The sequence below is a fragment of the Primulina tabacum genome, chromosome 11 (genome assembly GCF_025594145.1).
Source record: "Primulina tabacum isolate GXHZ01 chromosome 11, ASM2559414v2, whole genome shotgun sequence".
Lineage (NCBI taxonomy): Eukaryota > Viridiplantae > Streptophyta > Magnoliopsida > Lamiales > Gesneriaceae > Primulina > Primulina tabacum.
The window spans coordinates 9458665-9519612 of record NC_134560.1 but is presented as its reverse complement, the minus strand read 5'-3'; the positions used below and the strand labels follow the sequence as shown (position 1 = coordinate 9519612).

At 36.1% G+C, this 60948-nt stretch overlaps 4 protein-coding genes and 1 long non-coding RNA gene across 28 annotated transcripts; 4 read left to right on the top strand and 1 right to left on the bottom strand.

Annotated features, from left to right (window-relative positions):
- Positions 1–238: 238 nt before the first annotated feature.
- LOC142517915 (uncharacterized) lies at positions 239–6581 on the bottom strand. Its single transcript, XM_075620431.1, has 5 exons — positions 5404–6581; positions 4558–5315; positions 4394–4483; positions 891–1652; positions 239–783 (listed from the first exon to the last, which is right to left on the bottom strand). The coding sequence occupies exons 1-5, from the start codon at positions 5486–5488 to the stop codon at positions 658–660; spliced, it is 1821 nt and encodes a 606-aa protein (XP_075476546.1). The 5' UTR covers positions 5489–6581; the 3' UTR covers positions 239–657.
- Positions 6582–7744: 1163 nt separating this feature from the next.
- Positions 7745–10416, top strand: LOC142519617 (uncharacterized). The gene is made up of 2 exons (XM_075622656.1): positions 7745–8345; positions 9997–10416. The coding sequence occupies exons 1-2, from the start codon at positions 8205–8207 to the stop codon at positions 10414–10416; spliced, it is 561 nt and encodes a 186-aa protein (XP_075478771.1). The 5' UTR covers positions 7745–8204.
- A 2856-nt stretch (positions 10417–13272) lies between these two features.
- On the top strand, positions 13273–15662 carry LOC142519137 (uncharacterized). Of its 3 annotated transcripts, none has more exons than XM_075622072.1 (2): positions 13273–13489; positions 14185–15662. In XM_075622072.1, the coding sequence occupies exon 2, from the start codon at positions 14482–14484 to the stop codon at positions 15520–15522; it is 1041 nt and encodes a 346-aa protein (XP_075478187.1). In that variant the 5' UTR covers positions 13273–13489; positions 14185–14481; the 3' UTR covers positions 15523–15662. The 3 variants fall into 3 exon arrangements, with proteins under 3 accessions (XP_075478187.1, XP_075478188.1, XP_075478186.1); XM_075622073.1 differs by having other exon boundaries at positions 13273–13844; positions 14480–15662; XM_075622071.1 differs by having other exon boundaries at positions 13274–13489; positions 14480–15662.
- Positions 15663–16239: 577 nt separating this feature from the next.
- Positions 16240–25914, top strand: LOC142517648 (sterol 3-beta-glucosyltransferase UGT80A2-like). Of its 22 annotated transcripts, none has more exons than XM_075619987.1 (15): positions 16240–16429; positions 16538–16609; positions 17556–17658; positions 17861–17971; positions 19322–19351; positions 20270–20346; positions 20695–20796; positions 20909–20964; positions 21207–21241; positions 22273–22486; positions 23032–23247; positions 24295–24354; positions 24457–24496; positions 24928–25149; positions 25666–25914. In XM_075619987.1, exons 1-15 carry the CDS (start codon positions 16364–16366, stop codon positions 25729–25731), a joined length of 1470 nt encoding a protein of 489 aa, XP_075476102.1. In that variant the 5' UTR covers positions 16240–16363; the 3' UTR covers positions 25732–25914. The 22 variants fall into 22 exon arrangements, with proteins under 22 accessions (XP_075476102.1, XP_075476105.1, XP_075476109.1 ...); XM_075619985.1 differs by having other exon boundaries at positions 16241–16429; positions 17861–18003; positions 19322–19392; positions 20699–20796; XM_075619989.1 differs by having other exon boundaries at positions 16241–16429; positions 17861–18003; positions 19322–19392; ... (1 more) ...; positions 21193–21241; positions 22273–22295.
- A 2768-nt stretch (positions 25915–28682) lies between these two features.
- Positions 28683–29954, top strand: LOC142518427 (uncharacterized). Its single transcript, XR_012813548.1, has 2 exons — positions 28683–29500; positions 29646–29954. It is a non-coding gene; the product is annotated as an uncharacterized LOC142518427 (long non-coding RNA).
- Positions 29955–60948: the final 30994 nt, after the last annotated feature.

The following is a 60948-nucleotide window of genomic DNA, read 5'->3' as shown; positions in this document are numbered from 1 at the left end:
ATTAATATTATAATTCAAATATTTTAAATCATAAAATATTAAGCAACAATTTCTTCTCGATAATTGGAAGAACTCGCACACTCAATTTTTTGGAACTAATTACGACAGCTGCTTGAAACACACAACCGATCAATCATTCTTCAAGAAAAATGTCATGGTTTAAGCAAGCATTCAAATGGCTGAAAAAAAGCACAAGCTCAGAAATATATGAGTGAACAAAAATTAAGAAAGAACATCCGCGTAATCTTGATTCTTTTCATCTTTAATCAACCAAAAGAAAGGGTGAATATCTGTTCAAAAAAATTCCCTGTTCGTCATTTAACCCCAAAACTGTGAAGACCCAGACTTTGCAAACAAGCAATGTCGTCGAGTAGCTTGATAGATTAAAACCTATTCTATCTCTGTGCTTATGACCATGAATAGTCTAAAACCCACATCGTGAACACGTCACCAAGAGTGATTGTAGGACTTGATCATCGGTAATTTATTCCTATTCCACTTCTGTGAAAGACAAAAAATATCAACCCACCTTCCTTTTTCTGACAGCATATCCCCAACCAGCACTGAATATCAGGAAAAAAAAAGAACCAAGAAGCAATAACAACTCATCTTCTCGATCAACATAAGATTTCAGTCAAACAAACCGCGTTTAGCAGATCAAGATTCCAGCTTAGCATCAGAAGAACTCAATCCAGGAGAAACTCCAGTAATTTGGGAGTCTAATGGTGCAATAGATTTGGGCTGCACTACTTCAAGTATTCTCAGAGCTGGTTTTGAGTTGTACTGCATTATGAAACGAAGAGCATTTTTCAGTGACAACAAATATGACAAATTTTATAATAAATAAACCATAAAGTAATATATATCCGAATGGAGGTTGTATTATATACCTTAGTCGCATCTTTTAAGAAAGCACTTATTTCTTCTTCGGTAAGTCCACCCTCATCTGAATTTTCCTCCCAACCCAAAGAGCGTAGAAAGGCAGCCTCTTCCTCCTCTGAAAATAAAGGATCCATGCTAGCGTTCTTTCCATTGTCTAAGTACTTCGGCACAATACAAGTATCATCAATGCAAGTCACATCAGCTCTTTTCTCAGACAAAAGGTCATCACTCAGGTTTGCACTTGATTGAGCATCATCAATCTGAGAAGTATTAGGAGCAGGTACATCCTCCTTTTCAGAAGTTTCTGAAGGTGGCGGGGATACAGCAGTCCCAGAGTCCATAACTGAGGAAAAGTTCTCAGTATCAGTATCAGTAACAGAAGTGGAGATCGCCATAGATTTCTTTCGCACAAGGTTGAAAAACTCTTTTCGACTTTGAGCTTGAGAGGTGGTTCGCTTCTCCAGCACAGTTAATACAGGCTTATGGTTCAGGGCTGGGATGTTTGGTGAGCCCTTGGCTACTACAGCACCAGCAACAGATGGAGCAGTGGGAAGTGTAGAAATTACTGCATTGATACCACTTGTTGGACTCGAATTGTCCTTCACAACAGGAGCAACCCCATTTTTCTCTCGTGATGGCTTGAGAACATGGAGTTTCCCCGCATTTGATGACTTAGACGTATCACCCTTCGAGTTATTAATGGGAAGTGAAGTTATGGGATGCTGCTGCTGGCCCAATTTAGTTTTCTGTTTATCTGAAGAATTTGAAACCTGTAGCAAAGTTGAGCATACTCAACAAATATTCACAAGAAATGCTGCAACCGGATAGTGCCAAACCAATGGAAAGTAAATGGCCAAAAGTTATAAAGTTCCAAATGATTAAGCGCTATCCACTCTTTTCGACAAAAAAAGAGAGTATATATGATGTGCACAATTTATATAGCTCATTCAGGGAATACTTTCTGACAAATGTACCTGTTCACAAACTAGTATCACAAGAACAGAAAGAAAAGTAGTTGATAACCATCTTCAAGCTTATCAGATAATTTTACTCTCTATTATATGCAAGGACATATGAGTGACTCGTCATATTAATTATTTTCCATATGTGACATTCTAACTGGCCCCTTCTAGAAGCAATGTCTTAAAAACAAGAAAATCAAAACCAGGCATGTTGTAAAGTGCTGCAATCTGTCACCATATCCGTTTAAAGACATCAAAAATCCACAAGACATATATCTCCAACCTTTTGCTAACAGTCAGCGAAAAATGGTTTACACTTGCTCACGAGAAAAATAACATGACGTTTCAGTTATTGTCGATCAATGGACAGAGGGATGACTCTGAACAAATGGTGATGTTAACAGTATAAAAATCAATTTAATTATTTGAAAGGACATGCAATTTCAGGGGTCCTACTGCAACAAACGAAGAAAGGGAGTATAACTAATTTAAGTGGTCTTTCAGAACCTAGGCACTGACCAAAGAGATTAAAGCATAACCAGAAATTCAGGCATGCAAATCTCATTAGCAGCTTTGAAGCAGGGCAAATCCAATATTCACAGAGGTTGTGACTTGTCATGTCACTTAATTATGTTTCATAGAAAATTTATTATTACAGTTATGATAAAAATAACTTCCTCGATCAGATGGAATACTCTTATGAGGCACATGATATCCACAATTCCAATTGTGGAGAACATAATACATATAAAGCATGTAGTTATAGATAACTTAATAGTAATCATAAAAGGAACAAGTCCACATAATTTTCCTCCAACGGGGACTTGGAAAAGAGCGTCAGGAAAAAAATTCAATCAGTCTTTAATATGATGAGAAGAAGGGTAAACTCGTGATAAGAAGTTGAAAAGCATTACACTTTAAAGAAATATCGAATTTCCAATGAAAAAGTTGACACATACGTAACAACAAAATAGACAAAGGAGTCCAATTTTACCATCTTGACCAGAGGACAAGGAAACATAACCATCCAAAGCCAAAACACAGCAGAGTGGAATGATTTTCAAGGTTGAATGACAGCAAAATATTTAACTTACCAAAGAGTTTCTTTTTAAACTTCAAGAGAGAAAATTGTTATTGAAACAGTAAATGGTGAAAAATCTGATCAGTTTAAAATTGTGGTTTGTTTTTCACAGAACGTAGCCAGCCATCAAACCACTGATTTTACCACTATGACATAATGATAGTCTCATATTAATTGCTAGAAACTAGCTACATCATTGGAATTTGGAAAATCCTGATAAAATACAGGTGATTGAGTTCATAAATTCAGGGAATAATAAACGCAACCCACCCAATGACATCAATACAGCTAGGCAACAAAAGGAGAAACAAACATTAAGAAGTTCAAGCAAGCTGTTTACCAAAAGGGTGGGAAAATAAGATCATATTAGATTTTAAGCTTCTTCAAGTACAAGACATACACCAATTGATTTATGTTTTCCTCGTACAATAAAAAGTTGGAACTTCACCTCAACTACCACAATCCCCAGATTTATTCATGTACGGATAGCTTTTTATCTACGATCGATAAAGTTCCTGATTTTGTTCTGCGATGAAAATATCGAAACTAAGGACATAGTACATTTTCTAAGAATTTCGAGCTAAAATCATTCCAATAGTACAGGCGCTTTTGTTTCTTCAATGATATTCCACTTATTATAATCTGCTTCCTTTTCTTTTCAGGTGAGATTGCTCAAAGCCTTACAACTCTAGTTTCCACTTTTCTCGTTCTTTCTCCCAGTTAACGAATTTCTAATTCTAGCCAAGGTTCATAATAGGCAGTTAGGAGAGACTGTTCTACATATTTCACTACTGGTGCCAAAAGAAAAATCATAGTTAATATAAATGTAGTTTTACCAAGACTCCAAGAGTAGATTTCCTCTTCAAAAAACACACAAACACACACTAGGCAGCCAAAAGTGATTAATCTTGCTGATCTTTTTCGATTATATAGTTTGATTGCCTAATTAAAGAGCTACTCTAGGACTGTTTCGTCCAAACTTCCATCCTCGAGCTAATTTTGTACAAGATCAATTCCACAATTTAATCTACTATGATATGACAAGAATATTATGACAATTTTAAAAAGATACTTCTAAAACAGCACAATGTTGAAGAAAAGAAGAAACTATTCAAGACCCCCCCCCCCTCCAGTCATGTCTATTTCTAGCAATCTGAATCTAACTTGAACAGAAAACTTCATAAGACCACAAGACTAAATAAATTGCTCCAATCATGAGACATCAAAGCATATCTTGTGAAAAATCTAATATTTCCATTGTAATGAAAAACCTTCCGATTATGTAATCACGAAACAAACATTATAGCTTCTTTTTTTTTTACCTAAAAGGAAGAAAAAATTAAATCAGTGAGACATGTACTGACCCATACACCTAGAAGAAAGATCACAATCAATAAAGTTCATCAACTGACCATATGAAACATGTCATATTTCTAAAATTTCAAAACAACTACAGTTCCACTCTTACCAAAGTCTTTGGCATGGATGGTGTGACTGGAATTAACGGCCTAGATTGTTTAATTGCCAGTTCTTCGAGCCTTTGAGTTCCAACAGATATCTGTAACAGAATGAACACTGTGTATTAGCAGAGTCACTCGAAAATCTTCAATGATAACGGAGAAAGGAACCTACCTGAGGCATAACCGGAGCTCGGCTTGGACCCTGAGCTACAGCTTCTGCCATATTGAGAGAGGTGGTTGTGCCCGAGGCAGGTTGTGTGGAAGCAAACTGTTGCACAGACGAGATTCCGATTCCATTGCTTCCAAGTAACACAGGAACCTCTGCCAAAGCAGATGTCCATTTTTCGCCACCAACTGCAGCAGCATGACCAATAGGTAAGCTCTGAATTGCAGAACTTAAGCCCGGAGATGGGACTCTTCCTACCTCCGGAATGACTGCTCTTTCTTCAGTTCCTAATGATGGAAAATTTCTCTCAAATCTCGTTTTGTTCACGTTGCCAACAAGAGTACCCTTGGTAAGCAAACCACTAGTGTTGTTTCCACCTACACTGCTTGAATCAGTTACAACTTTCTTAGTCCACGTGTCCCCATTCGACCCAGAAATTGCAGACTGAGATCGTCTTAACCCATCCCACTCAAATTTACCAGAAAAGGTGTTCCCCGATGAATCTGAAAAGCCCCTGTGCCAGCTATCCCCAGACACTGACTTGTCTTTGTCTAGAGAATCATGTCTATCTTTCTCCCAATCCCTGTCACGCCGATTTCGGCCAAAACTATTATAGGACCTCAGATTTCCAGAGCCATTACTACTGGAACTCCGGTGGAAATATGACGAGGTCGTTCTTTCAGAACTTGATGATCGTCCAAAATCATGACCATTGCTACTCAAAAATGAATTGTTCCTTGAAAGTTTGGGTGCAGATTTATCATCTAAAACAAAACAAAAAACATTAAAAATAGGTAGATCCGAAAGATTGAAAAAGTTGGATAAATAAATTCTTATTTAAGATGAAAATACCTAAATGCGAAGTAGACCCACTGCCGCTCTGGTTTCCAGAATTTTTCAACCATTCCGGTACTAAAGTCGGCTCACTTTTTTCCATAACTAGTGCTAAACATTATCATATACAAAAAAAAGGGAGGAAAATTAACTTGTCCTCTTAGAATAACTACCACCGTTCCGCAGCCATGTGCCAATACCAATTTAGCAAATCTTATCCGCACCCAAACAAAATTGACCGTAGTCGGTCTAGCCTTTATTCTATATTGCTAATTCCCTAAATCCACCTTTTCTTCTCAACAGCCTAATGCCCAGCTCCAAAATTTAATAGCCAGGATCCCCAAAATGCAAGTTAAAGTCACCAAATATAATACTCCAACAAACTGGTATTAGAATCAAAGAATTTGAACTGTCCTATACAGGGTATCTAGGGTTTCTTCTCGCTCTGTACAATTTTTAATATTCTATCAGCCCAAACAGAACATTCAACTTAACAAAACAAAACCAACAAAACCCAATCACGTTTCAATTGCCAGAAACAGCATTAAAAGTAGCAGCTTCGAATGTCCTCCATGCTCAAAGAAAACAAGCCAGGAAGACACTCATACGTCAATAACAAGCAAATTCAACAAACCCCGTTAAATATTACCCCACTCCATGCACAAGGAATGCCAAAATAGATCAAATTCTTCAAAATAAATCTATACCCAAGTTAGAAAACGCATGAGAACCAAACCCTAGACCCTAGAATCCACCAAACAACAACGAAAAATCCCAAAATAAGCCAGGAATTCGAACAGTCTATCAGCACGGAAGTTTATCAAAACTCGGAAACAGTCGTATAATACCCCGAAAAACTTAAAAAAAATAGAACGAAACCAACGCGTCGAATAAAATATAATATAGGGAAACTATACCCAAAACAGTCTTCCGTGTTAAGGAAAAACCCTAATCCCTTGCACACGCCGCCTTTAGTTATGCTATCGTTTCAGAGTCTAAAACAAGTGCGTCGAATCTTCTAGGCAAAAAAAAAAGCCAAATGTCATCAATTTCCTCCGAAAATCCTTGGCCTGGTACGCAGCAGACGAGATGGGAAGAGGATTAAATCTGCGAATATTAGCGAGGAAGCAGAAGATTACACAGATTTTGTATGTATTTGCGGGTGTGTTGAGAATATATATATATATTTTGTGTGTTGTGTTCATATAAAAAGAGTGGTTGTATAGCCCTACTTCGTTTCAATCTTAAATCCTAATCGTCGGATTAAGTACCCTTCAATACTAGGACTCTCTAACCAAGCTAATCCTAATCCATACCAATTTTTTGAACCTACTCTAACATATTGTCTATTATATATTAAAAATATTATTAAATTTTTTTTCTCGATTTAAATCTGACTTATATAATTAAATCTCGAACTTGATGTAGACATACAAAATGTTCTTGATAATAATGATCAGATGTCATATGATCGTTGTACTTGATAATAAACAAATAAATAAACAAGACAATAAGTTGGTTACGAAATTATTATGGATGAATGTGCAAGATAAATTTTTTAAACATTATATTCCATATAGTACAATACAAAAAAAAAAAAGTTATATCAGACTGTCTCATTGGTTAATTTTTTATATGAGACTCTAATCTAACTCGATTTATAAAAAATAATTTTTATACCAAAATTATTGATCTTCTTTGTAAATATAGATCGGATCAACTCGTTTCACGGATATAAATTTCCTTAAACCATCTCACGTAAGACTTATTATATATCATGATTTTGAATTATAATTTTATCTTAAAGTATTTCTGTTTTATGAAAATGTAACTCTCTAAACTTGACTTAAAAAATGAATGGTACCATATGTGGTCACAGTCCAAACATATAAAAAGGAAAGTTTATCTATCATATATTGCAAGTGTTAGGCAATTATCCATGTTATATTCGAAAATCCAATTTAAAAATTGAATGATTTTTAATTATATAGTTGTTTTTACAAAATTATGTAGATTGTGGACATATCAGGTGCAAAATCCATCGATTTGAGTGAAAAATTATAAAAATCTAGCTTCTAATAATTCAAGAAAAATATATACTAAATTTGACTTTTGTATGATCTCTTAAATTAATATGTACTAAAAACAAAGGAATGCAAGAAAATTGCCATTGAAATCTAAGAAATAACTATCAATGTGATTTTTGAATATATAATAACCAGTGAGAATCTATAAGACATGAAAATATAATAAAATTGACGTAAAATGCTACAAACTGGAATGAAACAATTGCCTTCCATAAATTGGACCGCACCAGCTATACTTAAACTTTACACAAAATTTCAAAAAGATTTTTCTGTTTGTTTCATCTTCTTATTTGCCAAATTTTCTGCAACTATCCAGAGTTCCAAAATCCTCAAAATCAAATTCTATATTACTCCATTAAAACTCAGGTTTCACGATTCTTTCAAAATTTGCAATTACTCTTCACCCAACATCTTCCCACTACTTCATTGCAGGTTTTCACCATCGGCGCTGTCGAATCGCCATTTGCGGCTGCCACAAATACTCCATCTTTTGTTCTTGCTGCCTTAGTACCACATACATCGTTAGTTTTTCTGCTTTCTTTGGAGCGCATAGCTCGGTACCTCAATCCTCATCGCTGGCCACATCTTTGCTTAGCTCAATTGCTGCAACACAAGTTTCTTCCCCACACTCATTCTCGGAATGTTTCTGCAGCTATGATCAACTTTTTTGCCATTGTTTCTCGTACTTCATTTTGATTTCAGCTGCTTATTCCTCTTGTTTTCCTGATTGCCATGTCCTTTACTCAACCGAGATCTTCCATAGCCAATACACTATCTTTTCTGGGTGACTTATTCTGCCTCTGGTTCCCTCCACCGTCAATTTTGAGTCCCAAGCAATTCCCCACATACTTTTCTCATCTCAAGCTTCCATGGGTACGTCTTTGGATTTCTTCTTTGAGTTTTCTATGCTAGTCCTTAATTTCATGATTTATAGAATTGATGCTTATACATCGGTGGGGGATTAGAGTGGTTACCTGATTTTTGTGCGGATTGGAAGAATTTTATCCTTTTTCTTTGTGTTTTATCTCATCTCAAGGAATGTGATAGTGATTGGAAATCTTGCCATAGGTTAAAACTGTAATGACCTGAATGTTTATTTTGAGTGAAGTACTAATAAGACATGATCAGAGAGTTTTTAATTAAGTATTATCAAGGAATTCATTAAATTGAGGATCAACATGTTGGGATCCACCATATTTAAAATGGACAACTCAATCTACTTCGGATTACATTATACCCGAGAAATCCAACTAGATGAATGTGATTATAACACATGACAGATAAGATTGAGTTCGAATATTCTGAACTAGTCATGATGCAGTCTATGAACAGGAGCTGATTTTATTTGTTTCATACACCATTTTCCCTCAGCTAATCTCTCTGGAGTTATAACCATATACCTTAGGTTTTTCTAGCCAATTTCTAAGACGGTTTAATTTCGAAAATCTTCGGAGCTAACGTCGACTCGAGGAGAAGTCGGTAAACCGAGACACACAGATCAAGACGTCTTCAGCGGGCTGATGACGGACGCCTGTACAATCCTAAAGCCTTAAATAATGATTTAAGGATCATTAGGAAGAACTTTGAAATATGTTTATTAATTCTGAATCTGGCATGATAATGATTTCAATATGTCGGTATTGTCTAGATTCAGACGAGTAAACTTATGTCAAATTGTTCTAATGAGGTACGTGATGTACTGACTGAGATATCCAAGCATAGTATACACACTTATATGTTGCATGATAAATGTTTTATTGCTTTGACATATTATGCCTGACATATCGCGTTGGGCCTGATATTTTTTGAGATATACCTTATTTGTTGGGGCCGCTCAACCCTGTTCTTTATTGTGGATTATTGGGTATTGAGAGCTACAGTGTCCAATGAGACCCGTGGGCTCTGATGACCCTAGACATTGTAGGTCCATGTTTTGATGATGACCGTAGGAGCTAAAACATGCCTAGGACATATAAAAAACAACACACTCGAGTACCTCTAGACTGAACATGAGATTCTTGACTTGATCCTTGATATTCAGGCATATTGCATTTCACATGCATCATATTAGTTTGTATGCTCGTTCATTGTCGTATTGGGCAATTGTCGATCACGTCCTTCTTTTCATCTTGGACCCCTTCCAATTCCACGGGGCAGGTCTTCGGTAGGTTGGATGTTTTGGATGGCCAGGGAAGCGGCTAGAGCAGTTGGGTTCTCAATGGGATCCAACAGAGGTTTTATTGGTTTCTTGTATTCTCATGCATAATTATGATTTCGATTTGGTTGTATTAAAGATTAAGACTGGAATTATTGTTCTGTTTTTGTTTGAATTGATAGATGATTAAGTTATTTGGTTTCTGTTATTTAATTGTTGTTATCAATTTTAATTTTGAATGCTTATTATTTTGTTTAGTAGTGCTAGGGTAAGGGCGCTACATTTAGCGGTATCAGAGCATGCAAAATTTTTTGGGACATTAGTAATTCTATTTCAATGATTTAAATGTTGATTTTGGTTTCTTTTCAGATATCGGGAGATAGAAACAGTCGTGGAAGTATGAGACATGGCCGTTACAGTGACGATGAGTCAATCCGAGAACATCGTCATAGAGATCATGACAGAAGGCATCACCGAGGCTATGATGAAAGGAGATGTAGCAACCGCATCAACATTATGGATTTCATGAAGATTAGACCTCCACTGTTGACCGGAGATGATAATGATGATTTTGTTGAAGCTTGGGTCAATATCACGGAGCAGGGTTTTCGAGTGCTGCACTATGACGAGAATGAGAAGATGGAGTTAGCCGATTTCATGATCCAAGGAAAAGATCGTAAATTGTGGATATATGTTATTGGGGTGGATGTTGTTTGGGAAGTAGTGATGGAAATGTGTATGACGTTGGATGTTTGGAAGAGAGTTGTTTTGCTGGTTTTTGTATCATGAGCCGACCACCTTCTTTCATTTATAGTAAATGCCATAAGTTGCTTAAAACTCTTCACTTATGAATATTTTTTCGATTTATTTCATAATGAATCAAAACACATCCAATGTGATAAAAAATATTATCATGCCTACTTTATTTAAACATCTCAATCCTTGAATGAAATGAAATACATCCATTTGCAATAGTGGTCCTAAGGCTACTTTACACCAAATCTTTAAACACAAAGTCACAATATATACCATAGTTGCCCAAAGCCTACTAAGACAGAATGAAAACTTAAGAAATCAAGAAATAATCTATGTATAGATCTTTGTTTCTTTCTGCCACGCTTTTCTTTACATTTGTCCACCGAAGTCCAACTCCTCATTCTACTTAGTTGACAACATGCTTATGCTAGTCTCCTTAGCATAGACCACAAGTCATCTCATAAATCATTACATATTCAGGTGTTCTTCTTTGATGATCACCTCTAAAGTGCCTTCAGGGAGTTCATCACTGTCAGAATCTTCTGTCTCCAACTCCTCATGTACTGACTCCCCATAAACCTTTTTCACGAGTTTAAATTGTTCTGACAATATCACCACTCATGGTGTGCAATCCACTAAGATTTGGAGCTTGCCCACACAAAAATCAAATGTTTTGTTTTTTTCACATCTTCCTCATCGAGTAAAACATTTCATCGCTAACTTTATTTCCAATAGCTGACCTACCCAATTTTGACTTGTTTTGCTCTTTATCAGTTTTCTCCCTTCTAGAAACAACTCTCTCCCTTAGCATCCTTTTTTTTTTTGTGTTTTGGTGAGTGGCATAGGGAAATTTTTGTGTTGGTTCACTCTCCAAAATTCACTAAACTCATTTCTAGTAGGAATGACAAACCTGATCCTTGATCTCTGATCTTCAGCAGTTCTTTTCACTTGCTCATGTCTCTTCTGCCCTAATATTACAACTTTCTCACATGCTCTGACCCTTCTTGCTTGGAGTAAAATGAGTCTATAGATGGTAACTCCCAAGCCTCTGGTGAGATGACTTTCCCTTGAATTGCTGGCTCTTTTTTTCACCAGAACATGACCTACCACTCACTGGTTGTGAGTTAACTGCTCCTCTTGAGAAATGTTGGTTCCTCGGACTGAAGGCCGTGACTCCCCAAACATTTCTAGAATGATTACGATGGATATGTTGTCTTCTCATTTCACTAGCATTAACCTCAAATATTTGCCTTTTGGGAATCCAACACTTCTTGGTTTTCTTTCTGGAGTAACACGCTTCCCTGTTCTTTCTTTATCCAAGAATGCCCCAAAATTTGTGGCATTCACATCCACATAGGCCACAGTGAGACATGTATCTTTATAGATGACCGTTTATTTCTATTTTTGGAGGGCCTAGGCATTTCTTTGTTGATTTTTTTATGCAAAACACAAAACATTTAGTGGCATGATTAAATGAAATATGATGCTTACAGTGATATCTGTCTTTCAACTCCTCAGTTTTTTGTGCCACTCTAACATCTAGACTAACATTTATTCTTTGAAGGCACTTTCATCATTAGCAGGAAGTACTCGGATTGGGCGGTGAACCTTGTTTCACATCCTTGGGATAGTTACTCCCATGACTTGCACGTGCAAATCTGATCGTTTGAGTCACCAAAACCTTCACATAAATCAGGATATCATCAACCATAAGTTTTGAGGTCCTTTTTACCTCTCTTGAATTTTTTTCCTTCATTTGTTTGAGGCTCGTGAGTTTCGTTGAATGAATGTGGCCATGGAGTTGGCTTTCAAGCTGTTCAATCATGTATTGTACATAAACTTTCTGTGCACTTTCTTCAAGGTTTGGTAGAACTTCTGCTCCCCTTCCTTTCTCAAAATTTCCTCATCTTTGGCAACATATCTTCTGTACCATCGAGCATGTTAATTTTTTTATTGAACAAAGTTCTATAGATTGTGGGCGTGCTAGGTGCAAAGTGCGCAATTTGAGTGAAAATATTAAAAATCTAACATCTAAAAATTCAAGCAAATTGTATGCTAAATTTGATCGTTCGTTATAATCTTATAAACTAATATGCACTAAAAACCAAGGAATACAATAGAAATGACACTGAAGTTTAATAATAAAGTCTTAATATGATTTTTGAATTTACGATAACCACTAAGAATCTAAAATACATAAAAATATGATAAAGTTGACGGAAAATACTAGAAACTGGAATAAAGAGATGAAGAGTGCTATAATATGAAATAAAAATACTTGAATCGAAAAACTAAAATTTGAAGAGTTGTTGCTGGATATTTTTTAGTTTGATGTGTTGAGTTGTGTTTTTTCTGTTTCTGTCGATTCCTATCTTCTTCATTGCTTGGGTTGTTCTCTCTATTCCCTGCACTTCTCCACAATCTTTCCCATAATCTTCTGATCGATTCAAAATACTCGGAAAAATTGATGGGCTTTTATGTCTTGTTTTATCGGTCAGTTATTTTAGAGGACATGAGCTTTTCACGTATTAGACCAAATTTTATTTTTGATGCAAAAGATACTATAACCTCATAAGCGATGATCTTTGGTTCACTACACTTAATTGTTGTCAGAAAACAAATTTAAAGAAATCATAAAACAGATTTATACTAAATTATTTCCTTCGATCTTTAAAATACACCTAATTTTCCAAAACATCGATTTTGAGAAATAACAAAAACATATATATAGTTTAAAAAATATATATGGGTCAACTAAAATAACTAAAATAGCCTGTATGCGTATAATAAAACTTTTTGTTATTTCAAGATAAACTTTTCAAAAAATTTGATATAATTGAGTTTTGAACTTTTTTTGTAAGCCTGAGTTCGTGGCCAGTAGATTAAGTTGGGAGGGCCTCTTTTTGAACGGCCAAAGAAAAAAGAAAAAGAAAAAGAAAAAGAAAAAGGGAATCCAGGGTATCGCGAAAATTTTAGAATTGCCCGCGCTTTGATTGAATTCCCTCGATCTTTGGTTTACACTCCAGATTTTCTTCGTATCAAACTCGAATTTTCTGTCTCGTATCCGAAAAATACTCTCAAATACAAATTCTCACATCTCCATCTGGTATGATTATTGATTCTTTATGTTTAATTATTTCACGCTAATCGCCTAGAATAATCAATTCTGCGTTCTACACGGACGGGATATATTTAGGGATCTTCCATGAGCTTTTGTCGTGGTGGGTTATTTGCAGTTTTAATATTTGATGATATACTCTATAAATATTGAATTTTTTTAGGGAATATAAATGTTGAATTTTTGTTTACCTGCATTTGTTAATTTGTCTTGCTAGTTGTTTGTAACTCTTAGGAGGGGTTCTAGTAATTTTTGGTTCGGATGGTAGAGATAAGAATTCTCGAAGTATGGCTCACTTTGTTGCTGAATTTTTCTGATTGAGGTGCAGATGCTGCAAAAACAAGTATTTTCTGCTTATTTTTTTCTATTTTCTCATTTGTAAACTTTTATTGAAATCATTTTGCTCTTGGGTTGATGAAGAACTTTGTTCTAACGCCACTGATTCTTTGGAACTTTTCCTACAATTTATCTTTTTCCACTTGTTTATTAAACACAACCTCGAGATACTATTGTTGATTATTCAGTTAAAGTGGCAAATGCATCAGAGATGAGCAACATTTGGCAGTCTTTTTTATTATGCGTTGTTATTTTGGCTGTTTTGTGCCATTCATATTATGCTAAATGTGATGTTTTTCTTATTAGCTGTCAAACCATTTTTGAATTGTAAACTTTTGAAATCTCAGATCCATCTTGCACGTGTTTTACAAATCTCTTGACTGAAGCTACGTACTTTAAATTACCACAGGCAGCAGTAGACTTTCAAAGTGCTGCATATTTTTTGTTCGATAACTGTTGCTTGCTGTGGCAAGTTCTATCTTTGGTTGAATTCTGCACTTTGACGTTTTTCACTTTTTTGGATTCAACAAACTCGATTTTGACCAGAAAAATCTAGTGGTTTGCTATATTGGGAAGTTTTTTTGCTCAGTGAAGTTAGTCATCCTTTTAAGATTCTCAAATTGCTCTGCAAATTTATTTAAGGAATGGCGAAAGGTGGCAGGGGAAGACCCAGGATTGCTTCACGGCGGCACAGACCAACACCATACCCCTTCCCGTCTAACAGTATTCCTCCTTGCAACAAGAAAAGTAATTACTCGAAAATATTCATGCAAGATTGGGAAGATGCTACTTGTTCGATATGCATGGAGTGTCCTCATAATGCTGTTCTTCTCCTCTGCTCCTCTCATGATAAAGGCTGTCGTCCCTACATGTGTGGAACTAGTTTCCGCTATTCCAACTGTCTGGACCAGTACAAGAAGGCACACACAAAAGTAATGTCATCTAACAACACACCAACTTATGATGCATCTACCGAAGTGATGGATCCATTGTCTGGTAGGTTGGTTGTCAATGATAAAGCTACAGAGCTCACATGTCCCCTTTGTAGGGCTCAAGTGAAGGGTTGGACGGTTGTGGAGCCAGCACGAGACCATCTCAACTCAAAGAAGCGAACTTGCAACCAGGATAACTGCTCATTCATTGGAACATACAAAGAGCTGCAGAAACATGTAAGAACTGAGCACCCTTCTGCTAAGCCGCATGAAATGGATCCTACTCTGGCACAGAAGTGGAGAAATCTAGAGCAGGAGCGAGAGAGGGAAGATGTGATTAGCACCATAAGGTCGTCAAATCCAGGGGCACTGTTTTTTGGCGATTACGTGATTGAACGAAACCATTTTGGTTTGGGTTCTGACGGTGATGCACATGCCTTGGAGTCAAACGATGAAATTGAAAATGGATTTGATAGGAGGTTGATGTCTGTGATGATGTTTCTTCAGGCGTATGATTCTGAAATGGTACAGAATGGTCGAGGCTCGAGCCACATTTTGAGATCGAGTCATGAAAGGCCTGTTGTTTCTCTCGGTGAATTGGATCAAGACGGCAACCATATTGATGAAAACGAAGTTTCTGGAAGGAACCGTATGACATTGGCAAATCGTCTACGCCGCCATGGTAGAGTCCTCTTGGGACGATCAGGACGTAGGAGAAGGCGAAGAGAGGGCAACAGTGGGCAGGGTGTGTAGTGGTGGTGTGAAAGTTTCAATCACTAAGATAGAGGGAAACAGTAGCTCTTAGTCCATATGGGAACTTGATAAGGCTTTACCTCACTATTTTACATTTGTATGTAATTTACTGATTAATTAATTGGGATGTTTATTGTTGACTTTATCTTTAAATTCATTGATGAAAATTGCAAATTCTCAGGCTTCATGCTGTCTCTCTTTGGCCTTAGTGGTACATAAACCTCTTTTTATGTCTTGTTTCTTATATTATTATTATTATTATTAGTAATCGAATCACACATGTGCATAATATTTGTTATTCTGTATAAATCTCTATATTATTTTGATGTCGAAATAAAATATTATATTGCAAGTGTTACAATGGTCGTTCAAATATTATTAATCTTGTTTTTTGAAACATATCAATATTTTAACAAAAATTTGTGTGAGATGGTTTCATAGGTGGTATTTTGTAAGACGAATCTCTTATTTGAGTTATCTATGAAAAAATATTATTTTTTATGTTAAGGGTATTATTTTTTATTGTGAATATTAGTAGGGTTGACTCGTATCACAGATAAAGATTTGCTCGTCTCACTCTAATATTTTCCCCAATGTATCCTTATTTTTATGTGAAGCGGATATTTTTCAAAGAATATAAAAACATAACAAAATCGAAGAAATAAATTAAAATATTAAAAAACATATAAAATTAAATTAAATTATAAATGTAAACTAGGATTCCGTTCACACTTTCACAGGTTCGACCTATTAGAATCTGGAGATATAGAGAATCTCTGGCAGCAACCAGAACTCCGACTGATTACGCTTTAAAACGTCGTCGTCAACCACCGCGAAAGCCATGAGGACGAAGCCAACGGCCGTGTTCATGGCCTTTGGTACCAAAGGCGACGTTTACCCCATCGCTGTAATTCTATCATTTCTTTTTCATTTTCCCGGATTAATCATAATTCACGTTTTGAATAGTGATTATGGTTTTTGATTATCGACGCGTTCTCTATGGTTTCCTCAATAGGCTATTGCTGCAGCTTTTGCTTCCGATCAAAGGCAGTACGAGGTTGCCTTTGTGACTCATTCAGCGCACGAGGTTTGTAACCTTTTGGTTATTGTTTGACTCTCGTATGATATAATTTGTTGCAATGTTCATAATTACCAATTGAAGTGACATCATTTTATTTAGAGGATGAAAATTATTGAATTGCTGCATTTTTATTCCATTCCTAGTAGTTAGCAGCCTGTCGGAGAGTGGCTTTTAGCAATATTTAATATCTGGTATTCTTGTTGTGCTGAGTTAGTACACCATTGAAATCTAGAGTGAGCCTAAAACCTTTGTTTAGAATCATTTTGAGTTCATGTTATAGATACCCAACTTGAGCAGTAGTAGTGTGATACTTGAGTTGGGGAACGGGATATTCTTAGCAGCCAAGCTTCACCTTTCAGGGCTCAGGCGCGTAGGTAGGGTTTGGAACATTCCGTCCAACCAGTGGGACTGTCACAGAAAACCTGAAATAGTGGACCATATTCTTAAGAAAAAGGTGTCGTTTCAGGCATAATTTATAGCAACCGATACTTTATCTAAGGACATGGAATTGAGCCCTGAATCAAAATTAGTCTTTCTAGTTTCTACTCTCAAATTTGACATGTTTTTTGCGAGTTTGAATTCAAAGAACCAAATTATTTTCTTATTTGTTCTCTTCTTATTATTCTTTAAAGATTTAAATTTTGTATCTCATGCTTTCAATAGCATCATGCATGTAAGTATTATCATGAAATGATTACTTAGGACTTAGGAGAACTGCATAGAATAATATCTCCTACATTTTTCCTTCTGTTTCGGCCTTTTTATGGCCTATAAAGTACATTGAAAATTTGTAATTTTACTTTTTATAGTCAAACTGCAATCATTTAATGGAATCGAGGTAATGGAACTCTTCCGGAACCTGTCTTAATTTGTCAAACAATTATGCTGTTCAAATCTTGCATATTTTTTGCTTTTTGAACGCTGTGTTTGTTTATGTCATAAAATATACCAGGTATTTTCTATCTTGCAGAAGCTCAAAGTTCATCTAGAAGCAAAAAGAATCACATGTTTTCCAGTTTCATCACCTCCTGTCATGTCTTATCAAGACACTGCAGGTTATTATTCTTTTTTTGAGGCAATCATACTGTAGGTTTAGCCATTAAAATAAAAATAAGATATTGTCATGTCTTATCAAGAACTGCTGGTTTTGCATCTGTATGTATGGTCAATCAGCAAGTCTGAAATTCTATTCAATGATTTTAGTGCTATTTTTAATTTTAATCGGTTTACCTTCTAAAATTACATCTATGTTACAAGGATCCAGCAAGGTCTCCTTTTCTCTGCAGAAGAATGAAATCATGATAAAACATAGACAAGAGTGTGTTTCGATTGCTGAAGGCATATTCGGAGAAGACAGTAATATGGATGGTGACCTTATCATTATAAATTTCTTCGCTCTGGTAACTTCTTAGCAGGATTGCTTATGAGTGTTTTTTATGAAGTGCCAGAATTTGAACTGAATTCAGTTGCATGGCTCATAATGTTTTTGAATAGAAAATGACTTGTAAACTCTGAAGTTTGTAATGTCTGATGACTGATGTACCGCTATTATTTGTTTTTATCAAAACTCGGTATTACAGAACACCCAAACTTTGAGTAGTTGCCTGCTTTCAGAATTACTATGTTTTGAACTAGATTGAGTATAATAGTAGATCAAGAAACAACAATGATAAAACATATTTACTTTGATAACTAGAGTCTATTAGTAGTACGTTGAAGTTTTGCTAATTGATCTATCCCTCATATTCGATGTTGTAAATGATGGGAGGCGGCGGCGGGGCGGTCACCGCCTCGGCCGCGGCACTCAGATGGTTGAATTTTTTTAAGTAATTTTTTTTATAGATAATCATATATAATCATGCAAAAGACTATCAAGTAAGCGGCATAATGCAAAAGAATATCAAATCTACCCTTAAACTTCCATCAATAATCTTCAAAATAAGGATGACATTTTCCTCTTTTTCAAAGATTTTTTAATGTCTTCTTTGGCTTGTCTAAGAAAACCCAATAAAAGGTCATTGAGGGCTTCTTGTCATCGTCAACAAGACGTAATATGATGCTTCATCCTATAAACTCCTCCTTCCATAAGCCTCTTACAAAACTTGCATGTGATCCAATTCTTTTTTTCTTTATTATACAACACCCCATATTCCCAAACAATATCATTAGACTTTGGCTTAAATTCCAACTCCGGTTGTTTATATTTTTCCGCCATTAATCTTCAACAATAAATCAATAATAATAGGGAAAAAAACGAATTTGATTTTTGAAATCAAAAAATCCGAAATATTATAAAAAAGTATGTTAAATAATATATATACAATGCCTAACCTAAAGCTTCTTGTTGCTGGCGGCGGGCGGCGGCAGATAGTTTGTGTGGTGGACTTAGTGGTTGAAAGCGAGGAGTGAGAACCAAAAATAAAAAAAAAGAAAGTGGGGTGTGATTTAAACAAATAAGGTTTTGAGTTTAAAATTAGTTAAATTTGACTAGGTTTTTAAAATTTGTTGACTACAACTTAAAAATGTTGAATGCCTCACCTGATCCGTCTGTTCGCCCCTTGGCCTACCTGCTCACCGCCTCCACCCACCTCGACCGCCTGGCCATTTCCGTATAGCTTGGGCCGCCTAAAATAGCCGCCTCATGCGTAGCCCAGTGCCTATGCGGCTACCTCGACCGCCATTAAGAACACTGCTCATATTACATTTCTTTATCTTCAGGAAGGTTGGAGTCTTGCGGAACTATTTCAGGTTCATTGTGTTGTTGCTGCTCCTTATGTTGTTCCCTACAGGTTTGAGTTATATATTACTTAACTTTATTGATTTGGTCTACAACATATAGATGCCCTATGGCCTGAGCTATGGTATTCTTTGTTCTCAGAATTTGTAAAATACCTATAATGAAAATTATAGTTAGTTTTTTTGGGGGAGCAATCCCTTTTTGACATTTACACGTAAGACACCTTACGCCTCCTATGAGTTTTAGTATCATGCATAATGTGCATGTGATCTGAAGACATGTTTAGGGACATAGCTTGAAAGTTCTGAATTTATTAAGAAATAATAAATTGCATGATTCCTGTCACCATGCACAAATTGGCTTGCAAACTGAGATAGTTACTTGTTCGAATGTCCGTGTAAGTCGCTGAGTCTTAGGAAACTTCCTCTGGTAAAATATATTTGTTTTTCTCACCAGGTAACATCATTTAGTAAATCTTTTTTGAATTATTGAATATTTATAAATGCTTGTATTTACCAAAAAAATATTGGTTTATTTCCAATAACTGTCAACGAATTTCTAGAAAAAAATGGAAATGTGAAGATAGATTATGTTGTTTTCTTCATGGAATGTTGAACTTCTTTTATGCCTCGGGTCTGTTCTTAACGAATTTGTGGTGTTCAACCTGTGAGATGTCTTTATTTTTTTATGTTTTTATTACTCAAACAAGGGGATTGAATCATGTTAGAATCATATATCATATTTATTCTATTCAAAATTTTGCCCCCCTGAGATATGGAGGATGCTGTGGTCCAGGTTATACTGTGTTGTTTCGTCAATATTTGTATAAATCGAAGAGACAAGAATTAAAAAATTCTCGATGTAGAATATAATTCCTTTGTTTTGTCGAAGCTTTGTTTCTTAGTAATAAATGCTTAATTGAAATGCAGCGCCCCCTCTTCTTTTGAACGCCAATTTCAGAAAGAACTTCCTCTTTTATATGAATATCTTCAAGATGCTCCGACTGGTAAGGTAAATAGTTATAAATCTTTGTGCAATAGATCTTATTTTCTATTTATTAATTTTCATCGCTTAATTTTTCAATTGATTGTTGCACTTCGCCTGTTCATTGCAACCAGGCAACGTAATGTTCCAGCAGCAGCACTTTTTTTTAAAAAATTCTTCGATATTTTATCTATAGAATTGTGTTGGGATAGGAGATGTTGATTGGATTAAGCATGGGTGTTTTTTTAAATAGAAAACACCGCCAATGTGGTTGGGGGCGGGGGGGAGGGTGCGGGTTTCATAGGAGAGGGTGTTTGATATGATCAAGCAGGTTTTTACTGAACAATTTTTTTCTTAATTTTTATCATAGGTAGGGTGGGAAGATGTTATACATTGGATGTGGCCGCTTTTCACTGAAGATTGGGGACATTGGAGAAGCCATGATTTGCATCTAAGCTTCTTGCCTTTTACGGTTGTTATTAAGCTAGTGAATGTTCTTGTGAAATGTTATTTTAGTATATGAAATAAGATTGGGTTGTTTCTTTAATTTAATTATTCTTGTATGTATTCTTCATTGAATTCAGGATGCAGTGACTGGTCTTCCAAGATGGCACGAGAGGCCTTTGTCTCCCTTGCTACTGTAAGATATTTTCCACAAAAAGTTAATATCGTGACGGGATACTCTATGCATATAGTATTGAAGGATTGAATAATTTCTGAAGAAAATTTCCAAATCAATTTTCTTTACCGATTTCCAAGTACTAATTGTCCACACATAAGACAACAGACTTTTGAAATTCTGTCTATTTTCTATATAGAATTGTTACTTGCCTGTGTACTTGTTTTATTATTTCCTGATACTTTACAGGCTTTGCCTTACAGGTATGGATTTAGCAAAGAAGTTGTTGAGTGCCCTGGTAATTACTTACAAGGCTGTTCATTATTGTTTGTTCAATGCTATAAAGCTGTGGCTTCCCTACCTTGGAGGATCTTGTTCCCCTAGGACTCAACTTATTTTGTGTTTATTTCTCTCTGCGAACGTATATGACATTTTTCAAGAATTGCTTAATTTATGGTTTTGGCTCTATAAAGTGACTTTTGAGACAATCATTGCATAACTATTGTTCTGTCATTGTGGTTGTCATACAGCGATAATCTTAATATAATTGGGGCCTGCAACAGGTATTTTTCATTATGTTTTGTTTCAAATTAAAGTATAAGCTATCCCCAACTACTTGAACCAGTTGTAACGTTAATTTAGGCATTCCTCCATGCTTCCTCTTGCATACACTAACAGTCAGAGTTAAATTTGCCAAATCCATCTTACTAATCCGCCCTTAGTTTTACTTTGGATCGGTGCCACCCAACATTCTAACGTGTTCTACTTTTTTGTAACTACTCATCCACCATAACAGTCACAGCCAGGTTAAGCTTTTCATTGCCAAATCTCACAAACATATAATATAAACAGCCAAATAACACTTATAAAACATGTGAGAGTAGTCACGTTTAGGACTTTCAATTTTTTATCGTAGACATGTCTAGGTTATTCGTAACACCCACACCAGCCTTCATACAATTAAATTGGAAATGAAAGTCGTAGCACGGTTAACTAAGCACCCCATTTTCAAATATTTGAGGTTTAATAGTTTTTTTCCTTAGAAGGTCCTCTGGCAGTAGGTCGAGGGGCTCTATTACCTTTTGATAGTGTTGGTACCATAATTTGATGTGAGAATCCGCATGTGGTGTCCAAATGAGTTGGCGACTATCAAGTATCTTAACCTGTGTCCTAGGTTCATTCTAGAACCAGAATTGTTTATCATTATAGATCATGGCAAACTACAAGGTTTGTGTCTTAAACAAAACTTACTTTTGTCGGAAAGTCTTGTTTGTCTCCTTTTGTTTACCTATTTGTGTCTTCACTAAATGAATGCTTGCAACAATGTAGATTACTGGCCATCAAGAGTTCAGGTTTGTGGCTTTTGGTTTCTCCCTTTTGAGTGGCAGTTCTCCTGCAGCAGCTGTGCAGATATTTCATCTTTAAGTTTTTCAAGGAAATTAAATGCTGAAGAAGAGATGTGTTCGATTCATGTCAATTTAAAAGCTTTTCTGAATGCTTTGCCAGAACAACCTATTTTCATGAGTCTAAGTTCTATTGGTAGGCGAGTGTGTAATTGGAGTTTAACTTTATTCTATTGCTTTTTTACTATTTATTGTTAGACTTCTGTTCGTCATTTATTCACAAAACTTACTCCGGCAATCAACGTGCTTGAATTTTTTATTTGTTGGATTCAGCACTTTACATCAGGTCGTATTTTATGTTTTTCTTAAAAGAAAACGACATTCGTTCTGAAGTAAATTTCCCTCAAAACCTTCTGACTTAGGTATATATCCTGACGTTTAAAGTTCTAATTTTTTATTTGGCTGAATGTTTGACCTGTAATAGGCTAAAAAAGGTTAGAGTTTGTGACTTAATATGTTAGTGAAGTTATGATCCAGTGCTTTCCATAATTTAAGCAATAGTAGGACAATTTATCAATAAAAGAAATAATACTTCAGATAATTCCGGCAGAAACTGTTAAGAGGATGAGATATCATTGTTAATAAACTTTTTGGTATACTTGTAGTTGTCTCAAATTGTTGAAATTTTCAGTTCAGCTTTATAATTCACGCACTTGTTTAATTTTAACTCTCGCTATTTCTGCAGTATGGGTTATTTGAAGAATCCTAGAGCTTTTCTCAAGGTCCTTGAAAATGCTTTGAGTATTACAAGCTGTAGATTTATTCTGTTCTCAGCTGGTTATGGACCTTTAGATGCTGAAATCAAAATGTCTGCCCAGACACTATTGTCACCTTCAGAACAACTGCAACTTAGTGAAGATCAGACCTGCCTATTTGGAGGCCGTCTATTGTGCTTCTCTGGGTTAGTATTTCTTAAATGTTTGAGTATGTACTTGCATTAAAATGAAAAGATATAAGAATTTTCTCTCTCCTTGTCTCTTCAGTGATGCCAATTTGGCTGTATTATTTTGAATCTATATCTTATTGTAATTACATATGGAAGTATCTGTCTGGCATTTATTCAGAAATCAGAACTTAAGATAAGGTGAGATGGAAATATGCAACAAACATTTGGGTAATGGTAATATTTTTTTTTACTCCAACATAAAATGGAAATTTTCTGTTACATGTTTGGGGTCTGTTTTGATTTTGCAAGGAATTATTGTACCACACTTCCAAATTAGCTAGAAATATTTTCTCTACTCATTCTTGATATCTCCAACGAGCACGAGTCATGCTATACCTTCATGTCACTGCCAAATTGTTTGAGTGCATGACGTGCATCAGAGTTGAATTAGGTAATTTCGTAAATAAACACGCATCAGAGTTGATTAGGTAATTTCGTAAATAAACACTCAACCTGTTCGGTTGATAAATAACTAACAAACATGCTACCATAAATTAATATCATGCTAACAACCAATTCTTTTAAGTTCTCTTTATGTTTACCAAGGTGCATATGGATCAAATTTTATATCGCAAGTTCTGTGTGAACTGTGCAGGTATTATTGTAAGGATGCCTGAAAATTAATTTATCCAAAAAATAGCATTTATAAAATGTTTAAAGGAAAATTGTTGTGAGTGTAATGGGCAAGTTACTTTAAGTACAGTAACGTATATCTTTTTAATTAAGTCGTTCTTTGTGGTTTAGTTATAGGAAATTGTGTCTGGTGTTATAGAATCAAATCATGGATTACCATTTGTGTGCTTGATTGTCATGTTGGACATGTTAAATGATACCGATATGGAGAAGTAATTCAGTTCTTTTATACTTTCTTTGAGAGTGCTGTGAGTACCATCCATGTTATTTTAATTTTTACTATTTTTATCAGATATATCAGTTTGCTTTGTACATTTTTAGACTCTTGATATAAGTTATTGAACTGAATCCAACACTTTATTCAAATAGTGATGTACCATACAATTGGCTCTTTCCAAGATGTGCAGCTGCTATCCATCACGGGGGAAGGTGACCTTTCTAGTTTCCCTATATTTTTCTTTCAAATTTCTATGGTTCTGTTTGAAAACGTCCTAATTTATTTGTTTCTGTCATTGTGTCCTGTATTATCAGTGGATCCACCGCTGCTGCACTGCATGCAGGAATCCCTCAGGTAGGTTTGTAATAGAATTTGGTGCTTAAACTTCTGTTTGTATTTTTTATCATTTAGTTGGTAATCAAGATATCCCCTTTCATTGGACAGGTAACAACTCCTGTGTCTGGACAATTTTGCTTCTGAACCTTTTATTTGGATGTACAATCTCTAGAAAAATGAAAACGTAATGTCAGTGGTCCATGATTTGTTTGGTAGAGAAAATTTATAATATTTGAGATTTATTACAATCCCTAGAAGCTTTGCTAATCCTTGTATTGTATTTATTTACAAATTGGCTCTTTTAAGATGTTTTGTGGTTTTAGTTTCTGAATCTGTTCATAAACTTTTATGCCCTGAGTTCATTTTTTCCCCAGATTGCTGCGAACATAAACATCTTCTACTTCTCCAGAAACAAACTAGAACTATAACCATTTGATCTGTGATGACAGGTTATCTGTCCATTTATTCTGGATCAATTTTATTGGGCAGAGAGGATGTTTTGGCTTGGCGTGGCTCCAGAGCCTCTAAAGGGTACGTGCTTGGTACCAGATAAAGATGATGACTGTTCCATAATGGAAGCCGCAAATATGCTGGTTGGGACTATAAATCGTGCACTGTCTCCTGAAGTCAAATTGCAGGCCTCACAGATTGCTAATAGAATTTCCGCTGAGGTAATGTCCATCAGTAAAATAATAGTGTACTTATTTGGTGACTTATCTTGACGAATGTTTGATTGGTGTATTTGTGTGATAATTATCTCCTAAATTAGATGCATGAAGTGGCTAAGCATCGTCATTCACATTATCTAGGTCCATTTTTCCTACTCGTGGTAGTACTTGGATTTAATGTGTAACACGTAAAATCTTTTTAGCTTGTTCTGAATTAAATAATTATATCTTGATTTTTAAGAAATAGCCATTTTGTAAATTCTCACTAGCATTTCTCCCACTGGATTGATGGCGAAACTTCTAAAATTCGATCAATGCAGTAACTACTTTCAAGTGCTGAAACTCGAGATCACCGACTAAATATCAGCTGGATGAGCTATGGTCCTCTTTGGAAACCATCTATTATCATATTCTAGACAAAATAATTTCTTCTAGATTTAGAAATAGCAACGTATAGTTACTACCTCTCTGAACTTGCACTGGGAACTGACTTTTTGTCCATGTTTTTCATTTTCACAGGATGGTGTTTCAGAAGCTGTGCGGTTAATTAGAGAAGAAATTAAATGTACTGGTGCTGCTGTGTGATGCACCGTACTCGGGAAAGTCCTGTGTGCGAGGCTTAAGATGCAGCACCCATACCCACCTGCTAGTATCGAATTTTCGGGTTCGAAGTCGAATAACCTGTGGCATCTATATTCAATATGTGTCGGAAAACGGTCAAATGACAATTGTCAACTTTCTTCTTAATGCGATTTGACTTTGAGCTCATCTTGTCGACAAACTACTTGTTTTCTTCAAAATACAAAATCGTCGTCTGGGTGGGACATTTTTGTAGACTTTTGAGTTCCCTTTGTCCTCTTTGTCCTTTGTCACAAATTTTTTCAAATCCAATCTTAGTTGGTCAGTCAAAAAATCCACAAATTTGACTGGCGTAGATCTAAACACAACTCCACCATCCAAAAAACCGTTGTCAAAATTTGATACATGTCTAAAATAAATAATAGAAATTAGTAGGTCTAGTCCCAATATCTATTTTATATGGAGCTCATATATTCAAAAGTTGTGTTACATAAAATATTTCGATGCCGCAGATAAGAGAGTATTGGTAAAGGATTGTACGTTTAGAGAAGAGGATTAATTTTTATGGTGAATTTTTTTAAAGGTAGAGAGTAATTAGGAAAAAAAATTCTAATACTAGTTTTTTTTAATAAAATACTTTTATTGAAGTGTTTGCAAAAGATATGATTTAATGATGTATTGTGGCAAAATGTAATTTTGGTATGATAAAAAAATTGGATATAAGAGTATCCAAAAAATATTGGAACAACTTTGGATTAGAATCAGTCGTTTTACAATTAGTGAATCCGTCAGAGAGTACTCCACCACGAGTTGACAAAGTACTCTCTGCCAATTGTCAATCTCTAGCGCAAAGCTAAGCAGTACAATCATGTGTCACACCGTGTGAGTTTTGTCGTACCTTGTCCCACCTTGTGACCTTTGTACTGATGAAACTCTCATCAACCAAGCTTCACTCTTAGAGCATCTACAATCATGTGTCATACTCTGTGGAATTTGTCGTACCTTGTCACACCTTGTGGGCTTTGTACTGATGAAACTCTCATCAACCAAACTTCAATCTCTTAGAGCATATGCTTACTTTAGATCATCCAAATGAGGACTAAATTGGATTTATTGTCATAACTCTGATTTGTCGAAAAGGTGGATATGTTGAAACCATGATCGTGAGCAAATGTAGTATACTCCTGAAAATTATGTGGATATAAGAAGCTATGTTGAAATCTCTCTGGCCGTAAATATTTTTTGTTTTTCTCCATTTGAGTTTAAATTGAAACAACTTTTGGATTTGAATGCACAAGTAGAAGTAAAATTTGGACAATAGAAACACATAAAATAGATTTTTCTCGAAAAATCAAAAGAAAAAATAGAGGGAAATACACCCTAAAATCGATCCAAAATCCAATTTCATGCGTGAAAACACAACATGCAGCGGAAATTGATTATTTAACACACACGTAAACTTTTAATAAATAAACATCAAATTTAAATTATGCACAAGTATAAAAACTTGTGCAATGTCTCATGTCAAAAATTCACTAGAAAAATATGTAAATCGTTTACACAAAACAATACTAGTGAGTATAAAAAAAGTTAAGTTCCTTGACACTCTAAGAAATTAAGATGCATAAAAAACTCAAAGTAAATACTAGATGCATGAAACAAAAAACATAGTGCTTAAAACAAATGAAATCACTCTTCGATCAACACTCTGCGTCAGTGTTGTTCTTGAGTGTACTAAACACCAATCAGCAACACGGTAAAACGATCAATCTGATCACACCAACACTTCACACGAAATCTTCAATACTGAACTTGTGTACATTCAGAAAAATTCCAGCAGCTGTGTGAATGTCCTTCTTCCAAAAATCTTCACGTTCACCTCTCAATATTCCGTATATATGCAACAATATCTTGGTCACATTATCTTTCCATAAAATCAATCCTACAAACATGAAAATAAGAGTTTAACATGCATAAGACTCTTTCAAACAAGCATAAAATATCTTAGAAATAAATACCCTATTAAAATCAAATCTTATAATATCTAGAAATTAGTTAACCAATAATTATCATCTAGATCTAGAAAGACAAAATATTAAATTGATAATATCAATTTTGTAAAATAACGAACGAATAAAATATTCCTTTGAGTGGGTTAGTTACCTCAAAATTTTATTGCTGAAACTTTTGAATTCCTCACATAAAAGTCCCTCTCGTGTTGAAAAAGTTCTCGCAAACCAAAATTTTTCCACCTTCCAATTCAAAGACTATTGACTTGTAGAAAGGCCCCTTTTGCCTCCTTCACCATGTTCGTTCACGGGCGGCCAAATAGACATACAGATTAGTGCCTTCTTCCTCCTGCAGTGAATAAAATATTTTCAAATTTATTGTATAATATTATCTGTGTTGCACTGTTGCGATTATTTTGTACGCTCGCAGGCGGTGTGCTATGCTATACGCAGGTCTAACATCATTTGACACCTGAGTAATACAATTTTTCGTGTCAATTCATCCTTTAGTATGAAGTTCTGGTACTTTAATATAAATCTAAGAACTACGTTCTTTAATCTAGTGATAAGAGTTTGATTTTAACATTTAGTTTCAGAGTAAATATTACGTGTTTGTTTTCAAAATAAGATAATATTTTTAAAAAATAATCATGCTAATGTGATAACATTCGAACCATGACACTTGAACTTTTGTACGATTTAAATGATTTGAAATGTAAAATTATCATTACTTGTAATTTTCGGTAAAATGGCATACACTTATCGCACCATCTATGTGTTAGTTCCTTCCAAAATATACTGAATCATATCTCTTGGAGTGCCGTGTACATGACAGAAGCAATGAGGTGAACCTCTTTCAAATATACAACATGGATTCTGGCAATGCAATGTAGTTGGACTCTCGTGTCGATCCGAATAAATCATCCTTTCCGCGTAGGAAAATTTTTGTTGGGTAGATCGATCGAACTATGGAGCTTGGTCTGCTGTACAATTTAAAAGATTTGAGTTGTACAATTAACACCAGCTATAGCTTTTGGTAAAACGACAATCGCTCGGTCCTACAATTGGTACCAGAGAGCTAAGGTCACGAGTTCGATTCCCATTGATAGTAAGTTGTGCAATTATCGAGGCAAATATTGTTATGGTGCATTAATTGTGCTAAGTGGATAGAGTGATCGAACAATGTTGTTTGAGTTGGTATACTGTTTAAAAGATTTGAGTTACACGATTACAACCACTTATAACTTTTAGTAAAACGAAAAATACTCGATCTTACGATATTGTATTGAAAATTTTAAATGCATTTAAACAATGATTGATCCAAAGTTACTTTATAAATAACAACATATTGTAATTTGGAAATAAGAAAACATTTTTTTTAATTTTTTTTAAATAGCATATAAAAATATTATCCCCACCCACAGCATGATAAATTTTCACTTATTATCACACCACGTGGGTCCTACAAACCCATACATGCTACATTTTCTTTCTATAAATAATCCTCAACTAGCATTTGCATAATCATACAATCAATAATATCAAAAAAAAAAAAAGAAGAAGAAGAAAGAAATAAGAGAGGACCAAGATGTCCGGGGGAAGAGGCAGTGCATTGATAATTCTGACGGTGGTGATGGCAATGGCGGTGGTTTTCCACTGTCAAGTGACAGAAGCTGCCACTTACACGGTGGGCGGCAGCGGTGGCTGGACCTTCAATGTGGCCGGTTGGCCTAGAGGCAAGACCTTCAAGGCTGGCGACGTACTAGGTAAATGGTATTAGTATTTAGTATAACTAGGTAAATCTTTGTTACGTTATTTCAAATACCCCCTCCAATTTAGTCATTTGAATTCCATGCATTTCAAGATTTCTTGAAAAGAAAAATGGATAGGTGTTTTGTTGTTGATTTGCAGTGTTTAGTTACGGCCCCGGGGCTCACAATGTGGTGAGGGTGAACAGAGCAGGATACAACGGATGCAACGCCCCTAGTGGGGCTAAATCGTTTCAGAGTGGGAGAGATCAGATCAAACTCGCAAAGGGACAAAATTTCTTCATTTGCAGTTATGCAGGGCACTGCGAAGCTGGAATGAAGATTGCTGTAACTGCAACTTGACATGTTTCTTTCAAATTTAAATTTCCAAAACTATCAATGTAGTACTTTTAACTACGTACCATTATGTGGGATGCAATAATACTAAAATAAAAATCTTACTGCTCATAAAGTTTGAACTTTTAAGTCATTTGGGTCGTCATGTTCTTAGTAGTCCGACTTTATAACATCGCGCTTATTAGTTAAAAATATATATTATTTTATCGTTTGATAACAAAAACCACAGAAACTGTTTTATATAATTTACTCGTAACTATGTTATTTCATAATTTACGCACAACAGCGGACGCATATGTGAGGATAGACTGGACTGAGTTTTATAGTTTATACTGTGTTATTTGGGCTTCAGTAATTTTTGGTATATATGGACTACTTTTGTGGAAAATTCAATGGAATTGAACATGATATGCTATTGGATATGAAATAATATTGTAAATACATAAATAAGCATATTATTAAATTAAAAAATTTGTATCTTATATAAAATAATATAATTAAATTAATTTTTCAATTTACTTTAATAATAATAATAATAATAATAATAATAATAAATTGTTCATGAACATATCAAATTTTCATGCAATTATTTTATAAAATATAATTTAATTTTTGAAATACAGTCTAACATTCACTATTCAATTTATATAATATTTATATTCTCAAATTTAGGATATTAATATATTAAAATTTTGTATAATTTTTTGGATGATTGATATTCATTTTTTTAAAAAAAAAAAGAGCAAATAAGTTAAAAGATGGACTAATTGCATCAACACCAACCGTGAAAAAATAGAAAAATACAAAAAAAAAAAAATCAATAGTATTTTAGACTATGTGTTTTTAAAATCATGCATAAAACCTCTTTCCGGATGGGTTAAATGTGCCTTTTTTTTTTTAAATAACTTAAGGGTGAAACGTGTTCGATTTTTTTTTTTTAAGAATGAAAGATGTATTAACTTATTAATATATTTAAAAGATTTTATAGCTTTTAGACTTTTCATAAAAGAGATTGATACGATTAGCCCGTTAAAAGATATATAAACGAAGAGAATAAAACATTTACAAAAAGTAAAAATTTGTGTGAGACGGTCTCACGGGTCGTATTTTGTGAGACATATCTCTTATTTGAGTCATTCATGAAAAAATATTACTTTTTATGCTAAGAGTATTACTTTTTATCGTGAATATCGGTCGAGTTGACCCGTCTCACACATAAAGATTCATGGGACCGTCTCACAAGAGACCTACTCTTACAAAAATATACTTAGTAATCAATGAAACTTTAAATAAGCCCAACCCAAGACAAGCATCGTGTAGCTAGCGTTCATGGTGTTCCTTCTTCTACATTGCCTTTTTTCTTCCTCGTGCGATGTTGGTTCGGTCTTATATATGATACAAAAACTAAATTTGAGTAGTTTGTATTTGAAGTACTCGCACAAATTAAATTAATTCTCCCATTTTTTTGTGGCTTTTATGTTGTTCTTTGATGGCAGCACTGTTGGATCTAGGATTTTAGCGGTGCCAAACATATCAATTTCTGGTGGTGATCGCCATTCTCGGTTTTCAGACTTGTGGTGGTCCGTGTGTTAGTTTCTTAAGACTTTCTATTTGGGTGTAAGATATATATAAAAGAAAAAAGATTGAGAAACAGATGATACGAACCCTGAGTCTGAGTGTAAAAAAATTGAAAAAATTCTTGAAACATTGAAGGATATTCAAACAAGAATCTAAAACTTAGGGAGATGTATTCAATGTAGGAGATTTATTGAATTTTAATGACTTTTGTAGATTTTAAAATTCTAGATATATTCAATTTAGACTTTTACATACACTATAGAAGTCTAGTGGTATTCAAAATAGACTTTCATAGAGTTTTAAAAAGTCAACTGATATTCAACATTGACTTTTAAAAACTCTACAAAAGTCTATAGGTATTCAGATTTTCAATAGACTTTTAGTAACTTCATGGAATTCATCAACATACAAACATTAAAGCCTAAGATACAACTATAAATTGTCAAAAATTGTATTTTGTTCAACCCAAAGATTTGGATGGATTTTTAAAACTTCTAACTCATACACAAACTATTTATTTATCTCTCTGACGCTTCACATCATCTTTTTTCTTATCTTCTCTTCTCTCGTCTATCTCTATCACTCTCTCAAATTTTGGAAGTGTATCTCTATATATATTTTTTCTTTCTTTTTTTATTTTTTTATTTTTTGGTTGATTGTTCATTTAATAATTTTTTATTTTAATATCATTGGAAATTTTGAATTCCATAATTGATTTTGTGATTTTTAATGTAATATGAAATAATAATAAAAGATGATCCAAAAAATATCGTTTAATTCATAATAATTGAATAGCCTCACAACAACCATGATTTTTTAAATTCTTTTTAGCATTTTCAATTTCAATTAATATGTAAGCTATGATATTTATATACAAAATTATATCCACACAAATATTATTTTCACATGTATATTATCAATTTAAAAACAAAGTTACAGATTAATCAGTTGATGTATTTTAAAAAATTTACAAGCATGCATACAAACCCACATATATACACATGTAAGGATTAAATGATTTAATTTTAAATAAGTAAATTCATTTATTAATATAAATATTTAAAAACTATTTCAAACTGAATATATATAATAATTAATTATTAGTTCAAAGAAATTAATAAAAAATAATATGTTATAATTAAGTACAAATTTTTTAAATTCTATAAAAAAATTCACAAAAGTCTATAAAAATCTTGCAAAAATGTCTACATGAATCCACATAAATCTGTTTATAAATCTGTGAGATTCTGTAAAAGTCAATAAAAATCTATCAAATCCATAAAAGTCTATCATTTGAAAAAGTCATTAAAAGTCATTAAAACTCTGAATTGAATACACCCCACTTAGAACAACCTAGTTATAATAAAATTTAGAACAACCTAGTTATAATAAAAAGATCTCTGTGAAAAATTACCACCAACATCATTTAGCATCAAACCCTTATTATATAAAAAGGTAAGGCCATAGCGATACAAAAATATTTAACTGACGCCGATAAAATGATCAATTTTATCAAAGAAACCTCATAAAATAAAATAATTCGATAAACCATATAAATGATTGGTCTAGATAATCTATGATACCTTGCAAAGTCTTTTGCAAACTTCAAGCTTGTAGATCTGAAAATGAACAAAACTGAAGGTGACCAACCCTTAATTAACAGAACAATTTCTCAAGAACCACCAAGGAAAAATATGAGATTCTATGATATTAACATGAGAGGACCTTGAAGTAATTTTCAGGTTGGTGGAGAATCACACCCAGAGGGAACACTGTCAATAAAGAATCAAATTTATTTCATGGAACCACGACGAGTCATTAAAATGAATCTATATTATATAGGCTGAAAATCTTGCATATCTTTATTATGTCTTTAGGCGATATGCCTCTAGATAGATTTGATAGGAGATAGACTTGATAGGTATAAAAACGCCTCATACTCGGATCTAACAAAAAAAGAAGGGAAAGTAAATAAAAATGGAGAACAAGGGTAAATTTGGAATTAAGTTATAATTGGGCCAAAATAGAAAACATGAAGGATACAATTGTCACACTGAAAACTCGAAGGATAAAAATGGGAATGAATATAAACAATATGAACATAATAATGAATTATTCCTGTTTTTTTTACTAATATTTTAGATATGTTTCAATATGAAAAAAATAGTGAAAATAAAATTAAAATTTAGGTTTGGGTTTCATGGGAGATGTACACGCTTAACATCAATACATCTAAAGACAAAAGTTTAGTTACCTCAACAAAAGCCTAATTTTAGTTCAGTGATAGAGATTGAAATTGGTCCAATTGAAAAAGAACCCATTAACCCACCAAACCAAAAGAGACAAATAAATAAAAATTTAAAAACAAACTTGAAATTAGAAATTAGGCAATTGAACCACGTACTTTTAGCCAGTGTTCTAAAAAATCTGTTTAAACTTGAAGCTCGACGAAAACGTTTCACTTCGGAGAAAAGCAGAAAAAACGGTTAAATTGTAGTTTGGCTGAATTAAGCGTAATTAAGGCGTTTAATTAAGTGTACTTAAGCACAATTAATGGCATTTATTTATTTTTAAATTTTTTATTTTGAAGGTATGTCTTTTTATTTTAAAATAATAAATTAGGTTTATAATTTAGATGTATATTTTTAATTATGATTAAACATATTTGATAATGATTTGACAAATATTTAGCATTTTTTAATGTGGTCTAGTTGCAAAAACAAATAAAGATTGCAATTTTGAGATTTTTATGCTTTTATGAATATGAAAATTAATGTATCAGACTTAAATTTATCATATTTATGTATTATTTTATCTATTTATTGGTTTGAGATGATTACAATTGCACTAAAAATAAAAACGTTTTTCACGCTAAAGCCTGTATTAATCTCGTTTAAACTTGAAAAGCTTGGAGCTCGACATCCACGCTTCGAGACGCTTCATGCTTTTTAGAACCTTGCTTTTAGCATAGCATTCGAATCCCTGCCCAAATCAAAATTTTCTTTAGAGATCAAATCTTCTTATCCAAGCCTGATATACAACTTACAATATGATAAGGAAGTAACTGCATTTAACATGACAAAAAAAACGTGATTTTGCCAAGTGGAGGTTTAGGATTTGAACGTGATATCCGATCAAGAATTGCATATACTATGTAATTTTTGGAAAATAAAACTATAAAATATATTTGAAAATTGACCTTCATTTTAGGATTTGAAGGTAATATATCATGTTCAAATTACTAAGTGGGTGTCATTTCTTAAATAAATATGGAGGGAATGTCATAAATTTAAATAACTACATTGTTTCTAATTTTCTTGAGGTATTTAATATTACATAAAAAAATCACGTGAGATCATCTCATGAATCAAATATATCAAAATTATTATTTTTCACTGCAAAAGCATAATTTATCTTTAGTTATATGTTATGAAGAAATATTGTGTAACCATATACTTTTGACATATAATGCAATAATTTTTACTGCAAAAATATTATTTTTTGTTAGTTATATGTTATAAAGAAATATTGATTAATATATGTTGACTTGAGTGAATAATATTCTTTTGAGATCGTATTAGAATTTAGGGGGAATGTTCTTAAAAATTAAGAAATATCCTCAAATGACTAGCTTTGCTAGATAATTGAAAAGTGAATAAGGGCAGAAACGGTTCGATTTGACTAATGATAAATTATATAATGCAATAGGCAATTAACAAAAAATGTCTTGAAATAAATGCAAGAATGTAAAGTGCATAATGAAATGAGACATATAGTTTGTGGATTTTCGGAAATAACACTCATACGTTGACCCTTCTTCTACGTATGAAGGATTCCACTGAAATACTTTGCTTTTACAATGTTTTGTAACAACCTACTTTAGCTAGGACTTACCACTACCTAAACTGAAACTCTCAGTGATCATTTTACAAGATCTGAATATTTAAGAACACTTGGTTTACCAAAAAACAATACAAAATAATCCAAAGTTTTGCTTGATGACTTGAGTTGATAATATAACACAAAATGATCGTGAAAGATATAATATTTTGTTGGGCGTGAGCTATGAGAGAAACAAGAAATATGAAAGCTTTAAGTATGCTAAAAAAGCTTGAATGAATGCAGATTGAAGATGTACAAGAGTTTAGATCCTTTCTGTAGGACCGAGTGCTTACCGCCTTACCAAAAACTATAACTGGTGGTAATAGTGCAATTCAAATCTTTCAAATCGCACAGCAGCTCAAGCACAACGGTTCGATCGTTCTACCAAGTAAGGATAATTATTGCACCCAACAATCTCCCTCCCAATAATTGCACTCCTTGCAATCAATGGGAATCGAACCATGACCTTTGGCTCTGATACTAATTGTTGGACCGAGTGCGTACCACTTTACCAAAATTTATAGCTGGTGATAATGGTGCAACTCAAATCTTTTAAACCGCACATCAGCTCAAGTACCACGATTCTATCGCTCTACCAAGCAAAGAAAATTATTTCTCCCACACTTTCATTTGATACCAAGTTTGCAAATTTATAGTTGAAAAACTCCAACGGTCGGATTTGATATTCAACGATCATATTTACTGTTACCCGACCGAATAGACATGTCTATTTCAGTTTTCGTACCTATTATGAATTGCTCATTTAAAGTTCCTTGTGTTTTGCGGTTTTAAGCTCATTATTTTTCAAAAAGATGATGGACCATAGACAAAATAGACAAGTTTATGTCATTCGAGAGTTGATAGGATACTTGTGTAATCATTTTATATCTGGCAGTTTTTGGACGGCTTGACTTGCATTATCCTTTTCTCATATCTGACCGGTTGCAGTAAAGTTGGATTTGTGCTGCATTTAATAATTTGATCCGCTCAAATTGACATATAATCTCTTGGAGCTAGAGTTTAGATATTCTGCAGCTTGAACTTTGAAGAACTGTCTAAACGACTTGATTTGATATGGCTGTTTGAAAACATGAAATTACAATAAAAAATGACTAGATCCTGAAACAACTCGATGTTATTATTTGTCAATCACCAAAACTAAAGGTAATAAAAATATTCTAACAATTTTCTTATTTTTGATGATGGCAAAAACAAGCTGCAAGATTGTACAAAAGATTACATTAAAATTTTTATAGAAAGGACAAGGAGATGACTACATTTTATAAAATTAATGAAATATCAAATTTTCACAAGTGAAAAAATAAAATATTATTACATCTACTGAAAATAAAATAAAATTATCATTTGAAGCTTGAGCTGCTGCCGCTACCACCTTTTTTTTATTCTTATTTCTTATTCAAAAACCTCCTATCCTCTTCTCTCTTAGATTCCACATAATTTGATCTTTCAGATCGATGTTCGTGATCTTCCATATTTTTGTATCTACTTCCCTCTTTTTGAAATAATCATGTTTCATATATTCAAGAAATTTTTGCAACTGGCTGCAATGGTAGATTGGAGGATGTAAAAGTCGGGATTTTGTACAATCGTGATCATATCAGATTAATAATTTGATTATACTAGGATGATTTAATCTTGGATGTTGATATTATTCAGAATATAAGATTTCTTTTGAGGTTATCTAAGCCGTGTAGATAATTTATCTTATGCAGAATTTTGAAGCTCGAAATTTATATGGTATTATTTATCGTGCAACTTGAACTTTTGGGAGGATAAATCTATCTCAATCCAAGAATTTATTAAGGAATTTCGAAAATAAGCACCTAAAAGATCTAAGATTTGAGTTGAGATGGAGATACCGAGATAAAAGATCGAGCATGAGATAATAAAATCACTAAGATTCGAATTAATCAGTGTATATATTTATCCATGCGAATTTCAGAATTTAGGGGGATGGAGGATTTTGAATTCGGTTATCACCCAAATCACGGATAGATATATCACGATTCGAGATAAAAGATTTAAGTCAAATTTCAACGCGATATCACTCGATCCCGATAGCAGCCAACCCCTATAAATAGGAGGGCCCTATAACTCGAAAATCACACCTAAATTATCACTCAAAATTTCGAGACTCTCCTCTAGCCTCCCTAGGAATTTTCGAGCACAGCGAGGCGCTGCCGCCGTCCAAGCCAGTGAAGTACGAATTTCGAAAATTCCAGTGCAGGAAACCCCCTCTCTTTCACGTTTTTTTCTACAAGATCTAAGGTAAGTGGGATGTTTTAAGTTGTTGGAATTTCGGTTTTTGTGCATATGAATTTTCGGTTTTTAGTTTTAAAAATTCGGTCGAGCTCCGTCTCCCGTCCTATACGTTTTTACGAAAGTTGGTAAGTTTATGTTTGGCACTGTGAGGATTCCTTGAAAATGGGTGGAATTCCAACATATGGCCCTTAACGGTGGAATAGAACCGTTCTATGGCCTCGTCCCCTTAGAGGATTAAAACTTAGTGACTGACGTCAGTAAACCATGAAAGGTGAAAAAATCGCAGTGTTATTATGATATGATTATGATGTTACGATTATGAAAAGCATGATGTATTTATATGTATGTTTCGAAAATGTTGTAAAAATGTTTATGTTGTTTTCAATATCACCCATTTACTGAGTATTTCCCAAAATACTCATCCCCCTTACAACCTTCCCTAGATAAATCCGAAGAACAGGTTGAGGAAAAATAATCTGAACAATTTTGGGGCTGGTGATTAGGTTATTTTCGAATTTGGTAGAGAGGATTTTCGAATTTTTGCAATTTAAATTTTATGTTAGACGTTTCCGCAAATTTATTTTATTTCAATTGTAAAGACATTGGTTTTTGAGAAATTATGATTAATAAACTGGCTTTCGGTTTATACTATGCTACGAGGCTGGTTGTTTTCAATTGTGTGATTGTTAAACGACGCCGGTGTCAAATCCCGAGTTTCGGGGCGTGACATTTAAGTGGTATCAGAGCCGCCAGGTTCATAATCCGAGTGGGAAAAATCGATTTTCAAAAAAAAAAAGGGGAAAATTTTCGGGAAATTCCGGCGAACGACAGTCTACGCGCGCCGCCGCGTTTCCTCCTATTTCGGCCGCTTCGGTACTTTTTCTTCGATCGACGACCAGTTCCAGAACCGCCTCGATGAGACAAACACAAGCCCTCAAACAATTTCAGATTTCGTGTTCGGGTGCAACCGGAATTTTGGATCTACGATGGGGCGTCCGAAACCCTAAACGTCGAATGGTATTTCGTCCAGTTACCCTACCAATCCTACTCCGACTTTCAATTCCTTTTACCCAAACCATTATACTATCCATAAGTAATGTTTCCCAACCATCAATTTTGAGTTCGGATCAACCAATTGGAAACGCCCAATTTCGAGTGAGTCAACCGAGTTGAGCGAGTTCCCGGTCCATTTGGGTCGTTTTCCGACCGATTCTTTTCGTGCCGCCACCGGTTCCGTGATCATGACCCCGTCGCCGGCACACGCCTCTGCTCCGACCATGCCCCGGCGAGTCGACCCGGCCAAATCAACGAGTCAACCCGCTGTGTACATCCTTCGACTTCTCATAGGAAAATCCGAATTCGATTCCGTCAACTGTTCCGAAATCCTCTCAACATATGCTTCGAATCCATATGTCTATCTCAAAACTTTCCATTTTTGGAAATTTTCGAAACTTTTAATTTTCAGTATCTTACTCTATCCTGATATTTTATTATTTCATATTTATGATATTCTGAGCATTTTTTTTTATTTATTTTCAGGAAATGTCTCCCCATTTCCACACTCGTGCTCAAGCTGCCATCCACATGAAGCAGCTTGCCCTTGACAATCAGTCGTGCCTGATTAAGCGACTTCGAGCCCGATTAGGCGAAAAGAGACAAGAAATTCAGACTCTAACCACGGAAAAGGAGGACATAAGGGTCCAACTGAATAAGGCGATCTATCAAGGAGAGTTGGTAAGAAGAGATAACATGGATTTGAGAGATGGCATAGAGCATGGCCTGTCTCGAGAGAAGAAGCTGCAAGAAGATATCGACCGGTACCGAAAAGAGTTGGAGGAAGAAAAGCAGCATAATGCCAGGAGCAAAAAGAGATTGGAAATTTAAGTGAAGCCATAAACTGCATTGCTAAGGTGAACCATCAACTGACTCAACAGGGTGAAACACTGAAGAACAAGATCAAGCAGAATAAGAGGGATCACGAACAGCGCCATCAGATGACCATAGATCTGTTGGACGAGGTAGAGGCAGATGTTCAGGGATGGAAGACACAGGTGGCCCATCTTAATACAGACAATGCCCAGCTCACTCATATGGTAGAGCTACTGCAGGAAGGAGAGCCAGAAGCGGAAGAACCTATAGAGATTGAGGAGCCTATCGCAACCGTCGGAGATGGAGAGATAGAGGATTAGATTAGGATGTTTTAGTGATTTTGTTCTAGAAGTTTATCTTTCCATTATTGCTATTTTATTCACTACGACTTTTATTTCATTTAGATTGGTCACGTTCATTTATTTTTTTCTGCTTGAGATATCAATAAAATATTTTATTTGTTCCATTGATTTCGATTTACTTCTGCACGATCTATTGCATGAATCCTACTCGTACAACAAATTCTTAGAACTTGAAATTAGTAGGAGATGGCCGGCAGACCCCCAAGACAGAACCGCAACCCGTGTTATGCTAATACCGACTGTGAAGGCGGACAGGAGAATGGGCAAGGAAATGGACCTCCGCCTGCAGTCAACTTCAGCCGAGCTGATCTTATGGCCATAGCCACCATTGTGGCAACAACACTGCAAGGGTTGGGAAACCAGAACGCCAATCAGCCACCACCACCTCCTCCACCAAATGAATTAAGTTCCACTACGAATCGCTTCGCAAGAACAAGTGTCCAACCTTCAGTGGAGCTGCAGACCCTGAAGTCAGCCAGGGCTGGCTGAAAAGTGTAGAGACGCAGCTGCAAATATTGGAAGTTCCCGAGGCACTGAAAGTGGACGTGACTTGTGCCGTTCCTAGAAGATAAAGCAGGAAAATGGTGGGAAGCAATCTCACCAGCCATGACAGCTGCAGGACCAATCACTTGGCAGCAATTTCGAGAAGCCTTTCTGAAACAGTATTATCCGGCCGAGGTTAGACTACAAAAACTGAGTGAGTTTGAAAATTTCACTCAAACTCCGGATATGTCAGTCGTAGAATACACCTCCCAGTTCAACGCCCTTGGATCTTATGCTCCGGCAATCATGGCGGACGAAGTTTTGAAACTGCACCGTTTTAAGAAGGGATTGAACTGCAGGATCCAATGAGCTCTAGCGGTCTACCAACCCGCGAATTCTTCAGCCCTAATGGGCGCAGCTATCCGAGCTGAAACTGACATCCAGCGCAGGGAGAAGGAAAAAAAGAACAAAAGGCCCATGAATAGTCAGTGCTCACGCAGCAATAAGACTTTCAAGAAGCCTAACCAGTCCGGTGGACCATCTATAGGGCCTTCGCCTACCTCAAGCTACCAGGATATTAAGCCTTGCCCAACTTGTCACTTACGACACCTGGGAGAATGCCGAAGAAACAGTGGTGTATGCTTCGGATGTGGGAAAGCGGGACACCGAATTGTCGAATGCCCTACTGCCACCAACCAAGCCGCCGGGCCCAGTAAGGGAACTGGGCCAAATTCAGGAAGCTAACCCCAACAAGCCAAAGGAGAGCAAGCCTAACGCCAGGGTCTTTGCTATGACTCAAGAAGAGGCCGACGACGCCAATGAAGTCGTGTCAGGTACCATCCTAATTCAAAAAGTGTCTGCCTATGCGTTATTTGATTGTGGTGCTACGCATTCTTTCGTATCAAGAGATTTGCTAGGAAACTAGGACTTAAGCCCAAATTATTAGCTGAACCTTTTCGAATAGTCACACCGACAAGTAAGGCCATCGAAACTCACGAGATTCACAAGGACTGTTTAATCAGTATCGATAATCAGACTTTCAATGCAGACTTGATACAATTAGTTATGGCCGACTTCGACATCATTCTATGAATGGATTGGTTAGCCAGAAACAATGCAATAGTGGACTGTAAAGGGAAAAGAGTTAAGCTCCGAACCCCAAATCAGGAAGAGATCATGTATCATGGTAAATCCAAGGAATGGAAATCACTCCTTTCCGCTTCCCAAGCATGGAAAGCCATGAAGTCCGGAGAAGATATCTACCTAGCAATGGTTAGCGAAGTGCAGGGAGAAGTCGAACTGAAGATTGAAGACATACCGATAGTACGTGAGTTCCCGGATTTTTTTCCAGAAGAAATCCCAAGGGCAGTCCCGGGACCGCGAAGTTGAGTTCAAAATTAATCTGGTTCCTGGTGCAAGCACCAATTTCGAAAGCACCTTACAGGATGGCGCCAGCTGAACTCAAGGAGTTAAAGGAACAACTCCAAGAATTGCTGGACAAAAGGCAAGTCCGACCAAGTGTGTCCCCATGGGGAGCTCCAATACTTTTTGTAAAGAAGAAAGATGGGAGTATGAGGTTGTGCATCGACTATAGAGAACTGAACAAGATCACTGTCAAGAACAAGTACCCCCTCCCGAGGATTGACGACCTATTTGATCAGCTTAAAGGAGCCGCAGTCTTTTCTAAACTAGATCTGAGGACTGGATACCACCAACTGAAGGTCAGGGCTGAAGATATTCCCAAAACAGCTTTTCGGACAAGATATGAGCATTATGAGTTCACAGTGATGCCTTTTGGACTGACCAACGCGCCTGCAGCCTTCATGGACCTAATGAATAGAGTGTTCAAACCGTTCCTGGATCATTTCATAGTGGTATTTATTGACGACATCCTCGTCTATTCCTCAAACGAGAAAGATCACGAATAGCATCTCCGCATTGCACTTCAGACTTTGAGAGAGAAGGAACTCTATGCTAAGTTTAAGAAATGTGAGTTCTGGCTAAACAGTGTATCCTTTTTAGGGCACGTGATCTCTGAAGCAGGAGTATCAGTGGATCCCAGGAAAGTGGAAGCAATTACAGAGTGGCCAAAACCTAAGAACGCCACCGACATCAGGAGCTTCCTTGGACTGGCAGGTTGTTACAGAAAGTTTGTCGAAGGGTTTTCTTCGATTACCATACCACTGACTAAACTCACTCAGAAGAATTCCAAGTTCATCTGGGATGAAGGTTGCGATAAGAGTTTTCAGACATTAAAAGAAAAGCTCGCATCCATACCAGTACTAATCTTACCCACTGAAGATAAGGAATTCACCATCTACAGTGATGCTTCTAAGGAAGGTCTGGGATGCGTACTCATGCAAGAGGGAAGAGTGATTGCCTATGCGTCAAGGCAGTTGAAACCGCACGAGCAGAACTACCCTACGCATGATCTGGAGCTAGCAGCAGTTGTCTTTGCTATAAAAATTTGGAGGCACTATCTCTATGGTGCCAAGTGTGAAATTTTCACAGATCACCAGAGTCTCAAGTACCTGTTCACCCAAAAAGAACTGAACATGAGGCAAAGGCGGTGGATCGAACTACTGAAGGATTACGACTTGACTATAAGTTACCATCCAGGTAAAGCGAACAAGGTGGTCGATGCTCTGAATCGGAAAAGTGGGAACAAGACCACCCTGGTTTCACTCTCCGCTCGGCCCTATCTACAAGAGACCGTCAAGTTAAACCAGGACCGAGACCCTGAGCTAAAGAAACTTAAGGGACAAGTTGAAAGTGGGAAGTCTCAAGACCTACAGATCGATGACAAAGGAGTCTTGTGGATGAAAGGACGACTGTGTGTACCAGACAGCGATAACCTTCGCCAAGAAGTACTGTCAGAAGCACACAAGTCCAAGTTTTCAGTCCATCCAGGGAGTATAAAAATGTACAGAGATCTTAAGAGCAATTTTTGGTGGAACGGAATGAAAAGAGACGTAGCGGAATTTGTCGCTAAATGCCAAGTGTGTCAACAGGTCAAAACAGAGCACCAGCGACCTGGAGGATTATTGCAACCTTTGGAGATACCTGAATGGAAATGGGAGCATATCTCCATGGATTTTGTGGTAGGGTTGCCGAAGTCGAGACAAGGACAAGACGGAATATGGGTAATCGTAGATAGACTTACAAAATCCGCACACTTCCTACCCGTCCGTATGAACTACAACCTGGACAAGTTAGCTACAGTGTATATGGATAATATTGTACGACTTCATGGAGTACCAGTGAGCATCCTATCTGACCGAGACCCAAGGTTTGTCTCACATTTTTGGAAGAGCTTTCAGGGAGCCATGGGAACAAAAGTGACTCTTAGTATGGCCTATCACCTCTCAAACCGATGGCCAAACCTAGAGAACAATTCAAACCCTGGAAGATATGCTGCGAGCGTGCGCCCTAGAATTCAGTAGCAATTGGAGCAATCAGCTACCATTGATCGAGTTTGCTTATAATAACAGCTATCACAGCAGTATTGGGATGGCTCAATACGAAGCTCTCTATGGAAGGAAATGCTGATCACCCTTATATTTGGATGAAGTGGGAGAAAAGGCAATAGTAGGACCCGAGCTCGTACAGATAACAATAGACAAGGTTACCGTAGTTCGAGAAAAACTCAAGGCAGCTCAAGATCGACAAAAGAGTTGGGCAGATCTGAAGAGAAGGCCAGTGGAATTCAACGTTGGCGAGAAGGCCTACGTAAAAGTATCGCCTATGAAAGGAGTTGTCCGATTCAAAAAAACTGGGAAGCTAAACCCTCGTTATGTGGGACCCTTTGAGATTTTGGAGAAAGTAGGCACGCTAGCATACAGATTGGAACTGCCACCAAGCATGTCCAGAATTCACAACGTTTTCCACGTGTCCCAGCTACGGAAATACATCTCGGACCCAAGCCACGTGTTGGAAGCAGAACCGCTCATGATCAACTTGGGAGAAGAGCTGAAGTACGAAGAAGTTCCCATCAGGATCGTGGACGCCAAAGACCAGGTACTAAGGCGGCGAATCATTCCCTACTGTCAAAGTGCAATGGTCTAACCACACGGAAAGAGAAGCCACGTGGGAGCTAGAAGAAAGGATGAGGGACCAATACCCGTACCTCTTCTTAGATCAAGCCAACCCAAGTTTCGAGGACGAAACTTCCCATAAGGAGGGAGGGATGTAAAAGCCGGGATTTTGTACAATCGTGATCATATCAGATTAATAATTTGATTATACTAGGATGATTTAATCTTTGATGTTGATATTATTATTCAGAATATAATATTTCTTTTGAAGTTATCTAAGCCGTGTAGATAATTTTATCGTTTGCAGAATTTTGAAGCTCGAAATTTATATGTGTTAGACTTAAATTTGTTGTGGAGATGCTAGTAAAAGTGGAGATGCTAGTAAAAACCAGTAGATGCTGGCTTAGTAAAAAACAAGTAGATGTAAAATAGCAGAAAAACAGAAGCACTTGTAGCACTTGTCAAGTACTGTTTCTTAGCTAAAACCAGAACTAGAAGGATACAAAATTCGAAATATACACTAACAGAATCTTGCGTATCTCAAAGTCTCTAAATATTACCGTTGATCTATTAACGTGATACCAGCATTTATTGCTTCATTAAATGCCATTGAATGCTATACAAGAACATTTAAGACGGTATACCATTTTTGGTATGAACTGCGACTGATTACTTTTGATGTATTCTGCAGAGTACATTTTAAGCAATAAAGCTGAACCACCAAAAAGAAAAGAACCGTTCAGTTTTTGAACGTTGAATAGAGCCTATATATGGAGATGAAGGATTTCGTGAAGTAGTACGCAGCATTGAACAAAAATCTTAATTGAAAAACATCATTCGAGCATTGTTAGAACTTTCAGTTATCTAAAGAGCTCAAACACTGAAAAAGCAACACACGCTTCATTGCATACTCTTGATCATTGAGATCATATTGTGCTAGCTATTTTTCTTTATATCTTCTCAAGCTATTCACTTCACTATTTCATTGATAGAAAAATTTGTAACTGGAAAAGAGTCTTTTCCAGAACTTAAGATCATTCAAGAAGTTGAGTTGTAAAGCTAAGAGTTTCAATAGACGAAGGGTAAGTCCTGTTGAAGTGGGTGTGTACAATTGTTGTGCTGTATTCACCAAAGTCTTTTAGTGATACCTTCTGGAAACAGAAGAAGGGGAGACGTAGAAGATTCATCTTCGAACTTCCAGAAACAAACCTTGTGCTATCTACTGCTTTTCGGCTTTATTATTTTTCACCCACTAACCAACAGATCATTTTTCGCACATTATCTTGTGATCTGCTGGTCTTTATACTTGAACAAGAATCGTTAAAATCTCTAACGGGATTTTAGCACATCATTCGAAAGAATTTAATAAGTTGGCCATTGAGTTTATTCAACCCCCCCTTCTAAACTCAACCCGATCCTCAACAAGTGGTATCAGAGCAGAGTTATTCTTGTTCTGAAAAATATTTAATAGACATGGCTCATTTCAGCAAAGTTCCAATGTTCTCAAAAGAAGATTTCGATGATTGGAAAATCAGAATGCACGCTCATCTTGCGGCTCAAGATGATGACATGTGGTATGTCATCACTGATGGTCCATTAAAGATCTTAAAGCCAAATCCAGCTATTGCTATCACCGAAGGTGCACCTCAGATGCTTGAAAAACCAAGATATGAATGGACAAGTGAGGACAAGAAGAAAGCCAATCTTGACAACGTTGCGAAGGACATTTTATACAAGACACTCGACAAAAATACCTTCAGCAAAATCAAGATGTGCCATACTGCCAAGGAAATCTGGGAAAAATTAATTCAGATCTGTGAAGGAAACTGAAGAAACAAAGGAAAACAAACTGTCTGTAGCCATGCAGAAATTTGAGAATATGAAGATGAGGGCTGGAGAAACTATGAATGAATTTGATGAACGATTCAGCAGCCTCGTCAATGAACTCTCAGCTCTTGGGAAAGACTTTGGCAATAGAGAAATTGCATTAAAGGTAATGAGAGGTCTACCCAGAGAATGGGATGTCAAAACAATGGCAATGAGAGCTTCCAAGGATCTTAACAAGTTAGAACTACACGACTTGTTCTCGGATTTAAAGGCATATGAGTTTGAACTTGAAGTTCGAAGTGGATAGGAGCCCTTAGCAAATCCACCAACCAAAGCTCTCGCAGCTACTGTTAACTCTACTACTACAGTTGCTCCAAGTTCATCTTCTGCTACTGCTTTAGAGAACATTTCTGAGAGAAGTGCTGAACAGATAAGCAATGACGCAATGTCATTATTTGTTAAGAAGTTTTCCAGATTCATGAGAAAGAATCATAGAACATTTCAAAGTCCCAACCGCAATTTCAAAAAGGAATCATCACCTAGTGATATGGCATGCTTTAACTGTGGAAAAGTTGGACACTTCATTGCTGATTGTCCAAAACCAAAGAAGGATGACCAGAGGAAGAAGGGTGTCAAACGCAATGATAAAAAGACCAGAAGAGACAGGAAGGCAATGGTTGCAGAAGAAAGTAAGTCCAAATGGGCAAACTCAAGTTCTGAATCTTCTGGTTCTGAAAGTCATTCGAGTGAAAGTGATGAAGATAAGATCAAATGTCTGATGGCAAATACTGAGTCAACCTCGACATCCGGAGAGGAACAGCAGAAGAAAACAGAAATCAGTAACTCTACATGCTATCTGGACAGTGGATGTTCCAGACACATGACTGGACATAAAAACCTACTCTCCGAGATAATGAGTTGCACTGGACCAAAGATAACTTTTGGAGACAACTCAAAAGGTAAAACCGTGGGTAAATGTAAGATTATCCATAGTAACATAACCATTAATGATGTGTTATTAGTTGACAACTTTTGTTACAATCTAATTAGCATTAGTCAACTATGTGATAATGGTTATTCTGTAGCTTTTCAGAAGCACTCATGTGTAGTTAGAGATTCTGCTGAAACTACTGTATTAACTGGAAAGAGAGAAGGCAACACCTACAGAGTCTCTTAGAACTCAAATCATGTCAACACTCCTACATGCTTAGTTGCCTCGCTTAGTAATAAACACTGGCTATGGCACAAGAAATTGAATCATCTGAATTTCAAGTCAATCAATCATCTCAAAAAGCAGAATATAGTTGATGGCCTACCTGATATTAATTTTGTTAAAAATCATGTTTGTTCTGCTTGTCAGCTTGGGATACAGATAAGATCTAGTTTCAAGAACAAAGATAGCAAGTCAACTTCAAGATGTCTGAAATTACTGCATATGGATCTATTTGGTCCAATCCCTATCATGAGCTTAGGGGGAATGAAATATACTCTTGTTGTTATTGATGATTTTTCTAGATTCACTTGGGTAATATTTCTCGCAGGAAAAGATCAAACCAGTAGCCTCCTGATCAAGCTTCTGAAAAGGGTTCAAAATAAAAAAAATCTTCTTCCATCATTAAAATCAGAAGTGATCGGGGTACTGAGTTCACTAACAAAAATCTTGAGTTATATTTGGATGAACAGGGGATTCATCATGAATATTCAGCTGCCAGAACACCTCAACAAAACGGAGTAGCTGAGAGGAGAAATAGAATTCTAAAAGAAGCAGCTAGAACAATGCTAGCTAGATGCAGACATCTCTCAGCGCTTCTGGGCTGAAGCAATTAACAGTGCTTGTTACACGCAAAATAGAACTATGGTCAACAAAAGGCACAATCAAACTCCAGTATGAAATATGGAAAGGGAATAAACCGAACGTATCTTACTTTCATGTTTTCGGTTGTAGATGCTTTGTGCACAATAATGGCAAAAATCATTTAGCTGCTTTTGATTCAAAATCTGACATTGGTTTATTTCTTGGATATTCAGCAGTTAGTAAGGCTTTTAGAATTTTCAATAATAAAACTCTTAATGTTGAAGAATCTATTCATGTTGTCTTTGATGAAGACAGCAGTATTCCCGAGATTACTAACATATCTAATTTAAGTAAAAGATTAGACATGGTTTTTCTGGAATTAGACAGTGAAGATGATGCAGAAGCAAGTGTCAAGGATATTCAAAATCCAGAACCAGACATTCACATTCCAGAACCAGCAGCTGATACTCCAGAACCAGCAGCTGACATTCCAGAACCAGCAGTCGATACTCCAAAACAATCTACTGTTTTATATGAAGACAATCTAAATCCTTTTATTTGGAGAAAATCTCATCATCCATCTTTGGTAATTGGAAATCCAGCAGCTCCACTAAGGACTAGAAGACAGATGATAAATGAATACATGCATGCTGCTTTTATTTCTCAAGATGAACCAAAGAAGATTGAAGAAGCTCTTCTGGATCCCAGTTGGATAGAAGCTATGCAAGAAGAGCTGAATCAATTTGAGAGGAATAAAGTTTGGTTTCTAGTACCCAGACCTTCTCACCAAGCTGTCATTGGAACTCGGTGGGTATTCAGAAACAAACTAAATAAGGAGGGAACAGTTGTAAGAAACAAAGCAAGACTGGTTGCACAAGGATTCAGACAAGAAGAAGGAATAGACTATGATGAAACCTTTGCACCAGTAGCTAGGCTCGAAGCTATCAGAATATTCTTAGCCTTTGCTGCTTTCAAAAACTTCAAAGTATATCAAATGGATGTAAAGAGTGCGATTCTTAATGGTCTACTACAAGAGGAAGTCTATGTTGAACAGCCTCCAGGTTTTTCTAATCATTTGTTACTAAATCATGTTTTTAAATTATATAAAGCATTGTATGGTCTGAAACAAACACCTAGGGCTTGGTACGACACACTTTCACAATTTCTCATTAATCATGGTTTCACCATTGGTACTGTAGATAAGACTTTGTTTACCTTAGCCAAAAACAAACACATATTGTTAGTTTAGATTTATGTTGATGATATCATATTTGGGTCAACTAACCCCAAATTATGTGCAAAGTTTGCTAAGTTAATGCAGGACCAGTTCGAGATGAGCATGATGGAAGAATTAACATTTTTCTTAGGACTTCAAATCAAGCAACTTGATACTGAAATCTTCATAAACCAAACCAAGTATACAAAGGAACTACTGAAAAAGTTTGGGATGGAAGCATGTGCTGCTGCTTCCACTCCTATGAGCTCATCTACTAAACTTGATAAAGATGAAGGGGGAATTTCAGTAGAGGTAACTCAGTATCGTGGTTTGATTGGTTCATTGTTATACCTTACTGCCAGTAGACCAGATATCATGTTTGCTGTTTGCATTTGTGCTAGATTTCAATCAAACCCTAAACAATCACATTACATTGCTGGTAAAAGAATTTTAAAATATCTTAAGGGTACTCAAAATGTAGGCCTCTGGTATCCCAAGGACTCGTCGTTTAATCTTATTGGATACTCAAATGCTGATTATGTAGGATGTAAACTAGATAGAAAAAGCACAAGTGGTTTTTGTCAATTTCTTGGTGATAGGTTGATCTCCTGGTTTAGCAAAAAGCAGACTTCCATAGCCACGTCTACTGCAGAAGCTGAATATCTTGCTGCTGGAAGCTGTTGTTCTCAAATACTTTGGATACAGCAACAACTCAAAGACTATGGAGTTCAAGCCTCTGAATCACTAATATTTTGTGACAATACCAGTGCAATTGCTATATCACATAATCCAGTACTCCATTCCAGAACTAAGCACATTGATATCAGACATCATTTTATCAGAGATCATGTGCAAAAGAAGAACATTCATCTGGAATACATTCCTACTGATCAGCAAGCAGCAGACATTTTTACAAAATCTCTGCCTGAGAATAAGTTTTCTTACTTTCGAAATACACTTGGATTAATAGATTTAACTTGATTATTTATCATCATCTGATATTATGGCTTAACTTTTCCTCTGTGATTATTCATTTTTTAATTTTGCAGAAGGTAAAAGCTGAACGATAGAAATAATCAGTAGACATAAAATTTCATTAAAAATAATAGAAGCGGGGGCGTACATTTCTCACTTCTTTTTTAACGTACTCCCTCCAGAATGCCAACCAAGTGGTCAGTTCTCCGGTGGAGGTACGTAGAAACTCCTCTGAAAAAGCAATCTTTTTCCGAGTCTTTTGCTCCTTTAAGAGCATGAGAAGGTAGACGCCATCATCAGAGACGACGTCTGCACTATCAGCACCATGGAGACGTCGATAATATTTCTTCATCATTAACAACTCCTTGGTGGAAGATGCTCGCCCACTCTCGAAGGAGGACTTAAGCTCCTGGATTTTAGTCCAGGTAGCAAGTGTCTTCTTCATCACTTTGTCTTCTATTGCTTTCTTTCTTGCAGCGGTCACCTCCCTCATAAACTCATCAGCCAAATCAGGACTATTATCTCTTGCCATTTCTCTTAAAGAATGATTATCTGGTTTACCCCATGTTCATATTTATAGATGAAAATCAGGCACCAAAGCTCGAGAAAGTCTTGACTACAGTAGATATATATATGAAACATCCCATATCAAGCTATCATCGGTTCAGTTACCAAGTATTTTAATTTAATAATTGCACTAATTTAGGTAGAATTTTATTCTGATCTTCTGTGATTTTGTGTCAGATGCAGAAAGTATTTTGTCTCATTAACAAAACAAGGCTTTCTTCAGTTTCCAGTAGAAGCTATCATAAGACGACTTACTTCCTTCTGAACTTAATCATTTATTCATTTTATTCTTCTAACATTGAGTTGTTTGCAGAAAGGAATAAAGGAACATCAAGTGCTTCAACTGAAATTTCATTAGAAATTTTCCAGTACATTAAACAAAGTGAAAGTTACAGAAATCTCAAGACAATCAAAACGTCTTCTGAAATTCTAGACTAATCAAGTTCATGTCTTCAGTAATATCAGCAGCTTGTAGTATTCTTGCAAAGTACTTCAGCAGAAGAAGGGCATTATAGATGATATTAGCATTATCGATCCACCAGCACTCTCTTATTGCATTAGCATGCTTCTGGAAGGGATCGATGCTACATATCAATCTCAATGAAAGCAAACAATCTTTTTGATTGTTAATATTACAACTCTAGGAGTATGATCCAAGGATCATTATGTGCAGAACGACTTTTTCCAACATCTTCTTAGAAATCGCAGCAAGCTGTCTTCTGAACATTCTTGCTTCTGCTTCCGGATCAGTTGCTACCTCTTCTTTCATTTGATTTTTATGTTTACTTAACCTTGTTTAACCCTTGCAGGTATTTATAGTGATATTCAAAGGAGATAAGGATCCTTGCGACTGTTCAAATTCAACGATTTAAATTGAAAGATTGCCAAGAGTCGTTTAGTATTTAATATCCATTACTACTGCATTAATTGAGGGAGAACATCTTTATGACATTTATATTAGAAACTGATTTGTCTTTTCGATAAAACAGTATACCTACCAGAAGTTGTTAAAGTGCTGCATTTGTTTCAGCATCTTATCCACTTCCAGTAGATATTATCATAAAATGACAAATCAGCTTCTGTTTATTTAGCAATCGCCTCGGACAACCCGCCAATTTTTCAAAATATTTTAAAATGAGTAGAGTAACTGACACTTTTGTCTCTCTCTCTCCTAACATATCGACACGTGTCGCTATGTTCACTGACGGCTGTATATTTTGCTTTAACCGTTCATTTTTTTTACTACGCTTTACGAACTCAGATTATTTCCTTGTCTCTACTGCTTTTTCACATCTACTGCTAACATACTTCTATTCTCTTTCAAATTTAGAAATGGCCGCAGCATATACGTTGAATGCTTATCAGGTGAATTTTGCTTCTGTTCTCACTATTAAGGATGAGAATCTTGTCAAGATGTTCAAATCATTGGAAAAGTCCGGGCTTCGAATATTCTTGGAATCACCTGCTGTTATCTACAGGTCTGTTCTTCTGGATTTCTATGCCAAAGCAGAAGTTGTGGAAGGCAAGATTACCTATACACAGGGAGATGCATCGATTTCTATTGATGCTAGCACTTCTGGGTTCCACTTTCTTCCTACCGATTTCTGGCCTTTCCGAGCTCTCGGACATTTCAAAGGAAGACATGTCCATCGCCTTGACAAATTTTTCAGCCACTGGAGAAGAACTTTCACCCTCCTGCTTCAAAAAGCTACTGAAAATTGAGTACCAGGTACTCGCTGATATAGTAGCAATAGCCTTGTTAGTTAAGGCTGGAACCTTTGACAAACTAACAAAAGAAAAGGTTCAAGTGATGGTGGCCATCACATCAGAAAAGAAAGTGGATTGGGGACGTTTTCTGTTTCGCATTATGAAGGATATGATTCTCAGGAAAAGTACTAGATTTGCTGTGCAAATCAGTAAGATGTTGAAAGATGCTGGTTTTCTTGGAACATCAGAAGAGGATGGCTCTTCGGTAACAATGACTGATGCTGATAGCGTGCTTGCTTTAAGGCCAAAGCTAAGCGTTGGTGAGTTTGTGGCCATTAAGAAGGAAATTGGAGAATCTCAAATTGAGGGGCAGAAGAAAATTAAACGAAAAAAGGTTGTGGTCTTGTCTGATTCTGACAAAATAGAATCTGGAGAATCAGCAGCACCCACTCAGCAAGCTTCACTGCCTCCCACCCCAGCTAAGAAGAAGCCTCGCACAACAATCCGCATCAAGAAAACAGCGGTTCTGTCTGAACTGGAGAATGTTCCTCTCCGCCAAGTTTTTACATCTGTTGTTTCATCCACCAAAGCCAAACCGATTGAATCAGGGCCCTCACCTGCTCAAAGCTTCAGACCAACTTCTGGTGTGGTCATTAGAGAATCTGCTACTGGTTCTTCTGCTTTTAAACCAGTAGTCTCTGCTACTTCTGAAAAAGGGAAAGAAAAGATTACTGAGTTGTCTCAGTCACCGGTGGCCACATCAACCATTCAAACAGCAATAAATCTACATCTGGAAGAAGTTGAAATCTCAACCAGAGAAGATATGAAATTTTTTGACGATTGGCTTAAGGTACGTGTCTACCACCCAATCACATTTTTGAAAACTACTGGTGTTTATGCTCAAACAGTGGAAAATGAGAAAAAGGTTTTTGATGCTGCCGGGACACGAAATGTGATAGAAGCTATAAATCGTCACAATTACATTCTGGAAAAATTCAAAATGCAGAAGATGGACACTGTTCTGAAAACCTTAAAGTCAAATTTTGACTCTGCAAGTCCTACTGCTTTTCATGACCAGAATGTCATTCAAATTTTGTCGGAGCAGCTGAAAATTCTTTCTGAACAAACTGCTAATAAGGAAAAGGCCTTTTCTCGGCCTCCAAAGTTTAGTTTCACTTCTGTCTCCGCAATTTTGAAGAATCAGACAGTTGAGGAACTGACCAAAGCTTCTCCTGAAGTCAAGGTCTCTAGTACTCCTGCACCTCAAGAAGTTCCTACTCAATCATCCTCTCTGATTTTTGTTCATGATCTGGCATCGGTTGATGAGGTGATCGAATCGATTGTGCAGACTCAAGCAGCACAGGATGACACAATGCCCGTTACTTCTACCTCTGTTGATCATCCTCCGGTCCAATCCATCCCAGAATCTGCAACTGCTACTGCCACTGCTACTGTTACGGCTACTGCTTCTTCATCTTTTCCAGAGCTTGAGCATTTTTCAGAAGCTCATCAAGCTGAAATGGCAACTTTGTTGCATACTTCACCCTCTGTTGTTGAGCCACAAGCTGTATCTGTACCTGCTGCTGTTTTGCAGCAACCAGACGAAGGGCCAACAGATCAATCTACTGCTTCAGAAGGACCTTCTGCTGAACCAGAACCAGCTGTTATCACTCAAGCAGAAGTTGCACAATCTACTGCTCTTATTATTCCTTCTCTGCAGTCTCCTGAGCGCATCGCCAGAATGGAAGACATTAAGCAACGATTGCTTGCAAAAACCCCTTCACCAGTTGTGGAACCATTTGATTTAGAGTTTCAGATTGATAATCTACAAAAGGAGCTACAGAATCTTTCTGATATAGTCAAGCGGCTATCTCGTGAGAATGCCGTAGAAATCAGTGGTGCTAAGTTTTTCCGAGACCGTATGTCCAAGGAAATACATAAAACGGCGGAATCTGTGCATAAAATGAATGCTGAAACCATTGTTTTTCGACAAGCTATATCCAGAAGTTCCAGTCAGCTCATGATTGCTCAATCTGACATACTTACCCGGCTCACCGAGCATGATGGTCTTTTTCGCTCAATCTCTACCACCATGGACCTAATGGATGCCAAGATCGATTCTCAATCTCAATCTCTCACCGCTCTAAATGATCAAGTTTCTAATCAGGCTCCATATCTGGAGATGTTGACTAATGGCATTCACAACTTATCTGGGCGAATGGATGACTTAATTGCTAGGGTCATTGCCGATGATGCCAAAAAGGGGGAAGAAGATAGAACTGGAGATAGAACTGGAGCGAGTAGCAGCAGACCTCATTCTTCTGGAAGGGATTAAAATCCAGATGAAGCTACTTTCAGAGATATTGGAACAAATTAGTTTTATTTTCTTGTCTTAACTAATTTGTGCTTTACGTGATTTTTCTGGATAATAACTGTTTTTATCTGCTTCGTAATCTGTTTTATCAATTCATCTTAACGTCTAAGGAACATCTAGGTTTTGGCGTCACCACAAAGGGGGAAATTGTTAGACTTAAATTTGTTGTGGAGATGCTAGTAAAAGTGGAGATGCTAGTAAAAACCAGTAGATGCTGGCTTAGTAAAAAACCAGTAGATGTAAAATAGCAGAAAAACAGAAGCACTTGTAGCACTTGTCAAGTACTGTTTCTTAGCTAAAACCAGAACTAGAAGGATACAAAATTCGAAATATACACTAACAGAATCTTGCGTATCTCAAAGTCTCTAAATATTACCGTTGATCTATTAACGTGATACCAGCATTTATTGCTTCATTAAATGCCATTAAATGCTATACAAGAACATTTAAGACGGTATACCATTTTTGGTATGAACTGCGACTGATTACTTTTGATATATTCTGCAGGGTCCATTTTAAGCAATAAAGCTGAACCACCAAAAAGAAAAGAACCGTTCAGTTTTTAAACGTTGAATAGAGACAATATATGGAGATGAAGGATTTCGTGAAGTAGTACGCAGCATTGAACAAAAATCTGAATTGAAAAACATCATTCGAGCATTGTTAGAACTTTCAGTTATCTAAAGAGCTCAAACACTGAAAAAGCAGCACACGCTTCATTGCATACTCTTGATCATTGAGATCATATTGTGCTAGCTATTTTTCGTTATATCTTCTCAAGCTATTCACTTCACTATTTCATTGATAGAAAAATTTGTAACTGGAAAAGAGTCTTTTCCAGAACTTAAGATCATTCAAGAAGTTGAGTTGTAAAGCTAAGAGTTTCAATAGGCGAAGGGTAAGTCCTGTTGAAGTGGGTGTGTACAATTGTTGTGCTGTATTCACCAAAGTCTTTTAGTGATATCTTCTGGAAACAGAAGAAGGGGAGACGTAGAAGATTCATCTTCGCACTTCCAGAAACAAACCTTGTGCTATCTACTGCTTTTCGGCTTTATTATTTTTCACCCACTAACCAACAGATCGTTTTCCGCACATTATCTTGTGATCTGCTGGTCTTTATACTTGAACAAGAATCGTTAAAATCTCTAACAGGATTTTAGCACATCATTCGAAAGAATTTAATAAGTTGGCCATTGAGTTTATTCAACCCCCCCTTCTAAACTCAACCCGATCCTCAACAATATGGTATTATTTATCGTGCAACTTGAACTTTTGGGAGGATAAATCTATCTCCATCCAAGAATTTATTAAGGAATTTCGAAAATAAGCATCTAAAAGATCTAAGATTTGGGTTGAGATGGAGATACCGGGATAAAAGATCGAGCATGAGATAATAAAATCACTAGGATTCGAATTAATTAATGTATATATTTATCCATGTGAATTTCGAAATTTAGGGGGATGGAAGATTTGGAATTCGGTTATCACCCAAATCACGGATAGATATATCACGATTCGAGATAAAAGATTTAAGTCAAATTTCAATGCGATATCACTCGATCCCGATAGCAGCCAACCCCTATAAATAGGAGGGCCCTATAACTCGAAAATCACACCTAAATTATCACTCAAAATTTCGAGACTCTCCTCTAGCCTCCCTAGGAATTTTCGAGCACAGCGAGGCGCTGCCGCCGTCCAACCAGTGAAGTACGAATTTCGAAAATTCCAGTGCAGGAAACCCCCTCTCTTTCACGTTTTTTTCTACAAGATCTAAGGTAAGTGGGATGTTTTAAGTTGTTGGAATTTCGGTTTTCTGTGCATATGAATTTTCGGTTTTTAGTTTTAAAAATTCGGTCGAGCTCCGTCTCCCGTCTATACGTTTTTACGAAAAGTTGGTAAGTTTATGTTTGGCACTGTGAGGATTCCCTGAAAATGGGTGAAATTCCAACATATGGCCCTTAACGGTGGGATAGAAACCGTTCTATGTCCTCGCCCCCTTAGAGGATTAAAACTTAGGGACTGACGTCAGTAAACCATGAAAGGTGAAAAAAATCGCAGTGTTATTATGATATGATTATGATGTTACGATTATGAAAAGCATGATGTATTTATATGTATGTTAAGAAAATGTTGTAAAAATATTTATGTTGTTTTCAATATCCCCCATTTACTGAGTATTTCCCAAAATACTCATCCCCCTTACAACCTTCCCCAGATAAATCCGAAGAACAGGTTGAGGAAGAAGAATCTGAACAATTTTGGGGCTGGTGATTAGGTTATTTTCGAATTTGGTAGACAGGATTTTCGAATTTTTGCAATTTAAATTTTATGTTAGACGTTTCCGCAAATTTATTTTATTTCAATTGTAAAGACATTGGTTTTTGAGAAATTATGATTAATAAACTGGCTTTCGGTTTATATTATGCTACGAGGCTGGTTGTTTTCAATTGTGTGATTTTTAAACGACGTCGGTGTCAAATCCCGAGTTTCGGGGCGTGATAGAGGATATCAAACCAGTGCGTCCATATGTTATTTCACTTGGATGATTTGTCTTGAAAGTTCAACGTTCATTGAAATTGATTGCTTCTTTGTGATTGCTTGATCTGCGGCTATCCTGAATTAGTTCTCTATTGAACTGAGCTAACAAAAGACTTGTTTCTTGAAGTTGTCGAAGGCTATAGTGTGAGAAAAGTGCTTGACTTCAACATTAGAAACTGACTTCAAAAAATCCTTCATCTGAGAGTAGATCTGTTGAAACGTGATATGAGGAGCAATAGAGTCATCAAACTCAGAGAAGATATTCATGTTGATTTGAGGAGATGATATATACATCTTCATTATCAGGTTCATAACAAGTGGAAGCGGTCCAAACTATTAACTATGCGCCAGATGGGTCTACATCGGCTTGAGAAGTTAATTCAGTGGTTGAAGCTTCAGCGGCTCGACTGTTAACATTCCGTGGATCGGCTACAACTTCAATATGGGAAGCAACTGCACTCTAAATAACAATCTCTGAACCAGTCAGCTTATTTGGAGAGATAATCGGTTCAACAAGTACTTCTCTACAATTTGGAGTGGTAGGTATTGATTCAAAGATGGCTTCATAATGGACCCATTTAGCGGTCCGATCTTGCATCATGGGAGAAGAAAGATCCTTCTTGGATTGATCAAAGTTGAATTGAGAAAGCGATATGATGATTTCATCCACAAATATTAGAGGAAATCTAGGAGCTCTTCTGATTGACTTTGTATGGGAGGAGAAGAGACAGGAACAGCTGCAATAGATTCTACTTGAATTTCTGTGTTGGCTGAAATCTCTTCCCCTCTCATAATTTCTTCAGTCAGCCCAAGCTTCATAAACTCCAGCTGGAACCTCCTCAGAAATTTGCTTCTTACCAGCTTCACTTTCTCCTAAGTCAAACACTGACAAAATTCCATCTTGCTCAACCTCTTGAAGTTCATATTCACGCCTCTTCACTTTTATCATTATTGATAAGGACAGCGTTCATCTCAAGATGGCTTATTATTACGGCACCATCTTTGGCAGTTGGAACGTGGGTAGCAAATTATCTTTCTTCTGTTTAATTAAGTACTATAAGGCACTTTATTTCAGCTCAAGCTCGATGAAGTCTCTCTGTTGGAGAGCACCAGAGATAATGGCTGTCTCAGCCCAACACAACATTCTATACTGAACAGTAGCCACCTCCTTCACTTTCTTCTCTTAGAAACCTTAGCGACCGTATTCTTTTTCTCTTGTTCTTATCCTTTCTCAATCTTCACATCCATAAGTTCTTCACTAGTTGCAACATTCTTCTTGACATATGATTCCACAATGTTCCAGTTGAGCAACTAGACTTTGTGGAGTTTGGCAACATCCACCAGCTTGATCTTCATCTACTCAAAGAGATAGCAGAGGGATGGAAAACCAGGAGATTGTGCTTCTTTCTTCACCATATAGGTGAAAAAATTGAAAAGAATGTCTGACCAGTTGACATTCACCCTTGAGGCGATGGTTTAGCTAAATTTTTCTCGGTTGTTATCTCGTCAAACACACCTACTTTATCCAACAGAGGCTAGCTCACAATGTCAGCGAGAAGTCTGTACACAACCTTCAGGTATTTCTTTTGGCAGGTCAGAGCAGTGAGGGGGAAGCCTGAGAGGGAGAACTCAACTATCTAATTATCAAAATTTCCTTCTGGCAAGGAAGAGAAAGAACTCAGTCCAACCGTTCGTAGATCGAACATATCAGAGAACAACTTGTAGGTGATAATGAAATTTACTCCTTGAATAGTGCACACCACCTATCCATGCTCCATTTTAGCATGCTAAAAAAATCATTAAGAACTGTCTCTGAAACTTGAAAGCTGAAACCTAGGAATTTGCGAAGCCCATAAGCTTCCAACATTCTGAACATGGTCATGGAGGCCTCATCCTTCTTGGCAAAAATAAATGTGAAGTTGATGGCAAGTGTTCGCAGAGTAGCTATTCATCTTGAAATATTATTGTAAAAAACGATCAGATTGTTTTTGCAACAAATGGTTAAAGTGCAAAGAAAAGTAAGAATGTTGTAGAATTTGAAAAGTTGCAAAGTAATCGAAAAGAATGAAAAGAAGTTAAACACTGGGTATATATACTACCCTATTTGATAGACATGACATTCCACCTATCTGTAATGTCACTGGTGGAGTTTTTGAATTTTGAAAAGTCAAAAAATGATTATGACGGTTATATATCTGCGTAAAATAATACTTTTTAAAATGCAGATAATAACCATTAGATCAATAAATATTAATTTTAAAAAATTGAAATGTTTAATATCGGATTTTTAAAAATGATTTAAGGTATTTCAGAAGGAAAGGGCCAGAGCATGTGATAAGAATAAATTTTCACATATTCTAGGTGGAGCGGTCAAAGTTGTGTACTGTCTTAATACATTCTTTTACCAGCTCGATTTTTTTCCTCCTGAATTCACGAATTAGTTTAAATAAACTAAACAAAGTACATTACGATTGATGAGCTCATTAGATTGGCAACCATAGCACAATTTTTCATTCCAAACTTATTTTATAAGTCCTTGGTATATTTAGCATGATTGATGAAAATTCATGTTTCTAGCTACTTCATTTACGGTCCGGGGAAGAAAGTTAATAATCTCATTATGCTCATCTAAATATTTTTATGTATTATCTTGGAGAATCTCTCCAAAGTTTAGATGGTGAAGCCAAATATATGTCATCAACATATATTTGAACAAATAAATCATGATCTCTCTTAGTAAATTTAAACAATATTTTATCAACGGTTCCAATTGCAAAGTCATGCTCAAGAAGAAATTTAGTCAATGTATCATATCATGCGCAATGAGCTTGTTTCAGAACATATAATGTTTTATAAGTTTGTAAACATAACTAGGAAGACTGTTCAATATAAACTTCTTCATTAAATAAAAAAAATGTTAACTTAAAATTAATTTGATATAATTTAAATTCCTTGAAGGCAACAAAGAAGAAATATTTTAATGATTTCAAGTCTAGCTACATGAGCAAATGATTAATCAAAGTTTATGCCTTCTTGTCTTCTATAACATTGCGCTACAAGTCTAGCTTTAATTCTTACTAATGATCTACTCTCGTCCATTTTATTTCTAAAAACCCATGTAGTTCCAATAACATGTAGATTAGCCGATCGGGGAACTCGATGCCAAAACTTATTTCTTTCTAATTGAATTAGGTCTTTCTGCATTGTATCTATCAAGTTTGAATATTCTAAGCTTCATCTATCTTCTTAAATTCAATTTGAGTCCAAAAAGAATCATTCATGAACTCATCTATAATTTGTTTTCTAGTTCTAAGAGGAGCAGTCGGTTACCTGTGACCAGCTCGAGTGGATGATTATTATTCCACCGGATGCATCCATATGGACTTGGATCTTTATGTTGATTCTCTGGATCTTCATTTGTATCTTCGACATCCTCTTCTTGAGGTATTTCTGGTCGTTGAATGTCCACCGGCTCAATTTCTTCAACGGCTTGATTTTGAGCAGTTTCTTCATTTTCAGCTGGCCTTGCTTCAGGTATGATTCCAACCATTCTTCTTAAATTTATCTCATTATCATTGCTAGAATTATGGTTAGTAGCATCCAATGTGTTGCTTAAATA

Bases quoted from the DNA above. Each gene is read 5' to 3' on its own strand.
- LOC142517915 (XM_075620431.1), bottom strand. From the start codon at position 5,488: ATGGAAAAAAGTGAGCCGACTTTAGTACCGGAATGGTTGAAAAATTCT. The intron at 5,316-5,403 runs GTATTTTCATCT...GTTTTGTTTTAG, and splicing joins TGGGTCTACTTCGCATTTAG to ATGATAAATCTGCACCCAAA. The intron at 1,653-4,393 runs GTAAGAGTGGAA...ACTTTGCTACAG, and splicing joins CATCCATGCCAAAGACTTTG to GTTTCAAATTCTTCAGATAA.
- LOC142517648 (XM_075619984.1), top strand. From the start codon at position 16,364: ATGAGGACGAAGCCAACGGCCGTGTTCATGGCCTTTGGTACCAAAGGC. The intron at 20,965-21,206 runs GTAAGATATTTT...TTTGCCTTACAG, and splicing joins CCTTTGTCTCCCTTGCTACT to GTATGGATTTAGCAAAGAAG. The intron at 25,150-25,665 runs GTAATGTCCATC...TCATTTTCACAG, and splicing joins CTAATAGAATTTCCGCTGAG to GATGGTGTTTCAGAAGCTGT.
- LOC142519617 (XM_075622656.1), top strand. From the start codon at position 8,205: ATGTCCTTTACTCAACCGAGATCTTCCATAGCCAATACACTATCTTTT. The intron at 8,346-9,996 runs GTACGTCTTTGG...GTTTCTTTTCAG, and splicing joins CTCATCTCAAGCTTCCATGG to ATATCGGGAGATAGAAACAG.
- LOC142519137 (XM_075622072.1), top strand. From the start codon at position 14,482: ATGGCGAAAGGTGGCAGGGGAAGACCCAGGATTGCTTCACGGCGGCAC.